The sequence below is a fragment of the Lolium perenne genome, chromosome 4 (genome assembly GCF_019359855.2).
Source record: "Lolium perenne isolate Kyuss_39 chromosome 4, Kyuss_2.0, whole genome shotgun sequence".
NCBI lineage: Eukaryota > Viridiplantae > Streptophyta > Magnoliopsida > Poales > Poaceae > Lolium > Lolium perenne.
The window spans coordinates 328,094,009-328,166,097 of NC_067247.2; the positions used below are offsets into that span (position 1 = coordinate 328,094,009).

A 72,089-nucleotide genomic window follows, 5' to 3' on the forward strand; every position below is an offset into this window, starting at 1 on the left:
GGCTCGTATTTAATGTTTACGTGTATGCCATGCAGGAACTAAGCGAGGCATCCCCATCACCTTCCTGACCAGGTATAGGTCAGGTGGCACGCCCTTGCACTTCGCATCGCCGCGTGTGACCAGAAGAGCATTGCGGGCCGTCGCTCGGAGGGGTCTCAGCCAGCCGCAGCTCTAGGCTCTTCCCGGCTCTACACTGTGTTGACAGGCCGCTGCCCGCCGGTGGGTTTTGGCAGTCAACAGTGTACCCCCTGGTCTTGAAGCCATGCTTAAAGAATTTATTAGTACACAAACAGCTTTTAACAAATCTGTTGAGGAAAAGCTTGATAAAATTGATATTCTTGCTTCTAAGGTTGATAGACTTGCCTCTAATGTTGATCTTTTAAAATTGAAAGTTATGCCTAATAAGGATATTGATAATAAGATTGCTACTACAGCAAATGCCATCCAAGTTAGAATTAATGAGAATATAAGATTGATGGCTGAATTGCGAGCTAGGTGGGATAGAGAAGAAAATGAAAAACTAGCTAAAGAGAATAATGTAGCTAAAGTTTGGACTATTACCACCACTAGTAATGATAATGATTCACATGTTGCTACACCTCCTACCATCAATGGTGAAATAATTGGTGTTGGCAATGTTTCTACTCCTAGTGCAAAGCATGCAAAATTACCTGAAATTGCTAAAACTGCTGAAACTGCTTGTGATAAAACTGCTGAATTTTTTTCCAACATTGGGGACAATGATCCCATTGCTGTAGCTCATAATGGTTTAGATTTTTATGATTGTAACATCTCTGAAGTTATAAAGTTCTTACAAAAACTTGCTAGAAGTCCTAATGCTAGTGCTATAAATTTGGCCTTTACAAAACATATTACAAATGCTCTCATAAAAGCTAGAGAAGATAAACTAAAACTTGAAACTTCTATTCCTAGGAAGTTAGAAGATGGTTGGGAGCCCATCATTAAGATGAGGGTCAATGATTTTGATTGTAATGCTTTATGTGATCTTGGTGCAAGTATTTCTGTTATGCCTAAGAAAATTTATGATATGCTTGACTTGCCACCATTGAAAAATTGTTATTTGGATGTTAATCTGGCAGATAATGCTAAAAAGAAACCTTTGGGGAGGATTGATAATGTTCGTATTATGGTTAACAATAACCTTGTCCCCGTTGATTTTTTTGTCTTGGATAATGAATGCAATGCATCTTGTCCCATTATATTGGGAAGACCTTTTCTTCGAACTGTTGGTGCCACCATTGATATGAAGGAAGGTAATATTAAATATCAATTTCCTCTCAAGAAAGGTATGGAACACTTCCCTAGAAAGAGAATGAAGTTACCTTATGATTCTATTATTAGAACAAGTTATGTTGTTGATGCTTCATCTCTTGATAACACTTGATTCACACTTTCTGCGCCTAGCTGAAAGGCGTTAAAGAAAAGCACTTATGGGAGACAACCCATGTTTTTACTACAGTACTTTGTTTTATATTTGAGTCTTGGAAGTTGTTACTACTGTAGCAACCTCTCCTTATCTTTATTTTATTGCATTGTTGTGCCAAGTAAAGTCTTTGATAGTAAAGTCAATACTAGATTTGGATTACTGCGCAGGAACAGATTTCTTGCTGTCACGAATCTGGGCAGAAATATCTGTAGGTAACTCAGAAAAATCTGCCAATTTACGTGCGTGATCCTCAGATATGTACGCAACTTTCATTCAATTTGGGAATTTTCATCTGAGAAAGTATGGTGCCATTATAAAATTCGTCTTTACGGACTGTTCTGTTTTGATAGATTCTGCCTTTTATTTCGCATTGCCTGTTTTGCTATGTTTGATGGATTTCTTTGTTCCATTAACTTTCAGTAGCTTTGTGCAATGTTCAGAAGTATTAAGAATGATTATGTCACCTCTGAATATATGAATTATGCACTGACCCTCTAATGAGTTTGTTTTGAGTTTGGTGTGGAGGAAGTTTTCAAGGGTCAAGAGAGGAGGATGATACAATATGATCAAGAAGAGTGAAAAGTCTAAGCTTGGGGATGCCCCCGTGGTTCATCCCTGCATATTTTAAGAAGACCCAAGCGTCTAAGCTTGGGGATGCCCAAGGCATCCCCTTCTTCATCGACAACATTATCAGGTTCCTCTAATGAAACTATATTTTTATTCAGTCACATCTTATGTGCTTTACTTGGAGCGTCTGTTTGCTTTAGTTTTTATTTTGTTTGAATAAAGTCGGATCCTAGCATTCTTTATATTGGAGATATTATGCTCCACTATTTCGTATGAACACATGTGTTCTTAGCATTATCTTTAATGTTCATTGCGAAAGTTGAACTACCTCATTCATTGATATATGGTTGGAAACGGAAAATGCCGCATGTGGTAAATGGTATAATGTCTTGAATAATGTGATACTTGGTAATTGTTGTGCTCATATAGATCTTGTTTAAGCTCTTGCATCAAGTACCTTGTACCCATTAATGAATAACTACATAGAGCATGTTAAAATTTGGTTTGCATGATTGTTCTCTCTAAGTCTAGATATTTTCTGGTTAAGGTGTTTGAACAACAAGGAGACGATGTAAAGTCTTATAATGCTTATAATATGTTTATATGTGAGTCTTGCTGCACCGTTTTATACTTGAGTTTGCTTCAAACAACCTTGCTAGCCTAGCCTTGTATTGAGAGGAATTCTTCTCGTGCATCCAAATCCTTGAGCCAATAACCATGCCATTTGTGTCCACCATACCTACCTACCACATGGTATTTCTCCGCCATTCCAAAGTACATTACTTGAGTGCTACCTTTAAAATTCCATTCTTTACCTTTACAATATATAGCTCATGGGACAAAATAGCTTAAAAACTATCGTGGTGAATAATATGTACTTATGTGTCTTATTTCTTAGTAAGTTGCTTGTTGAGCGGTAACCATGTTTTCTGGGGACGCCATCAACTTTTACCTTTGTTGAATATCATGTGAGTTGCTATGCATGTTCGTCTTGTCTGAAGTAAGGGCGGTTTTCACAATCAAATGGGTTGAGTATGCATACTGTTAGAGAAGAACATTGGGCCGCTAACTAAAGCCATGATTCATGGTGGAAGTTTCAGTTTGGACATAAAACCTCAATCTCTTATGAGAATATTAACTGTTGTTGAATGCTTAAGCATTAAAAGAGGAGTCCATTATCTGTTGTCTATGTTGTCCCGGTATGGATGTCTAAGTTGAGAATAATCAAAAGCGAGAAATCCAATGCGAGCTTTCTCCTTAGACCTTTGTACAGGCGGCATAGAGGTACCCCTTTGTGACACTTGGTTGAAACATATGTTATGCAATGATAATCCGTGTTAACCCAAGCTAATTAGGACAAGGTGCGAGCACTATTAGTATACTATGCATGAGGCTTGCAACTTATAAGATGTCTTATACATAACTCATATGCTTTATTACTACCGTTGACAAAATTGTTTCTTGTTTTCAAAATGAAAAGCTCTAGCACAAAAATAGTAATCCATGCTTCCCTCTGCGAAGGGCCTTTCTTCTACTTTATTGTTGAGTCAGTTTACCTATTCTTTCTATCTTAGAAGAAAACACTTGTGTAAACTGTGTGCATTGATTCTTACATGTTTACCTATTGCACTTGTTATATTACTTTGTGTTGACAATTATCCATGAGATATACATGTTGAAGTTGAAAGCAACCGCTGAAACTTATATCTTCCTTTGTGTTGTTTCAAAGCTTTCTACTAAGAATTTATTGCTTATGAGTTAACTCTTATGCAAGTCTTATTGATGCTTGTCTTGAAAGTATTATTCATGAAAAGTCTTTGCTATATGATTCATTTGTTTACTCATTATCTTCATCATTGCTTCGAATCGCTGCATTCATCTCATGTGCTTTACAATAGTATGATCAAGATTATGATAGCATGTCACTTCAGAAATTATCTTTGTTATCTTTTACCTACTCGAGGGCGAGTAGGTACTAAGCTTGGGGATGCTTGATACGTCCCAAACGTATCTATAATTTCTTATGTTCCATGCTACTTTTATGATGATACTCACATGTTTTATACACATTATATGTCGTTATTATGCATTTTCCGGCACTAACCTATTGACGAGATGCCGAAGAGCCAGTTGCTGTTTTCTGTTGTTTTTGGTTTCAGAAATCCTAGTAAGGAAATATTCTCGGAATTGGACGAAATCAACGCCCAGGGGCCTATTTTTACACGAAGCTTCCAGAAGACCGGAGGGGAGACGAAGTGGGGCCACGAGGCGCCGCCACAGCAGGGCGGCGCGGCCCAGGTGCTGGCCGTGCGGCCCTAGCATGTGGGGCCCTCGTGTGGCCCCCTGACCTGCCCTTCCGCCTACTTAAAGCCTCCGTCGCGAAACCCCCAGTACCGAGAGCCACGATACGGAAAACCTTCCAGAGACGCAGCCGCCGCCAATCCCATCTCGGGGGATTCAGGAGATCGCCTCCGGCACCCTGCCGGGGAGGGGAATCATCTCCCGGAGGACTCTTCATCGCCATGATCGCCTCCGGATTGATGTGTGAGTAGTTCACCCCTGGACCATGGGTCCATAGCAGTAGCTAGATGGTCGTCTTCTCCTAATTGTGCTATCATGCTCGATCTTGTGAGCTGCCTATCATGATCAAGATCGTTTCTTTGTAATCCTACATGTTGTGTTTGTTGGGATCCGATGGATATTGAATACTATGTCAAGTTGATTATCAATCTATCATATATGTTGTTTATGTTCTTGCATGCTCTCCGTTGCTAGTAGAGGCTCTGGCCAAGTTGATACTTGTGACTCCAAGAGGGAGTATTTATGCTCGATAGTGGGTTCATGCCTCCATTAAATCTGGGACAAAGGATGTAAAGTTCTAAGGTTGTGGATGTGCTGTTGCCACTAGGGATAAAACATCGATGCTTTGTCTAAGGATATTCGTGTTGATTACATTACGCACCATACTTAATGCAATTGTCTGTTGCTTGCAACTTAATACCGGAAGGGGTTCGGATGATAACCTGAAAGTGGACTTTTTAGGCATAGATGCATGCTGGATGGCGGTCTATGTACTTTGTCGTAATGCCCTGATTAAATCTCATAGTACTCATCATGATATATGTATGTGCATTGTTATGCCTTCTTTATTTGTCAATTGCCCAACTGTAATTTGTTCACCCAACATGCTATTTATCTTATGGGAGAGACACCGCTAGTGAACTGTGGACCCCGGTCTATTCTTTACATCTGAAATACAATCTACTGCAATACTTGTTCTTTACCGTTCTTCGCAAACAATCATCTTCCACACAATACGGTTAATCCTTTGTTCACAGCAAGCCGGTGAGATTGACAACCTCACTGTTACGTTGGGGCAAAGTACTTTGGTTGTGTTGTGCAGGTTCCACGTTGGCGCCGGAATCCCTGGTGTTGCGCCGCACTACACTTCGCCGCCATCAACCTTCAACGTGCTTCTTGGCTCCTCCTGGTTCGATAAACCTTGGTTTCTTTCTGAGGGAAAACTTGCTACTGTCTGCATCACACCTTCCTCTTGGGGTTCCCAACGGACGAGTGTTAATTGCACGCATCAGAGCTACATTTTGGAGTGACTAATTATTCATATTCATTATTTAAACTTGTTTAAATGGGCATAAAATTCAAAATAAATAAAAATAAATGAAAAACTAAGGCACATAGTCTTCTTTTGTCATATAGTAAGCATTCAATTAAGTTGATAAACAAGGTCTAGACATATTCAAACTAGAAAAATCATGTATCTCCCCCTAACCCTAAACTCTGTCTTATGAAGTCAAGCATGAAGAGATGTGGTTTTTGGTTTCAAACATGGAAATTTCGAAAACCCTCCCAAGAGCTTCATTTTGGAGTGACTAAGAAGCATACATGCTTACTTTTTCATATTCATGTTTTAAACTTGTTCAAACTTGGTCAAACCTAGGATTTGACCAAGATTCAAATGGGCATAAAAATTCAAAAAAAACAAAAAAAATGAAAAACCAAGGTCTTCTTATGTCATATAGTAAGCATTCAATTAAGTTGATAAACAAGGTCTAGACATATCAAACATGAAAAATCATGTATCTACCCCCTAACCCTAAACTCTGTCTTATGAAGTCAAGCATGCATGGTGAAGAGAAGTGGTTTTTGGTTTCAAACATGGAAATTTCAAAAACCCTCCCAAGAGCTTCATTTTGGAGTGACTAAGAAGGATACATGCTTACTTTGTCATATTCATGTTTTAAACTTGTTTAAGTCATGGTCAAACCTTGGATTTGACCAAGATTCAAATGGGCATAAAAATTCAAAAAAAAACAAAAACCAAAGCACATAGTGTGTGTATGTCATATAGTAAGCATTCAAGTTGATAAACAAGGTCTAGACATATTCAAACCAGAAAAATCATGAAAATTTCAAAAACCTCCCGCGAGCTTCATTTTGGAGTGACTAAGAAGGATCGATGCATGTTACTTTTCATATTCATGTTTTATTGTTTAAATCTTGGTCAAACCTAGGATTTGACCAAGATTCAACAAATGGGGATAAAATTCAAAAAAACAATAAAATGAAAAACCAATGCACATAGTCTTCTTATGTCATATAATAAGCATAAAATTAAGTTGATAAACAAGGTCTAGACATATTCAAACCAGAAAAAACATGTATGTGGCTACCCCTAACCCTAAACTTTCTCTTATGAAGTCAAGCATGAAGAGATGTGGTTTTTGGTTTCAAACATGGAAATTTCAAAAACCCTCCCAAGAGCTTCATTTTGGAGTGACTAAGAAGCATACATGCTTACCTTTTCATATTCATGTTTAAAACTTGTTCAAATCTTGGTCAAACCTAGGAATTGACCAAGATTCAAATGGGCATAAAAATTCAAAAAAAATGAAAAATCAAGGTCTTCTTATATATGTCATATAGTAAGCATTCAATTTAGTTGATAAACAAGGTCTAGACATATTAAACCTGAAAAATCATGTATCTACCCCTAACCCTAAACTCTGTCTTATGAAGTCAAGCATGCATGGTGAAGATAAGTGGTTTTTGGTTTCAAACATGGAAATTTCAAAAACCCTACTAATTAAGAGCTTCATTTTGGAGTGACTAAGAAGGATACATGCTTACTTTTTCATATTCATGTTTTAAACTTGTTTAAGTCATGGTAAAACCTAGGATTTGACCAAGATTTAAATGGGCATAAAAATTCAAAAACAAAATCATAAACCAAAGCACATAGTCTTTGTATGTCATATAGTAAGCATTCAAGTTAATAAACAAGGTCTAGACATATTCAAACCAGAAAAATCATGGAAATTTCAAAAACCTCCAACGAGCTTCATTTTGGAGTGACTAAGAAGGATCGATACAGGCTTACTTTTTCATATTCATGTTTTAAACTTGTTTAAATCTTGGTCAAACCTAGGATTTGACCAAGATTCAACAAATGGGGATAAAAATTCAAAAAGTAATCATTAAAATGAGCACATATTATTCTTATGTCATATATATAGTAAGCATTCAATTAGGTTGATAAACAAGGTCTAGACATTATCAAACCAAAAAAATCATGTATCTAGCTACCCCTAACCCTAAACTCTGTCTTATGAAGTCAAGCATGCATGAAGAGAAGTTGTTTTTGGTTTCAAACATGGAAATTTCAAAAACCCTCCCAAAGAGTTAAATTTTGGAGTGACTTAAGAAGGATAGATGCTTAATTTTTCATATTCATGTTTTAAACTTGTTTTAATCATTGTCAAACCTAGGATTTGACCAAGATTCCAAATGGGCGTAAAAATTCATAAAAAATGAAAAGAATGAAAAACCAAAGCACATAGCATTCTTATGTCATATAGGAAGCATTAAAGTTGATAAACAAGGTCTAGACATATTCAAACCAGAAAAAATCATGTATATATCTACCCCTAACCCTAAACTATGTCTTATGAAGTCAATCCTGAAGAGAAGTGGTTTTGTGTTTCAAACGTGGAAATTTCAAAAACCTCTAAAAAAAATCATTTTAGAGTGACTAAGAAGGATGCAGGCTTCCCTTTTCATTTTCATGTCTTAAACTTGTTTAAATATTGGTCAAACCTAGCTAAGATTTGACCAAAAGATTCAAACGAGCATAAAGTTAAAAAAACAGAAAAATGAAAAACAAAAGCATATAGTCTTCTTATGTCATATAGTAAGCATTCAAGTTGATAAACAAGGTCTAGACATACTCAAACCAGAAAAATCATGTATATATCTACCCCTAACCCTAAACTATGTCTTATGAAGTCGATCAATCATGAAGAGAAGTGGTTTTGGGTTTCAAACATGCAAATTTTCATGTTTGAAACTTGTTTAAATCTTGGTCAAACGTGTACCTAGGATTTGACCAAGATTCAAATGGGCATAAAATTCAGAAAAAAATTAGAAAAATAAAAAACAAAAGCACATAGTCTTATGATGTCATATAGTAAGCATTCAAGTTGATAAACAAGGTTTAGACATATTCAAACCAGACAAATCATGTATCTACCCCCTAACCAGGCCTAAACTCGGTCTTATGAAATCTAGCATGAAGAGAAATCGTTTTGGGTTTCGAACGTTTAAGCCAAAAGCCCCATTTCAAATATTTCAAACTTATTCAAATGTGGTTCAAATTTGAAAGACATACTAGTTATATATAGCACACATAGTGCATACATGTTCACACATACTGCAGTAGATGTTCAAACATGGAAACTTCATTTTAGAGTGACTAAGAAGGATACAAGCTTCCCTTTTCATTTTCATGTTTTAAACTTGTTTAAATCTTGGTCAAACCTAGGATTTGACCAAAAGATTCAAATGGGCATAAAAATTCAGAAGAAAATCAAAAGAATGAAAAAACAAAGGACATAGCATTCTTATATGTACGTCATATATATAGTAAGCATTCAAGTTGATAAACAAGGTCTGGACATATTCAAACCATACAAAATCATGTATCTACCCCTAACCCTAAACTCTGTCTTATGAAGTCAAGCATGAAGAGAAGTGGTTTTGGGTTTCAAACATGGTAATTTCAAAAACCTCCCAAAAACTTCATTTTAGAGTGACTAAGAAGGATACAAGCTTCCCTTTTCATTCTCATGTTTTAAACTTGTTTAAATCTTGGTCAAACCTAGGATTTGACCAAAAGATTCAAATGGGCATAAAAATTCAGAAGAAAATCAAAAGAATGAAAAAACAAAGGACATAGCATTCTTATATGTCATATATATAGTAAGCATTCAAGTTGATAAACAAGGTCTAGACATATTCAAACCAGAAAATCATGTATATATCTACCCCTAAAACCCTAAACTATGTCTTATGAAGTCAATCATGAAGAGAAGTGGTTTTGGGTTTCAAACATGGAAATTTTCATGTTTGAAACTTGTTTAAATCTTGGTCAAACGTACCTAGGATTTGACCAAGATTCAAATGGGCATAAAATTCAGAAAAAAATTAGAAAACTGAAAAACAAAAGCACATAGTCTTATGATGTCATATAGTAAGCATTCAAGTTGATAAACAAGGTTTAGACATATTCAAACCAGACAAATCATGTATCTACCCCCTAACCCTAAACTCGGTCTTATGAAATCTAGCATGAAGAGAAATCGTTTTGGGTTTCGAACGTTTAAGCCAAAAGCCCCATTTCAAATATTTCAAACTTATTCAAATGTGGTTCAAATTTGAAATACATACTAGTTATATATAGCACACATAGTGCATACATGTTCACACATACTGCAGTAGATGTTCAAACATGGAAACTTCATTTTAGAGTGACTAAGAAGGATACAAGCTTCCCTTTTCATTTTCATGTTTTAAACTTGTTTAAATATTGGTCAAACCTAGGATTTGACCAAAAGATTCAAATGGGCATAAAAATTCAGAAGAAAATCAAAAGAAGGAAAAAACAAAGGACATAGCATTCTTATATGTACGTCATATATATAGTAAGCATTCAAGTTGATAAACAAGGTCTAGACATATTCAAACCATACAAAATCATGTATCTACCCCTAACCCTAAACTCTGTCTTATGAAGTCAAGCATGAAGAGAAGTGGTTTTGGGTTTCAAACATGGTAATTTCAAAAACCTCCCAAAAACTTCATTTTAGAGTGACTAAGAAGGATACAAGCTTCCCTTTTCATTCTCATGTTTTAAACTTGTTTAAATCTTGGTCAAACCTAGGATTTGACCAAAAGATTAAAATGGGCATAAAAATTCAGAAGAAAATCAAAAGAATGAAAAAACAAAGGACATAGCATTCTTATATGTCATATATATATAGTAAGCATTCAAGTTGATAAACAAGGTCTAGACATATTCAAACCAGAAAATCATGTATATATCTACCCCTAAAACCCTAGCTAAACTCTGTCTTATGAAGTCAAGCATGCATGAAGAGAAGTCGTTTTTGGTTTCAAACATGGAAATTTCAAAAACCTCCCAAAAGCTTCATTTTTGAGTGATTAAGAAGGATCCATAGGAAACTATGTACTAATACAATATAATAATCACCCGAGTTATTAGAGCAACAGGTCTGTCACTTACGTGTGGTTCCCATGCGTGAGGTCCCACACTTCAGTGAGCACAAGTCGCGTACGCTAGGTAGGCAAACTCCCAGCCATCTTCTTTGTCAAGAGAGAGGCATCAAGACTCTCTCTCTCTCTCCATCTCTCCAATTATCCACCTCCGTTGGCTGCCGGTTTTGGCAGGGCGTTTGTAGCTCAGCTCGGAGGCCATGGTGTGCAGGCTCTGTAGCCATGGCGATTTGGTCGTGCCAAGTTGTTCGTGCCCGGCTGCGACGAGGATCAATCCGGACGGTGGCTGTTAAGGACCCGATCGCATTTCTTGCTTTCAGCCTGGGGTCTACCATGTAAATCTTAGGGATTTAGACGTAATTTCCTGTTTATTTTGTGTCCTGCTGTAAACTGTGCTCTGATGCGTATTGGAAATCTGGGTCCTTCATGATCGTTCGGTTGTCCCTCTAAAAAAAACCATCTCTCTCATTCTCGGCCTCGCTCGCTCGCACCCCCTGCGCACTGACAACCCTGCACAACAGTCAGCATCACCCGAAAAAATATAGGCACCATAAATAAGTGGGGCCCCATGACTGCTCTCCCTTCGTCTCCTCCCGTGTGATCCATCTTCCTCCGACTCCCGACCTTGCGGAAAAGAAAAATGAAATGAAAGAGTTTCACTCGACGGGCAAACACATGTGCTGCCTAGTAATAATAATAATAATAACATAAAAAAATCGACCTACGAATCTATTATTAAATAAGTTAAACTAGGGTTCTGCCCAGTACTACGGATCAATTTCAGAAAATGCAACTACGGGGTTCGATTTTGGCCTGCTAATATAAAATTAAATAATCTGAACTAGTATTCCTCTAAAAAATCATTTTGGTATGCATCGTTTGGTACTTTTGATAGCAAGAGTGCTTACTCCCTCCGTTAGCAAATAGTCTTCATTTTCATGTTTATGAAGTCAAGCATGAAGAGAAGTGGTTTTGGGTTTCAAACATGGAAATTTCAAAAACCTCCCAAAACTTCATTTTAGAGTGACTAAGAAGGATACAAGCTTCCCTTTTCATTTTCATGTTTTAAACTTGTTTGAATTATCTTGGTCAAATCTAGGATTTGACAAGATTCAAATGGGCAAACATATGATAAGTGATGCAAATATCATTTCTAAGTGCGGGCAAACCAGCCTTTGGCTTAACATATTACAAGATTTCAGAAAATTGAGTGGGGGCAGCTGCCCCCCTTGGCTATAGTCTGGATCCGCCCATGCTATAGTTTGAGGCCATTTGGATGACGTCGAAAAAAATCTTTGATTAGAAATGGGGTTGTTCGAACCCCGTAGTTGGATTTTTTTGAACCTTGATCTGTAGTACTGGGAAAACCCTAGTTTAACCTATTTAATTATAGATTCGTAGGTTGATTCTTCTACGGAGTACCTTTTTATTATTACTATGCAGCACATATGTGTTTGCCCGTCGAGTGAAACTTGGAGGAAGAGGGATCACTCGGAAGGAGATAAGAAGGGAGTGCATTATGGTGTCTCCCCTTTTTCGGGTGATGATGTTGACTGTTGTGCAGGTTTTGTCAGTGAGCAGGAGGTGCGAGCGAGCGAGCGAGCGAGTCGAGCGAGGCCGAGAATGAGAGAGACATATTCAAACCAGAAAAATCATGTATATATCTACCCCTAACCCTAAAATCTGTCTTATGATGAAGTCAAGCATGCATGAAGAGAAGTGGTTTTTGGTTTCAAACATGCAAATTTCAAGAACCCTCCCAAGATTTACATTTTGGAGTGACTAAGAAGGATATATGCTTAATTTTTATATTCATGATTTAAATTTGTTTAAACCATGGTTAATTAAACCTAGGATTTGACCAAGATTCAAATGGGCATAAGAATTTAAAAAAAATCAAAAAATGAAAAACCAAGGCACGTAGTCTTCTTATGACATATATATATTAAGCAGTCGACTATGTTGATAAACAAGGTCTAGACATATTCAAACCAGGAAAATCATGTATATATCTACCCCTAACCCTAAACTCTGTCTTATGAAGTCAATCATGAAGAGATGTGGTTTTGGGTTTCAAACATGGAAATTTCAAGAACCTCCCAAAAGCTTCATTTTAGAGTGTGACTAATTAAGAAGGATCCAGGCTTACCTTTTCATTTTCATGCTCTAAACTTGTTTAAATCCTGGTCAAACCTAGGATTTCACAAAGATTCAAATATATGGGTATAAAATTCAAAAAAAAAAATAGAAAAATAAAAAACCAAAGCACATATCATTCTTATGTCATATAGTAAGCATTAAAGTTGATAAACAAGGTCTAGACATATTCAAACCAGAAAAAATTATGTATATATCTCCCCCTAACCCTAAACTCTGTCTTATGAAGTCAAGCATGCATGAAGAGAAGTGGTTTTTGGTTTCAAACATGGAAATTTTAACCCCCCCCCCCCCCAAGAGCTACATTTTGGAGAGTGACTAAGAAGGATAGATGCTTAATTTTTCATATTCATGATTTAAACTAGTCAAACCTAGGATTTTACCAAGATTCAAATAGGCATAAAAATTCAAAATAATTCAAAATGAATGAAAAACAAGGCACATAGTCTTTTTATGTCATATAGTAAGCATTGAATTAAGTTGATTTTAGAGTGACTAAGAAGGATGGAGGTTTCCCTTATCATTTTCATGTTTTAAACTTGTTTAAATCTTGGTCAAACCTAGGATTTGACCAAAAGATTCAAATGGGCATAAAATTTCAGAAAAAAATAAAAGAATGAAAAAACAAAGGACATAGTATTCTTATGTCATATATATAGTAAGAGCATTCAAGTTGATAAACAAGGTCTAGACATATTCAAACTAGAAAATCATGTATATATCTACCCCTAACCCTAAACTCTGTCTTATGAAGTCAAGCATATGCATGAAGAGAAGTGGTTTTTGGTTTCAAACATGGAATTTTCAAAAACCCTCCCAAGAGATTCATTTTGGAGTGACTAAGAAGGATATATCCTTAATTTTTCATATTCATGTTTTAAACTTGTTTAAATCATGGTCAAACCTAGGATTTGACCAAGATTCAAATGGGCATAAAATAAAAAAAAACAATAAAATGAAAAACCAATGCACATAGTCTTCTCATGTCATATAGTAAGCATTCAATTAAGTAGATAAACAAGGTCTAGAGATATTCAAACCAGAAAAATCATGTATTTACCCCTAACCCTAAACTTTGTCTTATGAAGTCAAGCATGAAGAGAAGTGGTTTTTGGTTTCAAGCATGGAAATTTCAAAAACCCTCCCAAGAGCTACATTTTGGAGTGACTAAGAAGTATAGATGCTTAATTTTTCACATTCATGTTTTAAACTTGTTTAAATCATGGTCGAACCTAGGATTTAACCAAGATTCAAATGGGCATAAAAATTCAAAATAAATCAAAATACATGAAAAACCAAGGCACATAGTCTTCTTAATTATGTCATATAGTAAGCATTCAATTAAGTTGATAAACAAGGTCTAGACATATTCAAACCAAAAAAATCATGTATCTACCCCCTAACCCTAAACTCTGTCTTATGAAGTCAAGCATGAAGAGAAGTGGTTTTTGGTTTCAAACATGGAAATTTCAAAAACCCTCCCAAGAGCTTCATTTTGGAGTGACTAAAATGGATAGAGGCTTAGTTTTTTCATACTCATGTTTTTAACTTGTTTAAATCTTGGTCAAACCTATGATTTGACCAAGATTCAAATGGGTATAAAAATCAAAAAAAAAATCAAAAAATGAAAAACCAAAGCACATAGTCTTCGTATGTCATATAGTAAGCATTCAAGTTGATAAACAAGGTCGATCTAGACATACTCAAACCAGAAAAATCATGTATCTACCCCATAACCCTAAACTCTGTCTTATGAAGTCAAGCATGAAGAGAATTGGTTTTTGGTTTCAAACATGGAAATTTCAAAAACCCTCTCAAGAGCTTCATTTAGGAGTGACTAAGAAGGATCCATAGGAAACTATGTACTAATACAGTATAATAATCACCCGAGTTATTAGAGCAACAAGTCTGTCACTTACGTGTGGTTCCCATGCGTGAGGTCCCACACTTCAGTGAGCACAAGTCACGTACGCTAGGTAGGCAAACTCCCAGCCATCTTCTTTGTCAAGAGAGAGGCATCAACTCTCTCTCTCTCTCTCTCTCTCTCCAATTATCCACCTCCGTTGGCTTCCGGTTTTGGCAGGTCGTTTCTAGCTCAGCTCGTAGGCCATGGTGTGCAGGCTCTGTAGCCATGGCGATTTGGTCGCGCCAAGTGGTTCGTCCCCGGCTGCGACGAGGATCAATCCGGACGGTGGCTGTTAAGGACCTGATCGCATTTCTTACTTTCAGCCTGGGGTCTACCATGTAAATCTTAGGGATTTAGACGTAATTTCCTCCATATTTTGTGTCCTTTGTCAGAACTGCGCTCCGATGCGTATTGGAAATCTGGGTCCTTCAGGATCGTTCGGTTGTCCCTCTAAAAACATCTCTCTCATTCTCGGCCTTTCTCGCTCGCTCGCACCCCCTGCGCTGCGCACCGACAACCACTGCACAAATACCAACATCACCGTAAAAAGGATAGACACCATAAATAAGTGGGGCCCCGTGGATCGCTCTCCCTTCGTCTCCTCCCGTGTGATCCCTCTTCCTCCGACTCCCGACCTTGCGGAAAAGAAAAATGAAATGAAAGAGTTTCACTGGACGGGCAAACACATGTGCTACCTAGTAATAATAATAATAATGTAAAACAATCGACCTACGAATACTCGCGCATTTCAGAAGTTGAGTGCCCAGCTTAGAATAAGTATTGCTTTGGTACTATTTAGAAATATCAACATATCTAGTTAGAATAGACATTTGCAATTTTGTTTCTTTTATTTCAAAATTGTAGTGTAGATAGTCGATATACTTGTATCTCTCCATGAACAAGTACATGATTTCCCTTCTAAGAATAGTGTATGCAATCATATCTCCCTTTCTCTCACTCTTTCTAAAAGAGTTCTCTTGTTGATGTCAATCTAAAGAATCATTTTTCAGGTAGGAGGAATTTAAACGCTTGAAAATGGTTCATGCCGGCGTCTTAGCTCCTAAAAAAAATATACACCAATTGATTTGATGAATTGATGATTTACTCTAGTCTGCTTCTAGACCATGCAGCTAGCGAGCATTCATATGTACTGGATGGAGCCCCCAACTTTTGACTTCCCATGTCGGAAAAGGCCTATTTAATAATGTGGAGCAGTGAGGTACTCCGAAGTATCTAGAGGGTTCTAGTGTTTCAGGCTTTCTTTCAGCATCGCCAGTCCAAGGGGAAGCATGGGTGACGAATCCGTGCATTCACAGCCGTTAGATCTGAAGAGTCCTTGTATGATGAGCGGTAGATAGCACCTTTAAGCTACAAATCAACGACTTCAATTACTTCAAATGAGCATTGGCCGGAAGGCTGACAGAGTGAAAAAATTCAAATTCAAAAACTCATGTATAGAATAAAAAAAATTAAAAAACATGTAGATAGATAGAGGTATAGATAGATATTATACTCCAGTAGATAAATAGATTAGCCCAAAAAAGAAGAGGAGGCGCCAGTGGTGACTTCGTCAACCTCAAGATATGCCGGCTCAGGTCCTCGGAGGTGCTCATAGCGGTAGGGTGTGCGTGCGTGCATTCATAGGGGTGTTTGTACGTGCGTGTTTGTGAGCGTCTGCGTTGTACTGTGTTCTCAAAAGAAAAAAAAGAAGAAGAAGAGGACGGGGAAATTTTCACCAGCAGACACCTCCCTCGCGCACCTAAACTTTCGAACGCGCGCCCAATATTTCGAACGCTCGCCTTTAACCCAGCACCCAGCCCACCTTGTTCTTCTCTAGACACCTCCTTCGGCGCCCTGTTCTTCTCTAGACACACCCTGTCAACACCCGGATTTTTAAGTCCAGATGCCTATTATGCCATTCCTCGCAATCCCAGGAATATTGTTTTTGCGAGACATAATAGATTGATATCACAACACATCATTCATTACAACACATAATCGTCTTACAAATAAAGGATCACATGATCCAGTCTCATTACAATAATAGAAGTTCTATTTATTCATTACATAACACATAGCGGAAGCGAAAGTAGCGTAGTAGTAGTCCATCTATTCCACAGTAATCGTTGACGTCAGGAGTGATCCTAGTTGTCGTAGACGTCCTGCGGTCCTTCTTCCGGGTTCTGGTACTCGTCTTCATAGTCTGGCCATTTGAATAGCCAGGGACACAGCCATGAGTACTTTAAAGTACTCGCAAACTAATACTAAGGTAGATACTATAAACTATAGTAAGGGGGTTCTAAGCTCTAGTTTTATTTGCATAAAGCCAGTTTTATTTCATAAGCACTTTTAATAATCAAAAGCCCTTTTCAATTAACTAACTCAAGTGGGAACATTAGTGTCATTCCCACAACTCAGATGTGATTCAAAGTCAAAGTCACCTTTCAATTCAAATCACAAGTCACCATTCATATTTTTAGAAAAGTTCTGATGACTAACAAAGATGGCCTTTCCAACTGTCCATAACCGCGGACGCGGCTATTCGAATAGGTTTAACTCTGCAGAGGTTGTACACTTGTGCCACAACAATTGCAATAGTTCGTCAGGGGTAACTGGCCCTGATTTATCGTACGCAGTACGCGAACTACCAATCCTAACCTTTCATTTACATACTCTAGTATAGGCACCTCTCCCCATGAGCTTGGCCTCCCAGTGAAGACACGCGGTCAGCCTGGGAACTGCACAGGGCTTGGGCCGGACATTCACCTCATTTCACGTCATTTCACATCACTTCACCAGTACGGAGGCAGCCTCGGCATAACCCCTATGACGCTTGTTTAGAGGGAACCCATACTAAAATACATAAGTTTCCAGCTAAGCCTTACCCAGATTCAGGTATTGTGGGGGTACTTGTAAAATTGGAATGGTATCGCATCCGAACCCAACCATCAGTGTTTTAGTAAAATTCACCAAGTCATTCACCAGTCATATTCACCTTCAAAAATCTCTCAATAGAATGACTCATCATTCCAAGGTTTTCAAAGTCATTTCAATTCACAAGTTCTCAACTAGAGTAGTCACTTTTAATATTGAGCACTAGCCACTAGTTATGAGGGGTACTAAGTATCTTGGAGCTTGCTAGGCTAAGTGTGATTCTCTTGTACTACTCTATAATTCAACCAAGTAATCATAAATCCAAAAGTAACTTTGATAATTAAAATCAAGTAAAGCTTGTAAAGTAAAAACTTGGGATAGGTTCATAAAGTAAAATGTAATGGTGCCTTGCTCTTGTAGAGCTTTGCACTTTGCAAGAATATAACTTGCAACCAAAATAGTTTGCATTAGTCTAGCTTGCATTGGTAATAGCTTGCCATAATATAGCTTGCCTTGGTTGGTGATGTGATCAAAGTTTTCTTGCTCTTCCTCTTGGTAGAAGGCCTCTTCCTCTTGGTAGTCTCTGGTACTAGCGTCTATAAATGAATACGAGGATACAATCACCAAACAACACTTAAGTAGTCTTAATTTGCCTTAATGGCTCACACAATTGATCTAGTATCACTACTTAACATTTATCCAACAATTATTCTAGGGTTTCCCTTTTTAATATTAGGAGAAATAATTTCCTCTCATTGAAAATTTAAATTAAGGTTTCTCTTTGGTTTGGAGAAATAATTTCCTCTCATTGAATTCCTCTTAAGATTTAATTTCTCTTATGAATAATATATGACCTAGGTTGACCAAAGTCAACCTCTTCATACTTATCATTTGAGAAAAATGATTTAAATGAGGTTCCCTACCTCATGCAATTTAATACTAGCATGATAGTGATTTAATGCCACCAAATAACTCAATATGAGATTATATAGACCATGGTCACTACCTCATGTTGAATTACTTGAGAACAAGATTTAAATGAGAGGAATACCTCTCATATGATTTAACACATAGTTGTAACTAATTTAGTGAAAACTACTATTGAGGTGATTTAATATTCTAAAATAACCAGGGATGATCCCATGTTGACCAAGGTCAACACTTCACACTTAGTATTTGAGGAAAGGGATTTAAATGAGATTCATCATCTCATGTGATTTAAATAGCCTTTGCAATTTAAAAACTATTATGATTTAATTTCTACAAGTGAGCAAGTATGAGCCTAAGTAAGTAAAGGTCAACACATTACTTCATATCACTTGAGAAAGGATTTAAATGAGGTGCTACACCTCATTGGTTCAAATTCCTAAAATTTGGATATAGTTTAAATGGGCTAGTATTGACTACATAGCCAATATTTTGATTCTAGCCCATGATCATATACAGAACATATATCATATTTTTACATAGTAAATTAGGGTTTGTTAAATGTGAATTATTGCAATTGGATTCACTTCAAAATTCAAAGTGGTTGATTTTTAAGAGTTATTTGAATACAGAAAAGTATATGTTTTGTTATTTTTGCTATTCAAAAACTACACAACAAATGGGGTTGAATCCAGTGTGGTTAGCTAGATAATTTCATAAGCTTTCTGAATATATAAAATTTGTTCAATTTGGTGAAGTAGATTTTAAACTATTCAAATTTGAATTCAGCATCAGCAGGGAAATTGGAATTAACAGAAATTCAAATTTTGAATTTAGTGGGCTTGGCGGGAACGCGAAATGGGCTAAACGGGCGAAAAGACTTGGGCCGGCCCAGCTAGCGCTTCCCACGCAGCGGGCCAACTGACATGGTGGGGCCTGCGTGTCAGTCTCTCTTTAACCCGAAACGGTACCTGTGAACGCGAGCCGCTGGATTAGATCGTGGATCGACGGCTGAGGGTCGTCGTTGTCGACGGGGGAGGAGAGCTCGCTGCGCCGGCGAGGTAGGGGGTCGGTGGCGCGACGGAGGCTCCCGCGGGGTTCTGCTGTGTGCTGGTCGACGTTGGCGTGGACGAGGAAGTGACTGGTACCAGTGGCAACTCCAATGGTGCCCGAATTTGGTGGGTTGATCTGCGACGGACTCCGGCGATCGACGGAGCAATTGGAGCGGTGTGAGGCTTAATCGAGGTGGAGAAGGTGTTGAGGAGGTCGAGGAGAAAGAGGGGAGCAGAAATGGTGTGAAGAAGGAAGGGCGAGGAGGTCTCTATTTATAGCGGGGGAGGTGGCCGGCGGATGCTGTGAGGTCGACGGTGGCGACGGCGTCTACGATGCTCGAAGGGGCAAGGTAGGGGGTGCGCTAGGTAGCTGCGATCATGGCGGTCACGACGCGCGTGAAGGGGCAGCGAGGGGAGGACGATGGCAGGCTGGCGTCGTTCGAGTGTTCGTGGTACGGGCGCGGCAGAAATTGATAATGGCGACGGCGACAAGGCGGCCGCGGGCTAGTGAGCATGTCCAGTAGGTAGCTGGTGCAGAGGGCCGTGCGCGTGCAAAGTGAGAGAGGGATAGGAGGACGAGGGCGACGGGTCGACGGCGTGCTCTGGCGCGTCCAGAGACATGCCAAGGCACGCTCACCGCGTGCCTGGCACGTTTTCTGGCGTGTCTCGGCTGTGACGCCCCGGAACCGGTACCATGAGGATCCCAGCGAACCCGCCGAAATCCGCACGATATCGATTCAGAGACGCCCTCTGACACGACGTGCGCGACGAATCACACACGTGATGCCAGAGGAATTAACACGAGCGGTAACATTACAACAGATTTACAATAGAGCCCACAAGATACATATATTACAACAACGACTCCAACGAGTCAAGATACAAATATACAATACAAAGATCCAAATCATACAGAAGATCGAATACATCCGAGTACGGACAAGATACAAATTGGACTAAGAGTCCTGAAGATAACCAGAGGCGTCCATAACCCTGCCCAGGCCAAGCCGGAAGGGTAACCTTGCTAACGTCGTCTTCATCGAACATATCTTCATACCTGCCCGGTTATATCCCGTAGAAGCAGCAATAAGTACGGGTTCGTACTTAACAAGACTTCAAGACGTTAAGCATTCGTCAACCAGTCGTCCTTTGTACTTGAGGCACGCAGGGGACTTAGAGGACGCAAGAGGAACGTCATGGACAATATGGTGGGGTTAAGCGGCAGCGCGCAAGCACTAAAAACCTATAGAGACACTCTACAACATTCGTCTAAACAGAGAAGGTGAGAGAGCGCATAAACTAACAGTTCTATACTCTGCAAACATAACACAGCCGATGCTTCCCCCTTCGCCAAGAAGTACTTACAAAGGCACTCACACGGTTGTCAAGTTTTAACCATTTATTATTAGAGTTGTCCTAACTTACTACGCAAGTTATTATGATTGAAACAACAGGTGTAAGTTGTCTATGGTCGAGTCATACAGCTCCAAGTCGTCCATAACCGCGGACACGGCTTATCGATAAGATGTAACCCTGCAGGGGTGCCCAAATGTGCCCACACGCAGGATCAAACCACTTGCGACAGGTGGATATCACGACACGCACTCTCCTTCACTACAACAATGTCCAGGAAGCCACCTAACTAAGTTAACCCGTATCAGAGTCCGGCCGTGCTCTGAAGCGGACTCAGCTATTGCGACTGCGTGCTAGGTGGACAGTGCCCAGCGGGATGACCACTTCGCAGTGGCACCGCATCCTACGAACGTGCAAGAAATAACGGGGTTACAAGGCACATAGCTTTCCCAAAAGTAACATCATATCATCTGACCACAAAGAAACATGCTTGCACGCCCGGGAGAAACAAAACAAACATCCAAACTAGTTGTGGCCACTGGACAAAGCTGTAGATTCCGGCAGTGGTCGAGGGGAGACCCGGTAAGCATACCCACGTGTGGTTAGAGCGCTCAGTCTCGGAACAGATAACAAGAACTCGGGGTCCTAAGATATTTAGGAAACACAAGTGAGCCGTCATAAAACGATCAGCTGACCCACCGATGCCTCCGCTAAACAAATGTCAACAACTAAAGTAACCATGATTCTTCCCAACATACAACCCGATAAGATAGCAGTAACGGTAACGAGATAAAACAGCACTAGCATGCACTACGACTCGCAAGGGCAGACTCAATAACCAAACAATAGCCGTAGGAGGTGGTGGTGGCAATATGGGCTGCTTGAGGTAACAAGTGGAAGGGACACGTGACAAGAACGCAACTTAAGGATAGCATGAGGGAGAAGGCAAAATAAAATAGGTGAGCGACTTCTGCAGGGGCAGAAGTATAGGGGAAATGCTTGCCTGTTATAGCTTGCCGAGGAACAACCGGAGGACTTGGCGTATCTCACCGCACCACTTCGTGATCCTATCCGGGAAAGAAGCAAATGCTGGAACACACAACGTATGCAAGTCTTACTACTACGGAATAAGAATCAGCATGATCCAGATGATATGCATGACATGGCAGATATGATGTGATGCACTTACTCATATTAATCGGAGTCGGAACTCCGAGCAAACAAATTAGGTTGAAGTTGCATTTCTACCGACAAATTTAAGGGTGGATTAGCATAGCAAACATGGCAGGGGTGAGCTACATCAAAGTTAAATGGAACCGGAACAACATTTATATAATATCCCACATATTCCATATGTTACATATTAGGTGGTAATGCAAACTACCACGAAATTTTATGATGCATGGTGCAACAGCAAGCATGGATGGCATATTCATGTTCTTCACATTTTTCTGATCAATTTTCATATATAACACTTTGTATTTCGAATTACGGTTTACAAGATATGAATTTCACAAGATTTAAACATTTTCTGCAAAATAAAGAAGAGAGGAAAGGCAGGGGGCGAACTGGGCCGAACCTGCGCTGTCCTGGGCCGGATCTGGCCTGCTGCTGGCGCTGGATAGAGGGCTGGCGCCGGGGAGAAAGCTGGGCCTTGGCCCATCCATGGATCTGAACGGAAACAAATAACAAAAAGGGTGACCCTTAATTGCTAGATGTAGGATTTGATCTCTGGTTTCAAGAGAACAAGATCAAGGGAATTATCACTGAGATAGACGTTTGGTTTTTGTTTAGAAGAGGACGCAAGGCCCTTTTGACCCAGAACAAGGCGGAGTTCTGGGACAGAAACGCCATGGCAGAGATCAAGTCGAGCTCGGATTTGTCGAGGGAGGCTGAGGCGGGACGAGGCAGAGGGCGTCGTAGATGCGCCGCGACGTGGAGGATCTGAGGCGGGCGAAGGTGAGGTCGGGGCACCACCGGAGAACGGCCCATGAGGATGACCTGTAGAGGACGACGATGGTCACCAAGGTATAGAGATGAAACAGAGGGGGACGGGGACGAGCGAGTGGTCAGGGAGATCGAGAACATCACCAGGAAGCCGATGGTGGGGTTCGTTTGACCGGAGGAGGACGAACGGCGACGAATTCGACGGATAACAGCGCCGGGGTTGGAGAAGAAACGGCGACCGTGGCGGCGATTCACAGCGCTCGGGGACGATTCCTTGCAGGGGCATGACGAGGACGATGAGGCGCATCTTTCGGTGGTCTCAGATTGAAGAGAGGTGGCCGGTAGAGGCGGCGCCATGGCGAGATGGAGGCAGGCGTTTTGGGGTTCTCTCTGTACGTGAAGAAAAGGGAGATGGAGGGTAGAGAGGATGGCGGCGCGAGGGAGGAGAGGAAGAAGGGATGCTAGGGTTTTCCCGTGGGCTTGCAAAGGATTAAAAGAGAGGGGGAGGGAGTGGTTGGAGGAGGTGCTCGGTGGAGTGGAGGACCACAGCACGCCATCTACGTGCTCTCTGTGGAGGAAGACGACAACGACCAAAGAGAAGAGGAGCGAAGGGGTATGGGCCAGAAGGTTGTGGGCTTGGCCAGGGAAGAAAAGGGCCTCCCTTGCTGGGCTAGAGAGGGAAGGAGCGGCCAGGGAAAGAAAAAGGGGCCTAGGAAAAGAGGGTGTTAGGGTTTTATTAAAAGAAAAGGGAGGGGAGGCTTAATAAATAAACCATATGAGAGGGGAAACTCAAAATAGTTTTTATTTAAAATAATTTATTTTATAAAATCATGTGAATGATATGATGCATGATGCCATGATGACTTGGAACGACACGGAAAAACAAGCAGCGAAGAAAAATCTATTATTGGGTTTTTACGGGTCGTTACAAACGACACCACTAACAAGGAATCTCGCCTCGAGATTCCACCTCAAGGTACGGGGGAGAGAGGTGAACTATCGGGTCTTCAGGCGACGTGTCGATCTCCTCGACACCACTAACAAGAATTCTTGCTCCATGTAGAACGGTCGACACCACCAACAAGAAGTCGTTGTTCCGCTGTTGATAATGTGCTTCTGTCGTCCTTCGAAGATCGGACCTATTAGGATAAGGCAAAGATCGTCCAACCCACGTGTATACCTAAGACTCGGAAAAACTCAGATAAGAGAGAAGACTCAAAACTCGCATAGACAAGAGGAGAAAGAATATAGGTAAGGAGAAAAATCAGAGCTACTCTGATCTATCCAACGAATTTTCAGAAAATAGTTTTGAACTCTCTAAACACAACGACCGTTGGCGAGGTTATCCTAAAGGCTGGACTAGTGGGGTACCGTCAACCTGAGGCTCTGATACCAACTTGTGACGCCCCGGAACCGGTACCATGAGGATCCCAGCGAACCCGCCGAAATCCGCATGATATCGATTCAGAGACGCCCTCTGACACGACGTGCGCGACGAATCACACACGTGATGCCAGAGGAATTAACACGAGCGGTAACATTACAACAGATTTACAATAGAGCCCACAAGATACATATATTACAACAATGACTCCAACGAGTCAAGATACAAATATACAATACAAAGATCCAAATCATACAGAAGATCGAATACATCCGAGTACGGACAAGATACAAATTGGACTAAGAGTCCTGAAGATAACCAGAGGCGTCCATAACCCTGCCCAGGCCAAGCCGGAAGGGTAACCTTGCTAACGTCGTCTTCATCGAACATATCTTCATACCTGCCCGGTTATATCCCGTAGAAGCAGCAATAAGTACGGGTTCGTACTTAACAAGACTTCAAGACGTTAAGCATTCGTCAACCAGTCGTCCTTTGTACTTGAGGCACGCAGGGGACTTAGAGGACGCAAGAGGAACGTCATGGACAATATGGTGGGGTTAAGCGGCAGCGCGCAAGCACTAAAACCTATAGAGACACTCTACAACATTCGTCTAAACAGAGAAGGTGAGAGAGCGCATAAACTAACAGTTCTATACTCTGCAAACATAACACAGCCGATGCTTCCCCCTTCGCCAAGAAGTACTTACAAAGGCACTCACACGGTTGTCAAGTTTTAACCATTTATTATTAGAGTTGTCCTAACTTACTACGCAAGTTATTATGATTGAAACAACAGGTGTAAGTTGTCTATGGTCGAGTCATACAGCTCCAAGTCGTCCATAACCGCGGACACGGCTTATCGATAAGATGTAACCCTGCAGGGGTGCCCAAATGTGCCCACACGCACGATCAAACCACTTGCGACAGGTGGATATCACGACACGCACTCTCCTTCACTACAACAATGTCCAGGAAGCCACCTAACTAAGTTAACCCGTATCAGAGTCCGGCCGTGCTCTGAAGCGGACTCAGCTATTGCGACTGCGTGCTAGGTGGACAGTGCCCAGCAGGATGACCACTTCGCAGTGGCACCGCATCCTACGAACGTGCAAGAAACAACGGGGTTACAAGGCACATAGCTTTCCCAAAAGTAACATCATATCATCTGACCACAAAGAAACATGCTTGCACGCCCGGGAGAAACAAAACAAACATCCAAACTAGTTGTGGCCACTGGACAAAGCTGTAGATTACGGCAGTGGTCGAGGGGAGACCCGGTAAGCATACCCACGTGTGGTTAGAGCGCTCAGTCTCGAAACAGATAACAAGAACTCGGGGTCCTAAGATATTTAGGAAACACAAGTGAGCCGTCATAAAACGATCAGCTGACCCACCGATGCCTCCGCTAAACAAATGTCAACAACTAAAGTAACCATGATTCTTCCCAACATACAACCCGATAAGATAGCAGTAACGGTAACGAGATAAAACAGCACTAGCATGCACTACGACTCGCAAGGGCAGACTCAATAACCAAACAATAGCCGTAGGAGGTGATGGTGGCAATATGGGCTGCTTGAGGTAACAAGTGGAAGGGACACGTGACAAGAACGCAACTTAAGGATAGCATGAGGGAGAAGGCAAAATAAAATAGGTGAGCGACTTCTGCAGGGGCAGAAGTATAGGGGAAATGCTTGCCTGTTATAGCTTGCCGAGGAACAACCGGAGGACTTGGCGTATCTCACCGCACCACTTCGTGATCCTATCCGGGAAAGAAGCAAATGCTGGAACACACAACGTATGCAAGTCTTACTACTACGGAATAAGAATCAGCATGATCCAGATGATATGCATGACATGGCAGATATGATGCGATGCACTTACTCATATTAATCGGAGTCGGAACTCCGGGCAAACAAATTAGGTTGAAGTTGCATTTCTACCGACAAATTTAAGGGTGGATTAGCATAGCAAACATGGCAGGGGTGAGCTACATCAAAGTTAAATGGAACCGGAACAACATTTATATAATATCCCACATATTCCATATGTTACATATTAGGTGGTAATGCAAACTACCACGAAATTTTATGATGCATGGTGCAACAGCAAGCATGGATGGCATATTCATGTTCTTCACATTTTTCTGATCATTTTTCATATATAACACTTTGTATTTCGAATTACGGTTTACAAGATATGAATTTCACAAGATTTAAACATTTTCTGCAAAATAAAGAAGAGAGGAAAGGCAGGGGGCGAACTGGGCCGAACCTGCGCTGTCCTGGGCCGGATCTGGCCTGCTGCTGGCGCTGGATAGAGGGCTGGCGCCGGGGAGAAAGCTGGGCCTTGGCCCATCCATGGATCTGAACGGAAACATATAACAAAAAGGGTGACCCTTAATTGCTAGATGTAGGATTTGATCTTCTCTGGTTTCAAGAGAACAAGATCAAGGGAATTACCACTGAGATAGACGTTTGGTTTTTGTTTAGAAGAGGACGCAAGGCCCTTTTGACCCAGAACAAGGCGGAGTTCTGGGACAGAAACGCCATGGCAGAGATCAAGTCGAGCTCGGATTTGTCGAGGGAGGCTGAGGCGGGACGAGGCAGAGGGCGTCGTAGATGCGCCGCGACGTGGAGGATCTGAGGCGGGCGAAGGTGAGGTCAGGGCACCACCGGAGAACGGCCCATGAGGATGACCTGTAGAGGACGACGATGGTCACCAAGGTATAGAGATGAAACAGAGGGGGACGGGGACGAGCGAGTGGTCAGGGAGATCGAGAACATCACCAGGAAGCCGATGGTGGGGTTCGTTTGACCGGAGGAGGACGAACGGCGACGAATTCGACGGATAACAGCGCCGGGGTTGGAGAAGAAACGGCGACCGTGGCGGCGATTCACAGCGCCCGGGGACGATTCCTTGCAGGGGCATGACGAGGACGATGAGGCGCATCTTTCGGTGGTCTCAGATTGAAGAGAGGTGGCCGGTAGAGGCGGCGCCATGGCGAGATGGAGGCAGGCGTTTTGGGGTTCTCTCTGTACGTGAAGAAAAGGGAGATGGAGGGTAGAGAGGATGGCGACGCGAGGGAGGAGAGGAAGAAGGGATGCTAGGGTTTTCCCGTGGGCTTGCAGAGGATTAAAAGAGAGGGGGAGGGAGTGGTTGGAGGAGGTGCTCGGTGGAGTGGAGGACCACAGCACGCCATCTACGTGCTCTCTGTGGAGGAAGACGACAACGACCAAAGAGAAGAGGAGCGAAGGGGTATGGGCCAGAAGGTTGTGGGCTTGGCCAGGGAAGAAAAGGGCCTCCCTTGCTGGGCTAGAGAGGGAAGGAGCGGCCAGGGAAAGAAAAAGGGGCCTAGGAAAAGAGGGTGTTAGGGTTTTATTAAAAGAAAAGGGAGGGGAGGCTTAATAAATAAACCATATGAGAGGGGAAACTCAAAATAGTTTTTATTTAAAATAATTTATTTTATAAAATCATGTGAATGATATGATGCATGATGCCATGATGACTTGGAACGACACGGAAAAACAAGCAGCGAAGAAAAATCTATTATTGGGTTTTTACGGGTCGTTACATCGGCACACGCGTTCCGGCCAATGGCGCGCAAGGGTGAGGCTCGGCCGTGCACTGGCAGTGTCCTTGTGCTCCAGAGGGGCTCGTAGACATGGTGTAGGAGAGAGGGGAGGGTCAGAGAGAGGGTTGCCAAAGGTGGCCGGGTGTGCATGACATGGCATAGTTTAGGGTCCTTCTCTACTTTAAACGACCAGGCAAGTACATGGTGTGATGCAGGGAGGCTCAGAGAGCAACAATGATCAAGATTAGAAAGTGGTTTAGGCAAGAAACCACTGGACAAAGGGCTGTGTTGCAATTCAGAAACTATGCCTGCCAAGTGTTTGATGATATGGCCGCATGAAGATTTTTGTGGAATTTTGTAATTCTTTTTGGTGCACTTCATTTATATAAATATAGAAAGGGATTGATGGTGGTGGTGGTCAATTTGACAAAGTTTTGCAAGTTTTCAAATTTGGGGTAATCTTCACTTTACTTCAACATCACCACTTGTCACAACCCTACTGGTCAACCTGGTCAAAACTAGCAGGTGTGGTCAACCTGAAAGTGGTTGACCTTGACATGGTCTTGGATGACATGGTCATAGTTGACCAAGTTTGGTTGAAGAAAAGTCAAAGCCAGAGGGGTAAAGAGGGGATCATGTTAACAATCACACAAATGACCATCATCATATGTGAGATGGTTTTGAGTTAAATTTCGAATTGATTCTGGTTTCTTTGATGCATTTGGTTTTGTTTGAGTTATATAAGTATTCTACAAGCAATAGATCAAGCATTGGTGGCCTTGGTTGAAGATTTGCAATTTTGGCTAAGTGTATGTGAGTGAATTTTGGGGATTTTCTCCCTATTTGATTTCTCCCCATTTGAGTTGACTTTTGTTGACTCTAATGTGGTTCTTATTAGTTTAGAAACATTTTCCAACCATTGAAACCAATTCAAATGGTCTTGTTCAAAGATTTGCAAAAATGGCCATAACACATAAGAGGTGATGTGTCAATTTTCATTATTCTTGTTAATTGTTCAACTTGCTTTACTTGGATATGGGTTGGGGTCAATTTAGCATTGGATTAGGTTTAGAGAAGGTTTCCCAACATTTGGTCAAGGTTCAAAGGCTTAGGGCAAGAATTGGATATTATGGCTATGTGTCACATATGCCTCTATGCATATGTTGCATTTGTGTTTTACTTTGACTTGGCTTGACTCAATTGGTGTTGTTGAGTGTTGAAATGGTATATGGAAGTGATCCAACCATTTACAACAAGTCCTAGGGTCAAGGTTCTTAAATTCACATATTTGCTATTTTGCTCTCATATGCCTCTATGGCATTTTTAGTTTCTTTTTATTTTCTTTGGAAACCACTTGGATTAGGTTTGATAAGTACTAGGCAAGGTGTATGAAGGTTTTCCAAACCTCTAAGCAAAGTAGAAAGGTCTAGGGTAAAGATTTATAAAAATAGCCATAGGCACATATATCTTTTTCTTATTTAATTTCTTTTTATTTTAACTTAACTAGGATGGTGAAAAGAGGGGTGAGGTTTAGGGTTTAAGATCACTTTAAATACTAATTACAAGCAATCATGGCAATAGCACAAGAATTAAGCAAGATCACTAAGCATCAAACTTAATTTGATAAAAGTTTTTGTTGGTTCCAAAATTTGGAACTAGGGAGATTCATTTGTTTTGTTTTAAATTTTTGGGATGTTACAAACCCTTCCCCCTTAAACAAATCTCGTCCCGAGATTTTAAGAAAAGTTAGGTTCCTAAGAGAGATTGAGCATTTTATTAACAGGAAGACATACTTGGCATGGTCTGGGGTGCTTCACGAGCTTGAAGTGATCATGTGGTAGAGACGACCGTTGTTGTTGTTCTGGTTCCTTCTACCTGCGAAGCGACGCTGTTGCTGAGCAGGTGCAGCGGTATTGGCGGCAATCCTGGCAAGCTTTTTGGGGCACTCATTGGAGAAGTGACCCACAACTCCACATTCATAGCAGTTGACGGTGGACTTGTCTTTGGGGATTACGGGGGTAGCATTGCTTCCAGTCCTTGGGGCAGTATTGGTGTTGTTGTTGTTTCCATTGTTGTTGCTGTTGTTGGGGTGGTTGTTGTTGTTGCTGCTGTTGTTGTTGTTATTGCCTCCGGGCTTCGGGGGTCCTCCGTTGTTGTTGGTGTAGTTGGGGCGATAATTCTGGGCAGGGGGCTTGTTGTATCTTGGGTTGAATCCTCCAGAGGAGTTGTTGCGGTACTTCTGGGTATGGTGGGGTCCATTCTGGTTCATCATTCTGCGCTTGCGGTTCTCATTGGCCTGATGCAGCTTTCCTTCCATCTGTATGGCTGAGTCGACGAGGGCTTCTAAGTCAGCGAACGGAATGTTCACTAACACAGTCTGCATCTCGTCGTGCAGTCCGTTCAGAAATCTTTCCTTTCTCTTCTCATTGGTGTCGGTCTCATCCGGGGCGTACCTTGACAGAGTGAGAAACCTGTCGCGGTATTCCACCACGGACATTCTTCCTTGCTTGAGTTCACGGAACTCGTCTCTCATCTTCTTGATCAGTCCTTGGGGCACATGGTACTTGCTAAACTTCAGCTTGAAGTCTTCCCATGTCATCATCTGTCCCACATTCATTGCACGGGCACTTGTCCACCAGGCTCTGGCAGGTCCTGACAGGTAGTGGGTGGCAAACAGTACTTTTTCTACGGCTTCAACTCCCGCAACTTCGAGGTTGTTCTCCATTGTCTGGAGCCAGTCATCAGCATCGAGGGGCTCTTCAGTCTTGTTGAACATCGGAGGGTTGGTGTGCTGAAAGTTCTTCAGCTTCGATCCAGGGTGATCGTGGTTTCCATGGCCTTGATTGTTCTGAGCTATCTGTTGCAGTGCAGCAATGTTGGCTTGGCGTTCAGCTCTCTCGACTTCTCGGTCGGCAAGCAGGGTTTGCAGCAATTGCATCATCGCGTCGTTGGTGCGATTGGGAGGGGCCATCTGAACATTGATGTAGATGATAAGATAAGAGGGAAATTCATATGGTTTGTTTTGTTAAAGTTTAAAAAGTTCATAATATTGAAAACTTGAGTAGTGTTGCGGGGGTAAAAACCAACAACACTTTTTCATTCATACCAAGCATCACACATTACAAAGCTAACACACCGGTGGTTTGAAGAACCATTCATCGCTCTACGATACAAGGGGATCCTGATACAACTCACACCTACGAAAGTGCTTTAAATGAAACTACTCTTCAGGGTGGATTCTTCGTCTTCACGGGTGAGGTGCTTGGCGAGAGGCGAGGGCGTTGTCCAAATCCCTGCGGGTTTTGTACAGCCTGAAGTCCTGATGTGCTACATAGTGGTTCATCTCCGGGTGTGGTGGCATGGTCATCGATCTTCCCATGGAGTTATGTCTTGGGTAGTAGATGAAGCGAGTGTTCTTGATCTTGTTCTCATTTTGTCCACACAGACGGGCAATTACTTCATGCATAGCTCTGACTAGTCCTTCCTTCCAAGTGTTTCCCGTTACAGAAAACCAGATGGTTTCCCATACCGGGGCTCCAAGCTTTCTTCGTAGATTAGTAGAAACTTCCCACCGAGGGGGTTCTCCGGAGTGGTTGTTGAGGGGTATTCCGAAGAACTCGGGATACGGGTGTCCTAGATATTCCACTAGTTGCTTCAAATCCTTTTCGAACCTCAGTTCTCCTCCGTGACCAAGCTGATAGCACTCCCATTTGTATTCCATCTATGAACAAAGAGGAGGAGTAAATTAGAGAAGTATTCAAGTGTGCAAAATTTTAGATAGTGCTACAAAGAAAAAGTAGAACATGAATTTCTCATTTTGAAAAGGATTTCAAGGATAAGAGTGAGAATAAGTTTTTCACAAATATTCACTTCTTTGGTTTTGAAACTAAGTTTTACAGACGTCCATTCTAACTAGGGTCTCCTAAGGTCAACAATGGCTCTGATACCAACTTGTCGACACCCGGATTTTTAAGTCCAGATGCCTATTATGCCATTCCTCGCAATCCCAGGAATATTGTTTTTGCGAGACATAATAGATTGATATCACAACACATCATTCATTACAACACATAATCGTCTTACAAATAAAGGATCACATGATCCAGTCTCATTACAATAATAGAAGTTCTATTTATTCATTACATAACACATAGCGGAAGCGAAAGTAGCGTAGTAGTAGTCCATCTATTCCACAGTGCAATCGTTGACGTCAGGAGTGATCCTAGTTGTCGTAGACGTCCTGCGGTCCTTCTTCCGGGTTCTGGTACTCGTCTTCATAGTCTGGCCATTTGAATAGCCAGGGACACAGCCATGAGTACTTTAAAGTACTCGCAAACTAATACTAAGGTAGATACTATAAACTATAGTAAGGGGGTTCTAAGCTCTAGTTTTATTTGCATAAAGCCAGTTTTATTTCATAAGCACTTTTAATAATCAAAAGCCCTTTTCAATTAACTAACTCAAGTGGGAACATTAGTGTCATTCCCACAACTCAGATGTGATTCAAAGTCAAAGTCACCTTTCAATTCAAATCACAAGTCACCATTCATATTTTTAGAAAAGTTCTGATGACGGAACAGTATGGCCTTTCCAACTGTCCATAACCGCGGACGCGGCTATTCGAATAGGTTTAACTCTGCAGAGGTTGTACACTTGTGCCACAACAATTGCAATAGTTCGTCAGGGTAATCGGCCCTGATTTATCGTGACGCAGTACGCGAACTACCAATCCTAACCTTTCATTTACATACTCTAGTATAGGCACCTCTCCCCATGAGCTTGGCCTCCCAGTGAAGACACGCGGTCAGCCTGGGAACTGCACAGGGCTTGGGCCGGACATTCACCTCATTTCACGTCATTTCACATCACTTCACCAGTACGGAGGCAGCCTCGGCATAACCCCTATGACGCTTGTTTAGAGGGAACCCATACTAAAATACATAAGTTTCCAGCTAAGCCTTACCCAGATTCAGGTATTGTGGGGGTACTTGTAAAATTGGAATGGTATCGCATCCAAACCCAACCATCAGTGTTTTAGTAAAATTCACCAAGTCATTCACCAGTCATATTCACCTTCAAAAATCTCTCAATAGAATGACTCATCATTCCAAGGTTTTCAAAGTCATTTCAATTCACAAGTTCTCAACTAGAGTAGTCACTTTTAATATTGAGCACTAGCCACTAGTTATGAGGGGTACTAAGTATCTTGGAGCTTGCTAGGCTAAGTGTGATTCTCTTGTACTACTCTATAATTCAACCAAGTAATCATAAATCCAAAAGTAACTTTGATAATTAAAATCAAGTAAAGCTTGTAAAGTAAAAACTTGGGATAGGTTCATAAAGTAAAATGTAATGGTGCCTTGCTCTTGTAGAGCTTTGAACTTTGCAAGAATATAACTTGCAACCAAAATAGTTTGCATTAGTCTAGCTTGCATTGGTAATAGCTTGCCATAATATAGCTTGCCTTGGTTGGTGATGTGATCAAAGTTTTCTTGCTCTTCCTCTTGGTAGAAGGCCTCTTCCTCTTGGTAGTCTCCGGTACTAGCGTCTATAAACGAATACGAGGATACAATCACCAAACAACACTTAAGTAGTCTTAATTTGCCTTAATGGCTCACACAATTGATCTAGTATCACTACTTAACATTTATCCAACAATTATTCTAGGGTTTCCCTTTTTAATATTAGGAGAAATAATTTCCTCTCATTGAAAATTTAAATTAAGGTTTCTCTTTGGTTTGGAGAAATAATTTCCTCTCATTGAATTCCTCTTAAGATTTAATTTCTCTTATGAATAATATATGACCTAGGTTGACCAAAGTCAACCTCTTCATACTTATCATTTGAGAAAAATGATTTAAATGAGGTTCCCTACCTCATGCAATTTAATACTAGCATGATAGTGATTTAATGCCACCAAATAACTCAATATGAGATTATATAGACCATGGTCACTACCTCATGTTGAATTACTTGAGAACAAGATTTAAATGAGAGGAATACCTCTCATATGATTTAACACATAGTTGTAACTAATTTAGTGAAAACTACTATTGAGGTGATTTAATATTCTCAAATAACCAGGGATGATCCCATGTTGACCAAGGTCAACACTTCACACTTAGTATTTGAGGAAAGGGATTTAAATGAGATTCATCATCTCATGTGATTTAAATAGCCTTTGCAATTTAAAAACTATTATGATTTAATTTCTACAAGTGAGCAAGTATGAGCCTAAGTAAGTAAAGGTCAACACATTACTTCATATCACTTGAGAAAGGATTTAAATGAGGTGCTACACCTCATTGGTTTAAATTCCTAAAATTTGGATATAGTTTAAATGGGCTAGTATTGACTACATAGCCAATATTTTGATTCTAGCCCATGATCATATATAGAACATATATCATATTTTTACATAGTAAATTAGGGTATATTAAATGTGAATTATTGCAATTGGATTCACTTCAAAATTCAAAGTGGTTGATTTTTAAGAGTTATTTGAATACAGAAAAGTATATGTTTTGTTATTTTTGCTATTCAAAAACTACACAACAAATGGGGTTGAATCCAGTGAGGTTAGCTAGATAATTTCATAAGCTTTCTGAATACATAAAATTTGTTCAATTTGGTGAAGTAGATTTTAAACTATTCAAATTTGAATTCAGCATCAGCAGGGAAATTGGAATTAACAGAAATTCAAATTTTGAATTTAGTGGGCTTGGCGGGAACGCGAAATGGGCTAAACGGGCGAAAAGACTTGGGCCGGCCCAGCTAGCACTTCCCACGCAGCGGGCCAACTGACATGGTGGGGCCTGCGTGTCAGCCTCTCTTTAACCCGAAACGGTACCTATGAACGCGAGCCGCTGGATTAGATCGTGGATCGACGGCTGAGGGTCGTCGTTGTCGACGGGGGAGGAGAGCTCGCTGCGCCGGCGAGGTAGGGGGTCGGCGGTGCGACGGAGGCTCCCGCGGGGTTCTGCTGTGTGCTGGTCGACGTTGGCGTGGACGAGGAAGTGACTGGTACCAGTGGCAACTCCAATGGTGCCCGAATTTGGTGGGTTGATCTGCGGCGGACTCCGGCGATCGACGGAGCAATTGGAGCGGTGTGAGGCTTAATCGAGGTGGAGAAGGTGTTGAGGAGGTCGAGGAGAAAGAGGGGAGAAGAAATGGTGTGAAGAAGGAAGGGCGAGGAGGTCTCTATTTATAGCGGGGGAGGTGGCCGGCGGATGCTGTGAGGTCGACGGTGGCGACGGCGTCTACGATGCTCGAAGGGGCAAGGTAGGGGCGCGCTAGGTAGCTGCGATCATGGCGGTCACGACGCGCGTGAAGGGGCAGCGAGGGGAGGACGATGGCAGGCTGGCGTCGTTCGAGTGTTCGTGGTACGGGCGCGGCAGAAATTGATAATGGCGACGGCGACAAGGCGGCCGCGGGCTAGTGAGCATGTCCAGTAGGTAGCTGGTGCAGAGGGCCGTGCGCATGCAAAGTGAGAGAGGGATAGGAGGACGAGGGCGACGGGTCGACGGCGTGCTCTGGCGCGTCCAGAGACATGCCAGGGCGCGCTCACCGCGTGCCTGGCACGTTTTCTGGCGTGTCTCGGCACACGCGTTCCGGCCAATGGCGCGCAAGGGTGAGGCTCGGCCGTGCACTGGCAGTGTCCTTGTGCTCCAGAGGGGCTCGTAGACATGGTGTAGGAGAGAGGGGAGGGTCAGAGAGAGGGTTGCCAAAGGTGGCCGGGTGTGCATGACATGGCATAGTTTAGGGTTCTTCTCTACTTTAAACGACCAGGCAAGTACATGGTGTGATGCAGGGAGGCTCAGAGAGCAACAATGATCAAGATTAGAAAGTGGTTTAGGCAAGAAACCACTGGACAAAGGGCTGTGTTGCAATTCAGAAACTATGCCTGCCAAGTGTTTGATGATATGGCCGCATGAAGATTTTTGTGGAATTTTGTAATTCTTTTTGGTGCACTTCATTTATATAAATATAGAAAGGGATTGATGGTGGTGGTGGTCAATTTGACAAAGTTTTGCAAGTTTTCAAATTTGGGGTAATCTTCACTTTACTTCAACATCACCACTTGTCACAACCCTACTGGTCAACCTGGTCAAAACTAGCAGGTGTGGTCAACCTGAAAGTGGTTGACCTTGACATGGTCTTGGATGACATGGTCATAGTTGACCAAGTTTGGTTGAAGAAAAGTCAAAGCCAGAGGGGTAAAGAGGGGATCATGTTAACAATCACACAAATGACCATCATCATATGTGAGATGGTTTTGAGTTAAATTTCGAATTGATTCTGGTTTCTTTGATGCATTTGGTTTTGTTTGAGTTATATAAGTATTCTACAAGCAATAGATCAAGCATTGGTGGCCTTGGTTGAAGATTTGCAATTTTGGCTAAGTGTATGTGAGTGAATTTTGGGGATTTTCTCCCTATTTGATTTCTCCCCATTTGAGTTGACTTTTGTTGACTCTAATGTGGTTCTTATTAGTTTAGAAACATTTTCCAACCATTGAAACCAATTCAAATGGTCTTGTTCAAAGATTTGCAAAAATGGCCATAACACATAAGAGGTGATGTGTCAATTTTCATTATTCTTGTTAATTGTTCAACTTGCTTTACTTGGACATGGGTTGGGGTCAATTTAGCATTGGATTAGGTTTAGAGAAGGTTTCCCAACATTTGGTCAAGGTTCAAAGGCTTAGGGCAAGAATTGGATATTATGGCTATGTGTCACATATGCCTCTATGCATATGTTGCATTTGTGTTTTACTTTGACTTGGCTTGACTCAATTGGTGTTGTTGAGTGTTGAAATGGTATATGGAAGTGATCAAACCATTTACAACAAGTCCTAGGGTCAAGGTTCTTAAATTCACATATTTGCTATTTTGCTCTCATATGCCTCTATGGCATTTTTAGTTTCTTTTTATTTTCTTTGGAAACCACTTGGATTAGGTTTGATAAGTACTAGGCAAGGTGTATGAAGGTTTTCCAAACCTCTAAGCAAAGTAGAAAGGTCTAGGGTAAAGATTTATAAAAATAGCCATAGGCACATATATCTTTTTCTTATTTAATTTCTTTTTATTTTAACTTAACTAGGATGGTGAAAAGAGGGGTGAGGTTTAGGGTTTAAGATCACTTTAAATACTAATTACAAGCAATCATGGCAATAGCACAAGAATTAAGCAAGATCACTAAGCATCAAACTTAATTTGATAAAAGTTTTTGTTGGTTCCAAAATTTGGAACTAGGGAGATTCATTTGTTTTGTTTTAAATTTTTGGGATGTTACACACCCTCGGTGAACCAGGCCGCGCACCAAAACTTCCCCACGCTGTCTATCAGCCGCGTCAGCCGGCGACTGCTGGTGGCGCCGTTCTTCTCCAACCGCACCGGCAGGCGCGGTCAGCTGGTAGATCCTCATGGTATGCATGCTATCTTCAGGCCTGGGCAAGTACGATTCATTATAGCTCAATCGAAGTTAGTCGCCGTCGCCCAGCCCTTATAAATTCGTTAGTTCGTTCGAATCGATCGGTTGATATTGTTTTCCTCTCGATGTATTTGTTTGACATTGTTTTCCGCTTTACCTATTTGCTCGAATTCATTCGTACTATACACTGTACTGCTCACCATTGCCCAATGTCTGTAGTCATCGCTTGGTGCCAGTCCTCTATGGACCTGTTTGTAATCTTATTACTTCTGGGTTCTTTGCACTGCTAATACATCGGTGGATTTACGGCCAAAAAGAAGAAAAAAATTGTTGGTATTATATTGCTTTCGATTGATCTGTTCGCCCCCAAGCATTTACAGAAGACGCAAGAGATTCAAGGATGAAATGGCTCTCCTTGTTTGTAAGGCAAAGAGGAAATCATATCATGGCTTATCATCATGGGTAGAACTTTTTTAGCTAGATTTTGCTGTTTGGGATCTATGATCCTTTTAGTTGCTGCTCTCCAGTAACCTTTCCCTCTTTTTTATTATAGTGATAAATACACAGCGAGGAAACCACTGTCCAGCCTAAAAAAAATAGACCTCAGTTGGTTTGCTGAAATCGGCTCAAATAACGTGGCATTTAGTTATATAGTTTTATATTCGACCTGTTTGCTCACATATGTTGGTTTACATTCATACGCAACCTGTTGGGCAAGTATGGACACAGCTTCAGTGACTTTCAGGTCAAAATTCCAGCGGTTGAGTGATTTTTGGTTGGATCCATTCCTATGCGTTCGATCGGCTTTTGATGGCTGTTATTGAGACAAAGTCATGGCTGGACTTTTGACGCAGCTCCAGTGACGTTCAGGTTAGAAGTCCAGCGTTGACTTTGGTTCAATATCAGCCATCCAAAGCCAATCAAACGCACATGAATGTATCCAACCAAAAATCACTCTACAATAAGTCGTTTCCAGACTAAAACAATGTTTATTCCCAAACTATTTATTTGAATCCGACCAATCTTTTCCAGAATGCAGAAGAAATATATAAGATTTACTGGAATGTTGTTCTTTTTTCTGGACAGTTTGAATTTTAAGTTTAAAGTTGGTTGTAAAACATAAAATGAGGTTTATTGATAAACAATATGGCTGAATCTGATGAAACTCCCCCAGAATGCATAACCCAACATTTAAGATTTACTGGATTTTTGTTTCAAATACTTCTAGGCGCATTTAATTTTAAGTTTAAAATTTTCTCGTGAAACTAAAAATGGGTAAATTTTGGATCCATTCTCGTGCGTTCGATCGGCTTTTGATGGCTGTTATTGAAACAACGGTTAATTGGTTCTATGCCACTCCTCAATTCACAAGTTGTGTTTATGCCATTAAAAAAACTGAAGTTGTGTTTATGCCACTCTCAATTCTCAATATCCCCTTCTATGCCATTTTCAATACTCCACTATAATAAATATAGCATATCTATGATAGTACTCCATGATACCACCCACTATGCACCCATGTTCCAAAACACCACTCCCATTTGTAACTTATTGTATCGAGCGATAAGCTTGATGAGCAACCCAAACAAACAAACAAAAAGACTGTACCTTATTGTACTTGCTCTTACCCGTATATTCTCTTTCTCTTTCATCGCGAGTGCAGCTAATTCAGTTAGTCTTCCAATGAATATTAATATTTTGTCTCAATGATTTTTATGAAGTACTAATTGAAGATTCATTTTTGAAAGATGTCATGTTTCGAATAACAATTAGCAATTTTGAATTCTTAGATTGCTTTTTCACACGATGCACTTCTTTTAATTTATTTTACCACATTTCAATGTGAACCTTGACCAAATAAATAGGACAACAATATCACGATCATATAATACATAAGCAGCATTGTTAGAATCGTGATGGAAAATACTTTCTAATGATACTAGTTTTATATCAATTTTTTTTATATACTTCGTCCTGAAAAATATGTTTCAACTTCATCAAAACTTGCATGTATCTGCAAACTAAACTCATCTAAATACATGTATATCTACATAAAATTGAAACATCATTTTTAAATAGAGAGATATAGATTAATATTTTTTCGAAGATAAAATACGAAAAACAAGGGTGCATTGTTTATTGAAATGGAGTGAGTAGTATATATAAAATCATTTTAGTTGCCAATGATCATGTTGAGGTCCTCTATTTCTTGTTTTGCTCAGGCCCTCCGTATTCTCAGGTACGGCCTGGTGGTCTATGGACCTGTTTGTAATCTAATCACTTTTGACTTCTTTGCACTGCTAATAGATCGGCGGAATTACGGCAAAAAATAAGAAAGAATGTGCTGGTATTGTATTGCTTTCGATCTATCTGTTCGCCCCCCCCCAAGCATTTACAGATGGCACAAGAGATTCAAGGATGAAATTGCTCTCCTTGTTCATAAGGCAAAGAGGAAATCATATCATGGGTAGAACATTATATATATATTTTGCTGTTTGGGATCTATGATCCTTTTAGTTGCTGCTCTCCAGCAACTTTTGTACATATTTCCCTCTTTTTATTAATAAAAAGAAAAACAAATACAAAGTGGGGAAACCCAGTGGTCAGCCTAAAAAAAAATCTGTTCGCTAGGTAGCTATAGTTTTGCACTCAGTTCGTTTGCTGAAATCGGCTCAAATAATGTAGCATTTATAGTTTTATATTCGACCTGTTTGCTCAGGTATGTTTGCTTACATTCGTAGGTGACCTGTTTGTTGAAATAGCTTATCGCTTCTTTGACCATCTATTCCCTCAACAGATGGACAGAACTTGGATATTATTTCACCCATTAAACACACCAACATATTTGAGTGGTATTGAAGACTTCATGAAGCAAGTTAGTGATTTTACTGACGGCGACACAACAAAGGAAGTGATTTGTCCATGCCGCGTATGTTTGAATATTGGGTCCAAGCCTCAACATGTAGTCTCAGATCATTTATTCGTTTATGGGATGGACCAGACATATATCAGGTGGATTAACCATGGTGAACACTATGATCAGCCTGAGATTATTGATCCTCTTTATTCTGATGGTTATCAGCCTGAAGATCTCTTCCAGGATGAGGCTACTGCTAATTTGTTACGGGATATGTATCCATATGCAAGCCAACAGCCCCATGGTTATCACAAAAAGCCTCTTTTCCATGACCTGATAGAAGATGCTAAGCGCTTAGTGGCCCCTGGTTCTGTTGTGTCAAGATTCGAATTAATTGTGAAATTACTTCATGACAAGTCATACCAGGGGATTACCAATAAAGCCTTCAATGCAGTTGCGAAGACATACATCGATGCACTCCCTGGGGCTGGACTGCCAAAATCCTTTTATGAGGTGAAGCAGTACATCAAGGTACTGGGACTTGGATATGAGAAGATTGATTTTTGCAAAAATAATCGTGCACTGTTTTGGATGGAGTATAATGACCTCGATGAATGTCCAGTATGTAAGGAATCAAGATGGAAACATGATGGAGCTGGTGGTAAGAAAAAGATTCCTTGGAAGGTTCTGGGATACTTTCCACTTGTACAAAGATTGCAGAGGTTGTTTGCTTCAGAACAAACATCTCGGGAAACAAGATGGCACAAAGAGATTCTCACGCCCGACCCTGATTTCCTGAGGCATCCTGCTGATGGCGATGAATGGAAGCAATTCGACCTGGATCATTGATACGCGTACAACACGCGTCCGTTGGGAACCCCAAGAGGAAGGTGTGATGCGTACAGCGGCAAGTTTTCCCTCAGTATGAAACCAAGGTTTATCGAACCAGTAGGAGCCAAGAAGCACGTTGAAGGTTGATGGCGGCGGGATGTAGTGCGGCGCAACACCAGGGATTCCGGTGCCAACGTGGAACCTGCACAACACAACCAAAGTACTTTGCCCCAACGAAACAGTGAGGTTGTCAATCTCACCGGCTTGCTGTAACAAAGGATTAGATGTATAGTGTGGATGATGATTGTTTGCAGAAAAACAGTAGAACAGTATTGCAGTAGATTGTATTTCAAGATAGAGAATTGGACCGGGGTCCACAGTTCACTAGAGGTGTCTCTCCCATAAGATAAACAGCATGTTGGGTGAACAAATTACAGTTGGGCAATTGACAAATAAAGAGGGCATGACCATGCACATACATATTATGATGAGTATTGTGAGATTTAATTGGGCATTACGACAAAGTACATAGACCGCTATCCAGCATGCATCTATGCCTAAAAAGTCCACCTTTAGGTTATCATCCGAACCCCCTCCAGTATTAAGTTGCTAACAACAGACAATTGCATTAAGTATTGCGCGTAATGTAATCAGTGACTATATCCTCGAACATAGCACTAATGTTTTATCCCTAGTGGCAACAGCACATCCATAATCTTAGAGATTTCTGTCACTTCCCCAGATTCACGGAGACATGAACCCACTATCGAGCATAAATATTCCCTCTTGGAGTTACAAGCATCTACTTGGCCAGAGCATCTACGAGTAACGGAGAGCATGCAAGATCATAAACAACACATAGACATAACTTTGACAATCAACATAACAAGTATTCTCTATTCATCGGATCCCAACAAACGCAACATATAGAATTACAGATAGATGATCTTGATCATGTTAGGCAGCTCACAAGATCCGACAATTAAGCACAATGGGGAGAAGACAACCATCTAGCTACTGCTATGGACCCATAGTCCAGGGGTAGACTACTCACACATCACTCCGGAGGCGACCATGGCGGCGTAGAGTCCTCCGGGAGATGATTCCCCTCTCCGGCAGGGTGCCGGAGGCGATCTCCTGAATCCCCCGAGATGGGATTGGCGGCGGCGGCGTCTCTGGAAGGTTTTCCGTATCGTGGCTCTCGGTACTGGGGGTTTCGCGACGGAGGCTTTAAGTAGGCGGAAGGGCAGGTCAGGAGCGGCACGAGGGGCCCACACCACAGGGCCGCGCGGCCAAGGGGGGGCCGCACCGCCCTAGGGTGTGGCCACCTCGTGGCCCCACTTCGTCTCCTCTTCGGTCTTCTGGAAGCTTCGTGGCGAAATAGGACCCTGGGCGTTGATTTCGTCCAATTCCGAGAATATTTCGTTACTAGGATTTCTGAAACCAAAAACAGCAGAAAACAACAACTGGCACTTCGGCATCTTGTTAATAGGTTAGTTCCAGAAAATGCACGAATATGACATAAAGTGTGCATAAAACATGTAGATAACATCAATAATGTGGCATGGAACATAAGAAATTATCGATACGTTGGAGACGTATCAGCATCCCCAAGCTTAGTTCTGCCCGTCCCGAGCAGGTAAAATGATAACAAAGATAATTTCTGGAGTGACATTCCATCATAACCTTGATCATACTATTTGTAAAGCATATGTAGTGAATGCAGCGATCAAAACAATGTATATGACATGAGTAAACAAGTGAATCATATAGCAAAGACTTTTCATGAATAGTACTTCAAGACAAGCATCAATAAGTCTTGCATAAGAGTTAACTCATAAAGCAATAATTCAAAGTAAAGGCATTGAAGCAACACAAAGGAAGATTAAGTTTCAGTGGTTGCTTTCAACTTATAACATGTATATCTCATGAATATTGTCAACATAGAGTAATATAATAAGTGCAATATGCAAGTATGTAGGAATCAATGCACAGTTCACACAAGTGTTTGCTTCTTGAAGTTGAGAGAAATAGGTGAACTGACTCAACAATGAAAGTAAAAGAATGGTCCTCCATAGAGGAAAAGCATCGATTGCTATATTTGTGCTAGAGCTTTGATTTTGAAAACATGAAACAATTTTGTCAACGGTAGTAATAAAGCATATGTATCATGTAAATTATATCTTACAACTTGCAAGCCTCATGCATAGTATACTAATAGTGCCCGCACCTTGTCCTAATTAGCTTGGACTACCGGATAATCACAATGCACATGTTTTAACCAAGTGTCACAAAGGGGTACCTCTATGCCGCCTGTACAAAGGTCTAAGGAGAAAGCTCGCATTGGATTTCTCGCTATTGATTATTCTCAACTTAGACATCCATACCGGGACAACATAGACAACAGATAATGGACTCCTCTTTTATGCATAAGCATGTGGCAACAATTAATAATTTTCTCATATGAGATTGAGGATATATGTCCAAAACTGAAACTTCCACCATGGATCATGGCTTTAGTTAGCGGCCCAATGTTCTTCTCTAACAATATGCATGCTTAACCATAAGGTGGTAGATCTCTCTTACTTCAGACAAGATGAACATGCATAGCAACTCACATGAAATTCAACAAAGAGTAGTTGATGGCGTCCCCAGTGAACATGGTTATCGCACAACAAGCAACTTAATAAGAGATAAAGTGCATAAGTACATATTCAATACCACAATAGTTTTTAAGCTATTTGTCCCATGAGCTATATATTGCAAAGGTGAATGATGGAATTTTAAAGGTAGCATTCAAGCAATTTACTTTGGAATGGCGGAAAATACCATGTAGTAGGTAGGTATGGTGGACACAAATGGCATAGTGGTTGGCTCAAGTATTTTGGATGCATGAGAGGTATTCCCTCTCGATACAAGGTTTAGGCTAGCAAGGCTTAAACAAACACAAGGATGAACCGGTACAGCAAAACTCACATAAAAGACATATTGTAAACATTATAAGACTCTACACCGTCTTCCTTGTTGTTCAAACTCAATACTAGAAATTATCTAGACCTTAGAGAAACCAAATATGCAAACCAAATTTTAGCTTGCTCTATGTATTTCTTCATTAATAGGTGCAAAGCATATGATGCAAGAGCTTAAACATGAGCACAACAATTGCCAAGTATCACATTATCCAAGACATTATAGCAATTACTACATGTATCATTTTCCAATTCCAACCATATAACAATTTAACGAAGAAGAAACTTCGCCATGAATACTATGAGTAGAAACTAAGGACATACTTGTCCATATGCTACAGCGGAGCGTGTCTCTCTCCCATACAGTGAATGCTAGGATCCATTTTATTCAAACAAAACAAAAACAAAAACAAACTGACGCTCCAAGCAAAGCACATAAGATGTGATGGAATAAAAATATAGTTTCAGGGGAGGAACCTGATAATGTTGTCGATGAAGAAGGGGATGCCTTGGGCATCCCCAAGCTTAGATGCTTGAGTCTTCTTAGAATATGCAGGGGTGAACCACCGGGGCATCCCCAAGCTTAGAGCTTTCACTCTCCTTGATCACGTTGCATCATACTCCTCTCTTGATCCTTGAAAACTTCCTCCACACCAAACTTAGAACAACTCATTAGAGGGTTAGCGACAATAAAAATTAACATGTTCAGAGGTGACACAATCATTCTTAACACTTCTGGACATTGCATAAAGCTACTGGACCTTAATGGATCAAAGAAATTCATCCAACATAGCAAAAGAGGCAATGCGAAATAAAAGGCAGAATCTGTCAAAACAGAACAGTTCGTATTGACGAATTTTATCGAGGCACCAGACTTGTTCAAATGAAAATGCTCAAATTGAATGAAAGTTGCGTACATATCTGAGGATCACTCACGTAAATTGGCATAATTTTCTGAGTTACCTACAGAGAAAACAGCCCAGATTCGTGACAGCAAAGAAATCTGTTTCTGCGCAGTAATCCAAATCTAGTATGAACTTTTCTATCAACGACTTTACTTGGCACAATAAAACACTAAACTAAGATAAGGAGAGGTTGCTACAGTAGTAAACAACTTCCAAGACACAAAATAAAAACAAAGTACTGTAGCAAAATAACACATGGGTTATCTCCCAAGAAGTTCTTTCTTTATAGCCATTAAGATGGGCTCAGCAGTTTTGATGATGCACTCGCAAGAAATAGTATTTGAAGCAAAAGAGAGCTTCAAGAGGCAAATTCAAAACATATTTAAGTCTAACATGCTTCCTATGAAGAGAAATCTTATAAATAAACAAGTTCAAGAAGCATAATGCAACAAGCGTAGAAAGGTAAAACAAGTGTAGCTTCAAAAATTTCAGCACATAGAGAGGTGTTTTAGTAACATGAAAATTTCTACAACCATATTTTCCTCTCTCATAATAACTTTCAGTAGCATCATGAGCAAACTCAACAATATAACTATCACATAAAGCATTCTTATCATGAGTCTCATGCATAAAATTATTACTCTCCACATAAGCATAATCAATTTTATTAGTTGTAGTGGGAGCAAATTCAACAAAGTGGCTATCATCATATATAGGAGGCATATTGTAATCATAAAAGAAAATTTTCTCCTCAATGCTTGGGGGACTAAAAAGATCATACTCATCAAAGCCAGCTTCCCCAAGCTTAGAATTTTTCATAGCATTAGCAACAATGGTGTTCAAAGCATTCATAGTAATAACATTCCCATTAGCATGCATATAAAGTTCCATGGGTTTTTAATTCTCTCTTCAAACACATCATGTCCTAATTCAAGATAAAGTTCATAAAGATCTCTCATATTTTTGTTGTTTTCCATTATGCTTAACTAGTGAAATAAAAACATGCATGATATTAAGTAAAGTAAAACAAGTAACTAATTTTTTTGTGTTTTTGATATAGAGTGCAATAAAGCAAAACTAGCAACTAATTTTTTTTGTGTTTTGATATAATGCAGCAAACAAAGTAGTAAATAAAATAAAGCAAGACAAAAACAAAGTAAAGAGATTGGGAAGTGGAGACTCCCCTTGCAGCGTGTCTTGATCTCCCCGGCAACGGCACCAGAAAAAGAGCTTGATACGCGTACAACACGCGTCCGTTGGGAACCCCAAGAGGAAGGTGTGATGCGTACAGCGGCAAGTTTTCCCTCAGTATGAAACCAAGATTTATCGAACCAGTAGGAGCCAAGAAGCACGTTGAAGGTTGATGGCGGCGGGATGTAGTGCGGCGCAACACCAGGGATTCCGGCGCCAACGTGGAACCTGCACAACACAACCAAAGTACTTTGCCCCAACGAAACAGTGAGGTTGTCAATCTCACCGGCTTGCTGTAACAAAGGATTAGATGTATAGTGTGGATGATGATTGTTTGCAGAAAAACAGTAGAACAGTATTGCAGTAGATTGTATTTCAGTATAGAGAATTGGACCGGGGTCCACAGTTCACTAGAGGTGTCTCTCCCATAAGATAAACAGCATGTTGGGTGAACAAATTACAGTTGGGCAATTGACAAATAAAGAGGGCATGCCCATGCACATACATATTATGATGAGTATTGTGAGATTTAATTGGGCATTACGACAAAGTACATAGACCGCTATCCAGCATGCATCTATGCCTAAAAAGTCCACCTTCAGGTTATCATCCGAACCCCCTCCAGTATTAAGTTGCTAACAACAGACAATTGCATTAAGTATTGCGCGTAATGTAATCAGTGACTATATCCTCGAACATAGCACTAATGTTTTATCCCTAGTGGCAACAGCACATCCATAATCTTAGAGATTTCTGTCACTTCCCCAGATTCACGGAGACATGAACCCACTATCGAGCATTAATACTCCCTCTTGGAGTTACAATCATCTACTTGGCCAGAGCATCTACGAGTAACGGAGAGCATGCAAGATCATAAACAACACATAGACATAACTTTGATAATCAACATAACAAGTATTCTCTATTCATCGTATCCCAATAAACGCAACATATAGAATTACAGATAGATGATCTTGATCATGTTAGGCAGCTCACAAGATCCGACAATTAAGCACAATGGGGAGAAGACAACCATCTAGCTACTGCTATGGACCCATAGTCCAGGGGTAGACTACTCACACATCACTCCGGAGGCGACCATGGCGGCGTAGAGTCCTCCGGGAGATGATTCCCCTCTCCGGCAGGGTGCCGGAGGCGATCTCCTGAATCCCCCGAGATGGGATTGGCGGCGGCGGCGTCTCTGGAAGGTTTTCCGTATCGTGGCTCTCGGTACTGGGGGTTTCGCGACGGAGGCTTTAAGTAGGCGGAAGGGCAGGTCAGGAGGTGGCACGAGGGGCCCACACCATAGGGCCGCGCGGCCAAGGGGGGTCCGCGCCGCCCTAGGGTGTGGCCGCCTCGTGGCCCCACTTCGTCTCCTCTTCGGTCTTCTGGAAGCTTCGTGGCGAAATAGGACCCTGGGCGTTGATTTCGTCCAATTCCGAGAATATTTCGTTACTAGGATTTCTGAAACCAAAAACAGCAGAAACAAAGAATCGGCACTTCGGCATCTTGTTAATAGTTTAGTTCCAGAAAATGCACGAATATGACATAAAGTGTGCATAAAACATGTAGATAACATCAATAATGTGGCATGGAACATAAGAAATTATCGATACGTTGGAGACGTATCAATCATCCAGATTTTGCTGCAGATCCAAGGAACCTGAGACTTGGCCTTGCTACAGATGGATTCAACCCATTTGGCAACATGAGCAACTCGTATAGCATGTGGCCAGTACTAGTTACACCTTACAACCAGGCTCCCTGGACATGCACCGATCAGTCGAACTGTATGATGGCCTTACTCATCCCCAGTCCCAAATCTCCTGGGAAGGATTTTGATGTGTTCATGCAGCCTCTTATTAGAGACTTGCAAACATTATGGGAGGGTGTCCCTACACGGGATGTGTGTCAACCTAAAGAACAAAATTTTCTATTACGTCTTCTTTGTCCGTATGTGCACCCATGATTATCCAGCTTTGGGCACTATGTCAGGCAGAGTAACATCAGGTTATAATGCATGTGTTCACTGTGATACAGATCAGCTGGCAGTGAGGATAATAAACAAGATATGCTATATGGGCCATCGCCGTTTCCTTCCAATAGGTCACAGTTTCCGAAAAAATAGTAAAAAATTGCAATTTATTGGTGATCAGGCCTGTGCAAAGACTGAACCGCAGCACTTTACGAGTCACGAGTTGGAGGCGCACCTAGAAGCGGTCAGAAATGTTAAACCAGGAAAACCACCAGCCGCCACAGCAGAGAAGAATACAGAAGATGCAGCAGCAGTAGTAGCAGGTAGAAAAAGGAAGAAGAGAGGAGATGATCTGAGTCTAGCAGCTACCAAAAGGAAGATGGGAGGTGAAATAGCAGCATGTACCAAGAGGAAGGAAATGGAAAATGATAGACCGAGAATATTTTATAAGCGCAGGGCCACTCTTTGGGACTTGCCGTATTGGGCTGGTAAGAAGCTTCGGCATAATATTGATATCATGCACATGGAGAAAAATATATGTGACAGCATTGTCGGCACCTTACTCAACATTCCATCCAAGACAAAAGATAGCTCAAATGCTAGGATTGATTGTGCAACATTGAATGTTAACAGACACTTGCAACTGGATCGTAATGACAAAGTGAACAAAGGCAAGGAAAAACATTATAAATTTCGAGGCGCGGAATTCACATTGCCGATGCCTAAAAGGAGATTATTTTGTGAGTACCTCCGAGGTGTGATGTTCCCGTTCGGATTTGCTTCCAACATTGCAAATTGTCTCAATGCTGAAGGAAACAAGCTCCAAGGGTTGAAAACTCACGATTGTCACATCCTGCTGCAAAGGCTTTTAGCTATTGGCATTAAAGATTTAGTGAAGCCAAATATGTACAACATGATTGCAGAGTTGGGAAGGTTCTTTAGGGAAATATGTAGTAAAACTCTAAGCAGAGCTGTTGTACTACGTCTTAAGGTGGACATAGCAGTAATCCTGTGCAAGCTGGAGCTGATATATCCTCCAGCGTTCTTTGATGTGATGGTGCATTTGGCTGTTCATCTACCTGATGAGGCACTTTTAAGAGGTCCGGTACAGTATGGATGGATGTACCCTATAGAACGTCGACTGTGCACTTTTAAGAATACAGTTAGGAACAAAGCTAGACCGGAGGCTTGCATTGCAGTGGCGTATATTGCTGCTGAAGCATATACATTTGCATCAAGATATATTCCTGATATTGAGACCAGATTCAACCGGGGTCGCAGAATTTTGGAAGTTGGAGGATCTGTTTTTAATCATGGTGTTGAGCTAATAGGAAAGAGGACCGAAAAAACATTAGAGCAGTCTGAATTTGAACAGCTGTCTTGGTATGTGCTGAATAATGCTGCAGAGGCTGATGAATATGTTAAGTGAGTACTATGCACACGAAATCCTCAGTTCCTTGCATATACTATGAAATTGTATCAAAATGAAATATATTCAGCTGACTTGGCTATGTTTTGCAGGTTGTACATGGAAACGAATGGAAAGCTATCGGCACGTGGGAGTGGGTTTCAGGACTGGTTTGAGAAACATGTAAGATGTTCAATTGCACTCTGACTTGTCAATGTGTTTTCACATGAGATGACCTCTTGTCTATTTTGTAATCGTAGATCTCGAAACTCCATGCGGAGAATCCAGGCGCTGTTAGTGCTGATCTCCTTGTCCTATCACGTGGTCCAGATAAGAGGGTGTTGGTGAAGGAGATATGCCCTAGAGGCAATAATAAAAGTGGTTATTATTTATATCTTTATGTTTATGATAAATGTTTATATATCATGCTATAATTGTATTAACCGAAACATTAGTACATGTGTGATATGTAGACAACAAAGAAGTCCCTAGTATGCCTCTTAACTAGCTTGTTGATTAATGGATGATTAGTTTCATAATCATGAACATTGGATGTTATTAATAACGAGGTTATATCATTGTATGAATGATGTAATGGACACACCCATTTAAGCGTAGCATAAGATCTCGTCATTAAGTTATTTGCTATAAGCTTTCGATACATAGTTACCTAGTCCTTATGACCATGAGATCATATAAATCACTTATACCGGAAAGGTACTTTGATTACACCAAACACCACTGCGTAAATGGGTAGTTATAAAGGTGGGATTAAGTATCCGGAAAGTATGAGTTGAGGCATATGGATCAACAGTGGGATTTGTCCATCCCGATGACGGATAGATATACTCTGGGCCCTCTCGGTGGAATGTCGTCTAATGTCTTGCAAGCATATGAATAAGTTCATAAGAGACCACATACCATGGTACGAGTAAAGAGTACTTGTCAGGAGACGAGGTTGAACAAGGTATAGAGTGATACCGAAGATCAAACCTCGGACAAGTAAAATATCGCGTGACAAAGGGAATTGGTATCGTATGTGAATGGTTCATTCGATCACTGAAGTCATCGTTGAATATGTGGGAGCCATTATGGATCTCCAGATCCCGCTATTGGTTATTGGTCGGAGTGAGTACTCAACCATGTCCGCATAGTTCGCGAACCGTAGGGTGACACACTTAAGGTTTGATGTTGAAATGGTAGAACTTGAATATGGAATGGAGTTCGAATATTTGTTCGGAGTCCCGGATGAGATCCCGGACATCACGAGGAGTTCTGGAATGGTCCGGAGATTAAGATTCATATATAGGAAGTCATATTCCAAGTTTGGAAATGATCCGGTGCATTTATGGCAGGTTCTAGAAGGTTCTAGAAAAGTCCGGAAGAAATCACCATGGAAAGTAGAGTCCCGGAGGGACTCCACCTTGCATGGCCAGCCAACCCTAAAGGGGAGGAGTCCAAGGTGGACTCCCCTAGGGTGGCCGGCCAACCCACCTCAAGGAAAGGTGGGAGTCCCACCTTGGGTAGGACTCCCTCCTTGAGTAGGTTTCCCACATATGGGAGGTTTTAGTGTTGGGGTCTTATTCGAAGACTTGGACTAGAACTCTTGGGGCTTCCACCTATATTAATGAGGAGGAGAGGGAGGGGGGCAGCCACTCTTTGGCTCAGCCTTGGCCGCACCCCTTAGAGGGCCGGCGCCCAACCCCCCTCTCTCCCCAAACCCTAGCTTCTTCTCCTCCTCCACTTCTCCCGCATATGCTTAGCGAAGCTCCGCCAGAGATCTCCACCGCCACCGCCACCATGCTGTCGTGCTGCCGGATTCAAGGAGGAGCTACTACTTCCGCTGCCCGCTGGAACGGGGAGAAGGACGTCGTCTTCATCAACACCGAACGTGTGACCGAGTACGGAGGTGCTGCCCGTTTGTGGCACCGTGATCAAGATCTTCTACGCGCTTTTGCAAGCGGCAAGTGATCGTCTACCGCAGCAATAAGAGCCTACTCTTATAGGCTTTGGAATCTCTTCAAGGGTTAGTCTTGATCATCCCCTCGTTGCTCCCATCTTCTAGATTGCATCTTGGCTTGGATTGCGTGTTCGCGGTAGGAATTTTTTTGTTTTCTATGCAACGTTATCCTACAGTGGTATCAGAGCCGTGTCTATGCATAGATGGTTGCACGAGTAGAACACAATGGTTTGTGGGCGTTGATGCTCTTGTTATCTTTAGTTTGAGTACTTTGCATCTTCGTGGCATAGTGGGATGAAGCGGCTCGGACTAACTTTACATGACCGCGTTCATGAGACTTGTTCCTCGTTCGACATGCAACTTGTATTGCATAAGAGGCTTTGCGGGTGTCTGTCTCTCCTACTATAGTGAAGATTCAATTTACTCTTCTATTGAAAACATTAGTATCAACGTTGTGGTTCATGTTCGTAGGTAGATTAGATCTTACTCGAAAACCCTAAACCACGTAAAATATGCAAACCAAATTAGAGACGTCTAACTTGTTTTTGCAGGGTTTGGTGATGTGATATGGCCATGATATGATGATGAATATGTATGAGATGATCATTATTGTATTGTGGCAACCGGCAGGAGCCTTATGGTTGTCTTTAATTTTCATGTTGAGTAGTATTTCAAAGTAGTTGTAATAGTTGCTACATGAGGTGAACAACCATGAAGACGGCGCCATGGACCTTGACGCTATGCCGACGATGATGGAGATCATGCCCGAAGATGATGGAGATCATGTCCGTGCTTTGGAGATGAAGATCAAAAGCGCAAAGACAAAAAAGGCCATATCATATCACATATGAACTGCATGTGATGTTAATCCTTTATGCATCTTATTTTGCTTAGATCGCGACGGTAGCATTATAAGATGATCCTTCACATTAATATCAAGATAATAAAGTGTTCTCCCCTCGTATGCACCGTTGTAACAGTTCGTCGTTTCGAAGCATCTCGTGATGATCGGATGTGATAGACTCAACGTTCACATACAACGGGTGTAAGCCATGTTGCACACGCAGAATACTTGGGTTTGCTTGACGAGCCTAGCATGTACAGACATGGCCTCGGGACAACGGAAACCGAAAGGTTGAACACGAGTCATATGGATGATATGATCAACATGTTGATGTTCACCATTGAAGCTACATCATCTCACGTGATGATCGGTTTTGGTGTAGTGGATTTGGATCGTGTACCACTTAACAACTATGAGGGATGTTGTATTAAGTGGGAGTTCATTAGTAATTAGATTAAAACATGAACTAATTATCATAAACATAGTCTGAGTAGTATTTTGAATTAATTTTGTAGTATTGGCATCCGTTTTCTACCATGCGCTAGTCTTGTAATTGAGATAGAAATACTGTTAAAATCTAACAAGAAACTTTACGGATTTGTACCGTATTGTTAAAGAATCAAGAATTGATTAAGTCCTATTGCAAACTTTTAGTAAACCTCACATTGTTGATTCAAAGAGCTATGGTTTCAATTAGTACCTAAAGTTATCTTGTCTCCGTGAAACTTGAAGTTCAAATTTGTTTGAAAAGTAAGGAGCTGAAAATTTAGTTTTCAGAAATAATCAAGGTATGAGATATAAGTGATATCTAAGACCTTATTGCAAGATGATAGAATATATTTTGGTGAGACTACATGAACTCATAAGTTTTATGGGAATGTACGAAGGTTGAAGAAGCAAGGCGTCACAATCCTCCAACTATTGGGGCACTAACGATATTCACATATCCATGAAGTGACCATCCTTAATATGCACCGTTACTAAGACTCGTCGTTTCGAAGCATCACGTGATGATCGGGTGTGATAGATTCTACGTGTGCATACAATGGGTGCAAGCTAGATTTGCACATGCAAATACCAAGGTTAAAACTTTACGAGCCTAGCATGTACAGACATGGTCTCGGAAAGTCGTCATGATATGATGGATAAAATTATGAGTGAAATTGTTCATCATATTACAAATTTATTAATAGTGAAATCTGGAAACACTTGTCATATGATGATCAACTTCAAAGTAAGAACCTCAAGGTTATTGGTATTTGACCAACAAACCTAGAAGTTAATGATGTTGAAGTGTTTTTCTGAATAATGAGGAAAGCTAAAAGAGAAACTGCAAAAGATATTTTGGCAAAAAGAAAAGAAAAGACTAGAAAGTCTAGCTCAGCTGAATATAAATGATATACATGTTATGGTTGTATTCCTAGTTAAAGTCACACTATGAAATTCTTGGGTATTAGTACTATATTGGTTGGTATGAAGTGTCATACAAAAACAACGCAATACAAGAATACAATGGCCTAAGTGACTGACAAGGAATATGATAGGAATGCACGTCTGGAACAAAATAAAGTGTTATTATGTTCGTCGTTGGCATTCTATCTAGCCCTTAGAATTTATAATAAAGAACTTAATAATTGTTATTTTGCTCTTGTCAAATAAAAACAATGAGTTGTTCAAATTATGACATTACTCCATGTACGATGGATAAGTTATTATAAATTTTAATGGTGAAACACACATACATAACACTGACGCTAAAATGCCGTAAGGCAAATGATTTGAATTCCACTTGTTTGTGGAACCGCCATTTAGGTCATGTTAGAAAGGAACGCATGAAGGAACTCCATGCAAATGGATTTTTGGAGTTATTTGATTTTTGAATCATTTGGCGCTTGCAAATCTTTTCTAAAGAGAATGATTAAAATACCGTTCATAGGCCAAGAGTTGAACGGGCAACAAACTTAGTGGAAAAATACATGATGATGTATGTGGTTCACTGGGCATAGTTGTGTGCGGGAGATTCTTCTACTTCATGAAAACTTTCAACAATGAATTGAGTATATATGTGAATATATTCAATAAGGAAGAAGTTTGAAACATTTGAATGGATTCAAATAAATTTCAGCATGAAGTGGAAATCATCGTAATAGAAAAAGTCAAATATCTATGATTGGATCATGGTGAAAATATTTGAATTACGAGTTTTAGCGAACATCTAAGAGAGTTATGAAATTGTTCTAAAACTTACGTTTCTTGGAGTATCATAGTGATGATGAAGTATTCAAGAGATATATCCAAACTTTGTTGGATCAATGATGAGATGAAATATTAATGCCATTATATTTTTGTGGATTATGCTTTAGTGACTACCGCTTTTACACTGAATAGAGCATCATCATGATCCGTTGAAATGACACCATACGAGTTATGGCATGGGTATAAACCTTAATAGTCCTTTCTTTAAATTTTGGTCTAAGAGTTTTCAACCAAAATCGGATGAATGTCTTTGTTGGTTATCCCAGAGATTTAATTGGGAATTCTTCCCACGAGACAAAGAAAAAAGTGTTTGTCAATGTTTCTTATTTCCAAGAAATTGTTTCTAGTGAAGTATTTGAGTGGGAGGACAATATAATTTGATAAGGTTTATGAACCTGGACATAATGATCAAAGTAGCGCAACATCGGAATTGGTTTCGGAAGCGGCCACGACGATCATGGCTCCCATGACTACAAAGTGTTTTAGCCATGGAGATCAAAGTACATATTGAACCTTGTAGGTATGGTTTACTTTGTGATCAAATAAATGATTTGTGGACAAAGGATTGATTTTGAACAATGATAAACCAACTACAAACAAAGAAGTTATGATGGGCCCTGACTCCGTTAAAATGGCTATACGCCATGAAATCCAAGACAGATGAATACTTTTTGAAAAGTAAATGGATCTATGAAATTGATGGACTTGGATGAAATATCCTTGAAGAAAGCTTGACTTGTCGAAAAATTGTTTACGACAAAGTTCAAAGAGTTGACTACGATAAGATTAGATCTTCCGTAGCAATGCTTATAGTCTATGTGGATTATTCTAGTAATCACTACATATTTCTTTTATGAGATATGCTAGTAGGATGACAAAATACATTACTTATCAGAAGTGTGTATTAAAGGTGTATACAAGATACAACCAAGAGTTTTGCTGATCCATGGAATACTAGATAGGTATACAAACTTCAATTGGATGAAGTGAGTATCGCGGAATTGGAATCTTCACCAGATGAAATAGTCAAAGAGTTTTTGATTTCATCAAGAGACGATGAAGAGGCTTGCGTTTGCAAGAAATTAAGTGGGAGCGCTGAGACATATTTATAATACTTATGTAGATGACATATAGTTGGTTATAAATGATGTAATTATATACTTGATTAAAAGGTTTCATTGAGAAATTAACTTCAATGAAAGGATATAGACAGAAACAAATTTTGTGTCAAGATCTATGAAGATAGATTAAAACACATAATATGTTTAAGTCAAAAGTACATTGAATAGATATTGAAATAGTTCAATATAGAAATATTAAAGAAAATATTCTTGTCATGTTAAGTTTTAACAAGACTTGAGTGTATCTGACACTCAATGAGTAAAAACACATGAGTGATTATAGATCACGAATAATATGTACACAATCAGATGTCATGTGCTATAAAGTGTTATAAGCATATACCAGAATGATTCATATGATGATCATTGGACGACAGTAAGAATATCCTTGAGTACTTTAGAAGAACTAAGGATATATATATATAGTTTTGTATGGGGTAATAACAAACAAATCGCTGTAAAGTGTTGCACCGATATTAGTTTGATCACATATAAAAATAAAATACAAATCTCAAATTAGGCTAAGTGTTGTTTAAAAGGTAGCACAATAAGCTAGAAGTTGTCTATGCTAGATTTAGAAGAGTTCTAAATATTGTGACGGATTCTACAAAAGAAGGCAGAGTATGTCATTGTTTTGACAATGACAAAGGATGTTAAGTCAAGAGGTTCTTTGAGAACTTGGTGTAGTTCCGACAGAGTCAGAACTTTGAAGCTATATTGTGTGTGACAATATTAGTGACATATTTCAAACCGCGGAATTAAGGTTCCACCAGAAGACCAAACATATTTAATGCCGACTCATTTGAAAATGAGTGATGCGTTGAGACGCAAATGAATTACAAAATACATACGTTTCTGAGCGTGTCATATCCGTTGACTAAAACCTCTCCCGTGAGCAATACATGATAAAACACCAGAAGGCCAAGGTGTTATATCTTTACAAATGTAAACTAGATTATTGACTCTAGTGCAAGTGGGAGACTGAAGGAGATATGCCCAAGAGGCAATAATAAAAGTGGTTATTATTTATATCTTTATGTTTATGATAAATGTTTATATATCATGCTATAATTGTATTAACCGAAACATTAGTACATGTGTGATATGTAGACAACAAAGAAGTCCCTAGTATGCCTCTTAACTAGCTTGTTGATTAATGGATGATTAGTTTCATAATCATGAACATTGGATGTTATTAATAACAAGGTTATATCATTGTATGAATGATGTAATGGACACACCCATTTAAGCGTAGCATAAGATCTCGTCATTAAGTTATTTGCTATAAGCTTTCGATACATAGTTACCTAGTCCTTATGACCATGAGATCATATAAATCACTTATACCGGAAAGGTACTTTGATTACACCAAACGCCACTGCGTAAATGGGTGGTTATAAAGGTGGGATTAAGTATCCGGAAAGTATGAGTTGAGGCATATGGATCAACAGTGGGATTTGTCCATCCCGATGACGGATAGATATACTCTGGGCCCTCTCGGTGGAATGTCGTCTAATGTCTTGCAAGCATATGAATAAGTTCATAAGAGACCACATACCATGGTACGAGTAAAGAGTACTTGTCAGGAGACGAGGTTGAACAAGGTATAGAGTGATACCGAAGATCAAACCTCGGACAAGTAAAATATCGCGTGACAAAGGGAATTGGTATCGTATGTGAATGGTTCATTCGATCACTAAGTCATCGTTGAATATGTGGGAGCCATTATGGATCTCCAGATCCCGCTATTGGTTATTGGTCGGAGTGAGTACTCAACCATGTCCGCATAGTTCGCGAACCGTAGGGTGACACACTTAAGGTTTGATGTTGAAATGGTAGAACTTGAATATGGAATGGAGTTCGAATATTTGTTCGGAGTCCCGGATGAGATCCCGGACATCACGAGGAGTTCCGGAATGGTCCGGAGATTAAGATTCATATATAGGAAGTCATATTCCAAGTTTGGAAATGATCCGGTGCATTTATGGCAGGTTCTAGAAGGTTCTAGAAAAGTCCAGAAGAAATCACCATGGAAAGTAGAGTCCCGGAGGGACTCCACCTTGCATGGCCAGCCAACCCTAAAGGGGAGGAGTCCAAGGTGGACTCCCCTAGGGTGGCCGGCCAACCCACCTCAAGGAAAGGTGGGAGTCCCACCTTGGGTAGGACTCCCTCCTTGAGTAGGTTTCCCACATATGGGAGGTTTTAGTGTTGGGGTCTTATTCGAAGACTTGGACTAGAACTCTTGGGGCTTCCACCTATATTAATGAGGAGGAGAGGGAGGGGGGCAGCCACTCTTTGGCTCAGCCTTGGCCGCACCCCTTAGAGGGCCGGCGCCCAACCCCCCTCTCTCCCCAGACCCTAGCTTCTTCTCCTCCTCCACTTCTCCCGCATATGCTTAGCGAAGCTCCGCCGGAGATCTCCACCGCCACCACGCCGTCGTGCTGCCGGATTCAAGGAGGAGCTACTACTTCCGCTGCCCGCTGGAACGGGGAGAAGGACGTCGTCTTCATCAACACCGAACGTGTGACCGAGTACGGAGGTGCTGCCCGTTTGTGGCACCGTGATCAAGATCTTCTACGCGCTTTTGCAAGCGGCAAGTGATCGTCTACCGCAGCAATAAGAGCCTACTCTTATAGGCTTTGGAATCTCTTCAAGGGTTAGTCTTGATCATCCCCTCGTTGCTCCCATCTTCTAGATTGCATCTTGGCTTGGATTGCGTGTTCGCGGTAGGAAAATTTTTGTTTTCTATGCAACGTTATCCTACAGTTGGTAGCTGCAGCTTGCAATGCCAATGGTGTCCATTACAGCTCCTATGAGCGTGAACAACATTTGAAGACACGAAATAGTGGCATCACAACCAGTGGAGATCACTTGACAACCAGAAAGAAGAGATCAGAGTCATTTGACCATTATGGTCATATAGAAGAGGTTATTCAGTTGTTCTATAGTGATAAGGTTACTGTCCGATCTGTGGTTCTATTTAAGTGTTACTGGTACAACCAAGATCCAAACAAGGGCAAAGGTGCCAGAAATGATGGGTATTTCATATCAGTCAATACTACTGCTCAGTGGTACAAGGATGATCCTTATATTTTGGTACCTCAAGCGGCCAAGGTACTTTTCTTGGAAGACAGATCTAGAAAAGGATGGCAGTATGTGCAAAAGTTTGTGGCAAGGAACATGTATGATTTGGATGAGAATGCGGATCCATTAATTGGTGCCCAGCAAGATGATTTCGCTGGTTCTAGGCAAACTAAAGTTGCTGACATTGATGAAACCTCGTTGGATACAGGTATCCCTGCACATGATGGAGAAGTAGATTTCACTGTTGAGGTTAGTATAGTCGACAAAGAGATGGATAAACTGAAGCTACCTGGTGAATCTCAGGAGGAGAATGGACGCGACGAGCAGGATGAGACCATGCACGAATATCAGAATGAAGACGGAGGTGATGATGATGATGATGATGATTAGACTCTTGTCTCTGTATCATGCTATGAGATGAAGAACCAGGATTTGTTTTGATTTTTCTATTTGGAAAACGTATGAGTCCTGAAGACAATTATCTGTTGGATTGTAATCCCATGATGACTAATTATTTATGTTTGTTGTCCTACTAAAAGTTGGTCAAACTTAATTGTGTGGAAGTAATCCCAGGCTGTTTGATTCATAGGGTCATATCCCATAGGAAAATAGAATGAAAATAGATCAAACTAATTCAAAATATCTTATAACCACAATCAAATAGAATTTCTCTTGACATAGGATTCAAATTGGGATGGCATCCCTATCATACAGGGTTTTTATTCATACTATGCTACAAATCGAAAATAAGATGGGTCAGCACTTTATCGCGGCAGATAGGGTAGCTGGCGTTCGTTACAAACCAGGAGAAAGTGCACTTCCTATGGAACGGGTGTTTGCATCCCCGGAGACGCACCGTTGTGCGCCGCGACAGCCCCAGCATGCATATGCTGCAGTGGCCGTCCTCTAGCGCAACTAGGACCCAACTGTCTTGCAGCGCCGGCAAGTTGACGATGAGCCGGTGGTCCACCCTAAGGGTGAGGTCGAAGTGGAGGCCACCGACCCGACGACACGCCTGCTGCCACATCAGGTGCATAACATCATAAGGCATGATGATGTCCCACTCCTCCTCCGTGAGGTTCAGGTTCTTGAGTAGCCATACACGGGCAAGAATCTCGCGCATAGTTCGCACGACATAGCCCCCACTACGCAGCTCCCTCGGAGGCAAGCCAAGATCAAGCACCACCTCTTCGCAGGGTGTAGTGGTGATATCGTCCTCATCCAGTGGGGCAGGGAGGGGGCCGGCCATCCTCCTGAGCTCGTACGTCCTCGAGAAGAAGATGTGCACTGTCATAGTGTACGGGGACGCCTCGCCCTCGCCCACGGCCGGCGGCTCGCCGACGGAGAAGTCGGTCGTGCTTGCCGACACACGGCAGGCACGGAAGACATGTGGGCCAGACTCGATGATGCGCTCGCGTGAGGAGCGCTCTAGTAGGGGCGTCACCGCCATTGGGGATTCTTCGGAGGGGTGTAGACTGGCGGCTAGTCGACGGTGAGGTGGTTGGTGTGAGATCTCTGGGATGAGGCCAGGGGAAGTGGGCAAAGTGCTCGGGACTAGGGACTCCCCTCAACTTTCCGCACTAGTATAATAATAATTGGTGGACGAGGGAGACTAGTCCAGAGACTACCCAAAGTTGAGTACAGTAGTAGTAGTACATCATGTTCGAGGGAAAATGCCCAAGATTTATATCAAAATTCAAGCTAATTTCGCCTATTTTGTTCTACCGTTTTTTTCTTGAACACAGTTCTGCCGTTCATTAGACATCATCCAACGGCCTTGGTCTCTGGGATTCGCTGCTACAGTGTCATCTACTATTTTCTACCCATTTCCAGAAACATCCATAAAGCTATAGATAGCTTTCCTGCTTGTTGGCCCCACCCCATTTTTTTAATATTTTCTTCCTTATCCCCTTCGCTCATGCTAGCAGCTACTTGCAGCCATTGCTACACCAGCGAGGTGATCTCTATGATAGGCACGGTTTTAGTAAGACAGCAAGTTGTAGATAGCTAACCATGAGACACATGCCTCTCTGGTTGAGACTGAGCTCGCTCTTGTGATTGGGCTCCAATGGTCGAGGTGAGTCACAGCTGCAATGACAGAGGTTTGTGCTGGATGTAGGCACTGGGATAGAATTAATTAGCACAGAGGCGTAACTAGCACTAGATGGAGAAGGCATAGTACACATATCGGACACGAAGTCGCGTCTGGCGAGCAGCTCGCATTCACTTGCATCAGTGCGGTACAACAAAGATGATGAAGAAGGGTTGGCGCTTTGAAGGTAGTCAGAAAAGTTACAAAAAATAATACGTGCAAAACTTAACCTGTATAAACGCACATGCATGTATAATTTTACATTTCTGCATGAGAAAGACATGTCAATTTTCAGTAAGACATGGTTTGATTTGTCAAATTTGATGCTCCTTAATGCATTTTAAGTGAAAATTACAGGTTTATTCATTATAATTGCCGATTTTTAACGTTACATGCAGCTGACTAGCAAACTATAAGTGTGTGATTGCTTGCTTCCAAAATAAGGATATGTAATCATTTTGTATAAGGTAGTATCAATTAGTCGTTATATTGCAGAACTTAAAGAGTTTTGAGAGATTCAACTCGTTGCTACTCCATAAAAATGGTCATGTTGACAAATTTGATCCAGTGTTGAACAGAGCCAGAAACATTTCTAAAACTTGAGCATGGAAGAGGCTAGGGGTAAATGCCCCAAGGCCAGCCGAGCCTATCGTAGGGGCCGTCGCGAGGCCGATGTGCTCGTCGCCGGTACGTATCTCCGCTTAATAGGTACCTTAATTTGGGGCGCGCGCGGACGCTGCGCTACCCCGAGCTCGAGACGCCGCCGTACCGCTAGCTCGACCATGGCGGCGGAGGCGGAAGCGGAGCGGCGGCGGCAGAAGGTAAAGCTCCTGCTAACAAACATATTAGGCACAAATGGGCAACCTTCAGTAACCCATGTTCCATTTTTTTGTCAGGATAACCCCATGTACCACCTTCCCAATAGAAAAAGTACTGTTCAACCTTCCCCTGTTGGGCCCAATATGTCACTTTTGGGTTGCCAACGAACATCTACATGGTAATTGTTATCGGTCTACTTGCTCCGGCTGTCGAAGCCCAATAACTACAAATGGGCCTTTTTGCTCATGCAATTTCGGCCCTTTTCTAATGAAACACAGATCCTATGATTGGCAAAAAAAAAAACACGGAGATTCTACATAAAAGTTGTTTTTATTTATTTTGAATTATTGGGTTCCAATTTTTGAAACTGCTCATGCCCAATATTAAAATCCATGATCGCTCCATACCCACATGGATAACGGTATTTTTAAAAATTCATAAAGTGGATTTGAAATTTAAAACATATCCTGATAATTCCATGATTTAATCTATCAACTTGCAAGATCTTGGAGCGAAAGAGCTTGTATTAGTCTGCAAAAATAATACTGATAAACCTGTCGTTAACAAGAAATGAAGGTTTATCGTTCAGGGAGGATGCCACGTGGGACCCATGAGACAGTAGCGTCCTCAACGTTTCAAAGAAAAAGGCAAGTAGCCCGAAAATAGGGGTAAAAAATAAATCCTAGAAAGGAAACATTTATAGTTCATAGAGGCTGACCTGTGGGATCGATCACGACAGATCCTCATCATTTCGAAGTCGGCAGGGATCAGAAGAAAAAGGCAAATAGCCAGAAATTAGGGGTCAAAAATAAATCCAAAAAAGGAAACTTTTATTCTTCATAGAGGGTGACATGTGGGACCGACCTGCCAGCAGCGTTTCAAAGGGGGCAGGGGATCAAAAGAAAAAGGCAAATAGCCAGAAATTAGGGGTAAAAAATAATTCCAACAAAGGAATGGTTTATTGTTCATAGATGCTGACATGTGGGACCCATGAGCCACCTGCGACCTCAATTTCAAGGGCGGCATATGAACGAAAGAAAAAGGCAAGTGACCAAAAAATAGGGGGTAAAAAAAAATCTAAGAAAAGAAACTTTATTGTACATAGAGGATGACATGCGGGTCCCATGAGCTAGCACCTTACTCAACGTTTCAGAGGCGGCATGAGATCGAAAGAAAAAGGAAAGTGACCAAATATCAGGAGCAAAAAATAATCCAAGAAAAGAAACTTTTATTGTACATAGAGGATGACATATGGGTCCCACTTATACAAGCTCTCCAAGATCTTGCAAGTTGATTGTACATAGAGGATGACATGCGGGCCCCTTATGTCAGCAGCTTACACAACATTTCCAAGGCGGCAGGGGATCAAAAGAAAAAGGAAGTAGCCAGAAATTAGCGGTCAAAAATAACTCCAAGAAAGGAAACTTTTATTGTTCATAGAGGATGACATGCGGGACCCATGCGCTAGCAGCTTCCTCAACGTTTCAATGGCGGCATGAGATCGAAAGAAAAAGACAAGAGACCAAATATCAGGATTCAGGAGCCAAAAATAATCCAAGAAAAGAAACTTTATTGTACATAAAAGATGACATGCGGGTCCCATTTTGCAGCAGCAGTGTCAACGTTTCAAATGCGGCTTGAGATAAAAAGAAAAAGAGTAGCCAGAAATTAGGGGGTAAAAAAACTCCAAGAAAAGAAAGTTGATTGTACATAGAGGATGGCATGCGGGTCCCATTTTGCAGCTTACTCAACGTTTCCAAGGCGGCAGGGGATCAAAAGAAAAAGGAAATAGCCAAAAATAAGAGGGTGAAAAAAATCCAAGAAAAGAAACTTTTATAGTACATAGGATGACATGTGGGTCCCATGAGCCAGCAGCTTCCTCAACGTTTCAGAGGCTGCTTGAGATCGAAAGAAAAAGGCAAGTGACCAAATATCAGGAGCCAAAAATAATCCAAGAAAAGAAACTAGATTGTACATAGAGGATGACATGCGGGTCCCATTTTGCAGCAGCGGTCCCAACGTTTCAAATGCGGCTTGAGATCAAAAGAAAAAAGAAATTAGGGGGTAAAAAACTCCAAGAAAGGAAAGCTTTATCGTTCATACAGGTTGACATGTGGGACCTATGAGCCAGCAGCTTACTCAACGTTTCAAAGGCGGCAGGGGATCAAAAGAAAAAGGAAATAGCCAAAAATCAGAGGGTGAAAAAAAATCCAAGAAATTAAACTTTTATTGTACATAGAGGATGACATGCGGGTCCCATGTGCCAGCAGCTTCCTCAACGTTTCAAACGTGGCATGAGATCGAAATAAAAAGGTAAGTGACCAAATATCAGGAGCCAAAAATAATCCAAGAAAAGAAACTTTATTGTACATAGAGGATGACACGCGGGTCCCATTTTGCAGCAACAGTCTCAACGTTTCCAAGGCGGCACAGGACCAAAAGAAAAATGAAGTAGCCAGAAATCAGGGGGTGAAAAAAATCCAAGAAAAGAAAGATTTCAATTGGGCTGCATCTGGACATCTGGGCCTTCGAACTATTCTGCTGGGCCTTTTGACTCGTACAATTTCAGGCCACTCCAAAACATGAAAGTTCGGATTTTTCTCAAAAAAAAAAACAGGAAAGTCCTATGCTTCGCAAAAACAAAAAACAAGGAGATTCAACATATAAGTTGTAAAAATAAAGATTTAATTTATCCGTTGCAATAGCTCAGAGCGAAATACACTATTTATTGTCTGCAAAATAATCAAGATATCACATGTTTCTTGTACGGGGAGGCAGACATGCGGGACCCATGAGCCAGCAGCGTCGTCAACGTTTCAAAGGCGGCAGGGGATCGAAAAAAAATCAGTTGGTAAAAAAATCCAAGAAAAGAAAACATTTATCGTTCTGAGAAGATGACATGCGGGACCCATGAGGCAGCAGCATCCTCAACGTTTCCAAGGCGGCAGGGGATCAAAAGAAAAAAAAAGGAAATAGCCAGAAATTAATTAGGGGTCAAAAATAAATCCACCAAAGGAAACTTTTATTGTTCATAGAGGATGACATGTGGGACCGACCTGCCAACAGAGTCCTCAACGTTTCAAAGGGGGCAGGGGATCAAAAGAAAAAGGCAAATAGCTAGAAATTAGGGGTCAAAAATAACTCCAAGAAAGGAAACTTTAATTGTTCATAGAGGATGACATGCGGGACCCATGAGCCAGCAGCTTACTCAACGTTTCAAAAGGCGGCATGAGATCGAAAGAAAAAGGCAAGTGACCAAATATGAGGTGCCAAAAACAATCTAAGATTTATTGTACATAGAGGATGACATGCGGGTCCCATTTTGCAAAGACGGTCTCAATGTTTGACATGCGGCTTGAGATCAAAAGAAAAAGAAAGTAGCTAGAAATTAGGGGTAAAAAAAACTCCAAGAAAGGAAAGCTTTATCGTTCATACAGGCTGACATGTGGGACCTATGAGCCAGCAGAGTCCTCAACGTTTCAACGGCGGCAGGGGATCAAAAGAAAAAGGAAATAGCCAAAAATCAGAGTGTGAAAAAAACCAAGAAAATGAACTTTTATAGTACATAGAGGATGACATGCGGGTCCCATGAGCCAGCAGGTTCCTCAACGTTTCAAACGTGGCATGAGATCGAAAGAAAAAGTCAAGTGACCAAATATCAGGATCCAAAAATAATTCAAGAAAAGAAGCTTGATTGTACATAGAGGATGACATGCGGGTCCCATTTAGCAGCAGCGGTATCACTGTTTGAGAGGCGGCAGGGGATCGAAAGAAAAAGGCAAGTGACCAAATATGAGGTGCCAAAAAAATCCTAGAAAAGAAAGTTTTATAGTACATAGAGGATGACATGCGGGTCCCATGAGCCTGCAGGTTCCTCAACGTTTCAAACGTGGCATGAGATCGTAAGAAAAAGGCAAGTGACCAAATATCAGGAGCCAAAAATATTCAAGAAAAGAAACTTGATTGTACATAGAGGATGACATGCGGGTCCCATTTAGCAGCAGCGGTATCACCGTTTGAGAGGCTGCACGGGATCGAAAGAAAAAGGCAAGTGACCAAATATCAGGAGCCAAAAATAATCCAAGAAAAGAAATTTTATTGTACATAGAGGATGACATGCGGGTCCCATTTTGCAGCAGCGGTCTTAACGTTTCCAAGGCGGCACAGGACCAAAAGAAAAATGAAGTAGCCAGAAATCAGGGGTGAAAAAAATCCAAGAAAAGAAAGATTTCAATTGGGCTGCATCTGGCCGTCTGGGCCTTCGAACTATCTTGCTGGGCCTTTTGACTCGTACAATTTCAGTCCACTCCAAAACAGGAAAGTTCGGATTTTTCTAAAAAAAACAGGAATGTCCTATGCTTCGCAAAAACAAAAAAAAAGGAGATTCAACATATAAGTTTGTTTATGTAAAAATAAATATTTAATTTATCCGTTTGCAATAGCTCAGAGCGCAATACACTGTTTATTGTCTGCAAAATAATCAAGATATCACATATTTCTTGTACGGGGAGGCTGACATCGTGGACCCATGAGCCAGCAGCGTCGTCAACGTTTTAAAGGCGGCAGGGGATGGAAAGAAAAAATATACCAAAAATCTGTTGGTAAAAAATCCAAGAAAAGAAACATTTTCGTTCTAAGAGGATGACATGCGGGGCCCATGAGGCAAGAAGATCCTCGGCCGTTTATTGTTCATAGAGGCTGACATGTGGGACCCATGAGCCAGCAGCGTCCTCAACGTTTTAAAGGCGGCAGGAGATCGAAAGAAAAAAAAAGCCAAAAATCATTTGGTAAACAAAATCCAAGAAAAAGAAACATTTACCGTTCTGAGAGGATGACATGCGGGACCCATGAGGCAGCAGCATCCTCAACTATTCCAAGGCGGCAGGGGATCAAAAGAAAAAAAAGGAAATATCCAGAAATGAATTAGGGGTTCAAAATAATCCATCAAAGGAAACTTTTATTGTTCATAGAGGATGACATGTGGGACCGACCTGCCAACAGCGTCCTCATCGTTTCAAAGTGGGCAGGAGATCAAAAGAAAAAGGCAAATAACCAGAAATTAGGGGTCAAAAATAACTCCAAGAAAGGAAACTTTTATTGTTCGTAGAGGATGACATGCGGGACCCATGAGCCAGCAGCTTACTCAACGTCTCAAAGGCGGCATGAGATCGAAAGAAAAAGGCAAGTGACAAAATATCAGGAGCCAAAGATAATCCAAGAAAATAAACTTTATTTTGCATAGAGGATGACATGCGGGTCCCATTTAGCAGCAGCGGTCTCAACGTTTCAAATGCGGCTTGAGATCAAAAGAAAAAGAAAGTTGATTGTACATAGAGGATGACATGTGGGTCCCATGGGTCAGCAGCTTACTCAACGTTTCAAAGGCGGCAGGGGATCAAAAGAAAAAGGAAATAGCCAAAATTCAGAGGGTGAAAAAAAATCCAAGAAAATAAACTTTTATAGCACATAGAGGATGACATGCGGGTCCCATGAGCGACCAGGTTCCTCAACCTTTCAAGGCATGAGATCGAAAGAAAAAAGCAAGTGACCAAAAATCAGAGGGTGGAAAATAATCCAAGAAAAGAAACTTTTATTGTACATACAGGATGACATGCGGGTTCCATTTTGCAGCAGCGGTCCCAACGTTTCAAATGCGACTTGAGATCAAAAGAAAAAAAAGTAGCCAGAAATTAGGGTGCCAAAAAAAATCCTAGAAAAGAAAGTTGATGGACATAGAGGATGACATGCGGGTCCCATGAGCCAGCAGGTTCCTCAACGTTTCAAATGTGGCATGAGATCGAAAGAAAAAGGCAAGTGACCAAATATCAGGATCCAAAAATAATTGAAGAAAAGAAACTTGATTGTACATAGAGGCTGACATGTGGGACCTATGAGCCAGCAGAGTCCTCAACGTTTCAAAGGCGGCAGGGGATCAAAAGAAAAAGGAAATAGCCAAAAATCAGAGGGTGAGAAAAAAACCAAGAAAATGAACTTTTATAGTACATAGAGGATGACATGCGGGTCCCATAAGCCAGCAGGTTCCTCAACGTTTCAAACGTGGCATGAGATCGAAAGAAAAAGGCAAGTGACCAAATATGAGGAGCCAAAAATAATTCAAGAAAAGAAAGTTTTATAGTACATAGAGGATGACATGCGGGTCCCATTTAGCAGCAGCGGTATCACCGTTTGAGAGGCGGCAGGGGATCGAAAGAAAAAGGCAAGTGACCAAATATGAGGTGCCAAAAATAATTCAAGAAAAGAAAGTTTTATAGTACATAGAGGATGACATGCGGGTCCCATTTAGCAGCAGCGGTATCACCGTTTGAGAGGCGGCAGGGGATCGAAAGAAAAAGGCAAGTGACCAAATATGAGGTGCCAAAAAAACTCCAAGAAAAGAAAGTTGATTGCACATAGAGGATGACATGCGGGTCCCATTTAGCAGTAGCGGTCTCAACGTTTCCAAGGCAGCAAGGGATCAAAAGAAAAAAGGAAGTAGCCAGAAATCAGGGGGTCAAAAAAAATCCAAGAATAGAAAGAATTTTGGTTCATAGAGGATGACATGCGGGACCCATGAGTGCCAAAAATAATCCAAGAAAAGAAATTTTATTGTAATAGAGGATGACATGCGGGTCCCATTTTGCAGCAGCGGTCTCAACGTTTCCAAGGCGGCACAGGACCAAAAGAAAAATGAAGTAGGCAGAAATCAGGGGGTGAAAAAAAAATCCAAGAAGAAAGATTTCAATTGGGCTGCATCTGGACATCTTGGCCTTCGAACTATCCTGCTTGGCCTTTTGACTCGTACAATTTCAGCCCACTCCAAAACAGGAAAGTTCGGAATTTTCTAAAAAAAAACAGGAAAGTCCTATGCTTCGCAAAAACAAAAAAAACAAGGAGATTCAACATATAAGTTTGTTTATGTAAAAATAAAGATTTATTTTATCCGTTTGAAATAGCTCAGAGCGCAATACACTGTTTATTGTCTGCAAAATAATCAAGATATGACATGTTTGTTGTACGGGGAGGCTGACATCGGGGACCCATGAGCCAGCAGCGTCGTCAACGTTTTAAAGGCAGCAGGGGATGGAAAGAAAAAATAAACCAAAAATCTATTGGTAAAAAATCCAAGAAAAGAAACATTTTCGTTCTAAGAGGATGACATGCGGGACCCATGAGGCAGCAGCATCCTCAGCGTTTATTGTTCATAGAGGCTGACATGTGGGACCCGTGAGCCAGCAGCGTCCTCAACGTTTTAAAGGCTGCAGGAGATCGAAAGAAAAAATAAGCCAAAAATCGTTTGGTCAACAAAATCCAAGAAAAGAAACATTTACCGTTCTGAGAGGATGACATGCGGGACCCATGAGGCAGCAGCATCTTCAGCGATTTCAAGGCGGCAGCGGATCAAAAGAAAAAAAGGAAATATCCAGAAATTGATTAGGGGTTCAAAATAAATCCATCAAAGGAAACTTTTATTGTTCATAGAGGATGACATGTGGGACCGACCTGCCAACAACGTCCTCATCGTTTCAGAGGGGGCAGGAGATCAAAAGAAAAAGGCAAATAGCCAGAAATTAGGGGTCGAAAATAATTCCAAGAAAGAAAACTTTTATTGTCGTAGAGGATGACATGCGGGACCCATGAGCCAGCAGCTTAGTCAACGTTTCAAAGGCGGCATGAGATCGAAAGAAAAAGGCAAGTGACCAAATATCAGGTGCCAAAAAAATCCAAGAAAAGAAAGTTTTATTGTACATAGAGGATGACATGCGGGTCCCATGAGCCAGCAGGTTCCTCAACGTTTCAAACGTGGCATGAGATCAAAAGAAAAAGGCAAGTGACGAAATATCAGGATCCAAAAATAATTCAAGAAAAGAAACTTGATTGTACATAGAGGCTGACATGTGGGACCTATGAGCCAGCAGAGTCCTCAACGTTTCAAAGGCGGCAGGGGATCAAAAGAAAAAGGGAATAGCCAAAAATCAGAGGGTGAAAAAAAACCAAGAAAATGAACTTTTATAGTACATAGAGGATGACATGCGGGTCCCATGATCCTGCAGGTTCCTCAACGTTTCAAACGTGGCATGAGATCGAAAGAAAAAGGCAAGTGACCAAATATCAGGATCCAAAAATAATTCAAGAAAAGAAAGTTTTATAGTACATAGAGGATGACATGCGGGTCCCATGAGTCACAGCCTTACTCAACGTTTCCAAGGCGGCGAGGATCAAAAGAAAAAGGAAATAGCCAAAAATCAGAGGGTGAAAAAAAATCCAAGGAAATAAACTTTTATAGCACATAGAGGATGACATGCGGGTCCCATGAGCCATCAGGTTCCTCAACGTTTCAAACGTGGCATGAGATCGAAAGAAAAAGGCAAGTGACCAAATATGAGGAGCCAAAAATAATTCAAGAAAAGAAAGTTTTATAGTACATAGAGGATGACATGCGGATCCCATTTAGCAGCAGCGGTATCACCGTTTGAGAGGCTGCACGGGATCGAAAGAAAAAGGCAAGTGACCAAATATGAGGAGCCAAAAATAATTCAAGAAAAGAAAGTTTTATAGTACATAGAGGATGACATGCGGGTCCCATTTAGCAGCAGCGGTATCACCGTTAGAGAGGCGAGGGGATCGAAACCAAAAGGCAAGTGACCAAATATCGGGAGCCAAAAATAATTCAAGAAAAGAAAGTTTTATAGTACATAGAGGATGACATGCGGGTCCCATTTAGCAGCAGCGGTATCACCGTTTGAGAGGCGGCAGGGGATCGAAAGAAAAAGGCAAGTGACCAAATATGAGGTGCCAAAAATAATTCAAGAAAAGAAAGTTTTATAGTACATAGAGGATGACATGCGGGTCCCATTTAGCAGCAGCGGTATCACCGTTTGAGAGGCGGCAGGGGATCGAAAGAAAAAGGCAAGTGACCAAATATGAGGTGCCAAAAAAACTCCAAGAAAAGAAAGTTGATTGCACATAGAGGATGACATGCGGGTCCCATTTAGCAGCAGCGGTCTCAACGTTTCCAAGGCGGCAAGGGATCAAAAGAAAAAAGGAAGTAGCCAGAAATCAGGGGGTCAAAAAAAATCCAAGAATAGAAAGAATTTTGGTTCATAGAGGATGACATGCGGGACCCATGAGTGCCAAAAATAATCCAAGAAAAGAAATTTTATTGTAATAGAGGATGACATGCGGGTCCCATTTTGCAGCAGCGGTCTCAACGTTTCCAAGGCGGCACAGGACCAAAAGAAAAATGAAGTAGCCAGAAATCAGGGGGTGAAAAAAAAATCCAAGAAGAAAGATTTCAATTGGGCTGCATCTGGACATCTTGGCCTTCGAACTATCCTGCTTGGCCTTTTGACTCGTACAATTTCAGCCCACTCACAAACAAGACTTGTTGCAGAGGGTACCTTAGATGCTCCATTATCTAAATTTCCCATAGTGGCACTAAGGGTTTTATCAATTTTAGGCTTATAATTCTTTGGCTTAGGCACCTTAGAGACATACATGAATTTTTGCTCCTTGCCCACATAAGCTTTCTCCTTAAATTTAAGAGAAGAAAAAGTTGAACCCAATTTTCCCATAGCTTCTTCAAGTTTACCAATTCTATGGGTTTGATTATCATGGATAGCACAAGTTTCTAAAATAGCAATTCTTTCATTAATTTCTCCTAAGGATTTATCAAGTTTATCAGTATTATCAAGTAATACCCCCAGTTTAGTCTCAACACTTGGAAGATTTTTCTCTATGGCTTCCAACTTTTTCATGACGTCCTCAAGAGAGATTTCAATTTTAGTTTCATTAGCAGGTGGTATTCCAACTAGACTCTCAATAATGCAACTAGCTTTTAAAGCAGGAGTACCTAGGAAATTACCCCCCGAAAGAGTATCAAGAACATACCTATTCCAACTAGATATACCAACATAAAAGTTCCTAAGTAGGATAATAGTGGAGTGTTTCTTAGTGCACCTATGATGAGCATCACTAATTCTATACCAAGCATCTTTAAAACTTTCTCCACCTTGTTGTTTAAACGAACGAACTTCAACTTCAGGATTACTCATTTTAGCAGTAGTAAATAAAGCAAAATAGATAAAGTGAATGCAAGTAACTAATTTTTTGTGTTTTTTAATATAGAGAACGCAAACAAGATAGTAAATAAAGTAAAACTAGCAACTAATTTTTTTTGTGTTTTGTTTTAGTGCAGTAAACAAAGTAATAAATAAAGTAAAGAAAGACAAAAACAAAGTAAAGAGATTGGAAGTGGAGACTCCCCTTGCAGCGTGTCTTGATCTCCCCGGCAACGGCGCCAGAAAAAGTGCTTCTGGCGTGCAGTTGATGTGGGAGATAGAAATCTTTGTGGTGTAACTTTTCTTCAGGTCCCCGGCAACGGCGCCAGAAAAAGTGCTTGATGCGTGCAATTAACACACGTCCGTTGGGAACCCCAAGAGGAAGGTGTGATGCAGACAGTAGCAAGTTTTCCCTCAGAAAGAAACCAAGGTTTATCGAACCAGGAGGAGCCAAGAAGCACGTTGAAGGTTGATGGCGGCGAAGTGTAGTGCGGCGCAACCCCAGGGATT

At 41.2% G+C, this 72,089-nt stretch overlaps 1 protein-coding gene across 2 annotated transcripts; it reads right to left on the reverse strand.

The window, feature by feature from the left end:
• Positions 1-20,342: 20,342 nt before the first annotated feature.
• Positions 20,343-27,713, reverse strand: LOC127296400 (uncharacterized). 2 transcript variants are annotated; one of them, XM_071819375.1, is made up of 8 exons: positions 26,993-27,713; positions 26,666-26,902; positions 26,478-26,569; positions 25,902-25,987; positions 22,964-24,603; positions 22,452-22,873; positions 21,876-21,961; positions 20,343-20,576 (listed from the first exon to the last, which is right to left on the reverse strand). In XM_071819375.1, the coding sequence occupies exons 1-5, from the start codon at positions 27,153-27,155 to the stop codon at positions 24,399-24,401; spliced, it is 783 nt and encodes a 260-aa protein (XP_071675476.1). In that variant the 5' UTR covers positions 27,156-27,713; the 3' UTR covers positions 20,343-20,576; positions 21,876-21,961; positions 22,452-22,873; positions 22,964-24,398. The 2 variants fall into 2 exon arrangements, with proteins under 2 accessions (XP_071675476.1, XP_071675475.1); XM_071819374.1 differs by having other exon boundaries at positions 22,452-24,603.
• Between the last annotated feature and the right edge of the window lie 44,376 nt (positions 27,714-72,089).

Coding starts and splice junctions, on each gene's coding strand:
- LOC127296400 (XM_071819375.1), bottom strand. CDS start 27,155: ATGCGCCTCATCGTCCTCGTCATGCCCCTGCAAGGAATCGTCCCCGGG. Junction 26,903..26,992: donor ACCCCACCATCGGCTTCCTG/GTGATGTTCTCG, acceptor CGTCCTCTACAG/GTCATCCTCATGGGCCGTTC. Junction 25,988..26,477: donor TCCGGCCCAGGACAGCGCAG/GTTCGGCCCAGT, acceptor TGTGTGTTCCAG/CATTTGCTTCTTTCCCGGAT.